The following is a 72,089-nucleotide window of genomic DNA, read 5'->3' as shown; positions in this document are numbered from 1 at the left end:
GAAACAGAATAGAATCCGCTCTTCACTGTTTTTTAAATTCATTCATGGGATGTGGGCGTCACTGGCTATGCCAGCATTTATTGCCCATCCTTAATTGTTCTTGAGAAGATGGTGGTGAGCTGCCTTCTTGAACCGCTGCCGTCCACGAGGGGTAGTTACACCCACAGTGCTGTTAGAAAGGGAGTTCCAGGATTTTGACAATGCGACAGTGAAGGAACGGCGATATGGTTCCAAGTCAGAATGGTGTGTGACTTGGAGGGGAACTTGCAGGTGGTGATGATCCCATGCATCTGCTGCTCTTGTCCTTCGAGGTGGTAGGGGTCGCGGGTTTGGAAGGTGCTGTTGAATGAGTCTTGGAGCGTTTCTGCAGTGCATCTTGTAGATGGTACACACTGCTGTCACTGTGCGTCGGTGGTGGATGGAGTGAATGTTTGTAGATGGGGTGCCAATTAAGCGGGCTGCTTTGTCCGGGATGGTGTCGAGCTTCTTGAGTGTTGTTGGAGCTGCACCCATCCAGACAAGTGGAGACTACTCCATCACACTCCTGACATGTGCCTTGTAGATGGTGGACAGGCTTTGGAGAGTCAGGAGATGTGTTACTCGCCTCAGGTTTCCTAGCCTTTGACCTGCTCTTGTAGCCACAGTATTTATATGGCTCCAGTGCAGTTTCTGATCAATGGTAGCTCCTGGGATGTTGCTCATGGGGATTCGGCGATGGTAATGCCGTTGAATGTCAAGGGGAGATGGTTAGATTCTCTATTGTTGGAGGTGGTCATTGCCTGGCACTTGTGTGGCGCAAATGTTACTTGCCACTTATCAGCCCAAGCCTGGATATTGCACAGGTCTTGCTGCATTTCTATGCATGGTAATTCAGTATTTAAATACTGCATCTTAAAATCTCTGTGACTGCTGAATTCAATAAAGAGCGAGGCGGATATCATAAATATATTAAAATTTATATTTAATTGATTGTATAAACTAAATATATTGACTATATTGTGTAAACAATGAATTGTTCTCCAACACCAATAACCACAGGGATTATTGTTTAACTGTATGAATTGAGTTGTATTACTGGGATCTATACATTAGATTTCCTCTAACACTCTTCTGCAGACTCTCCTTGTGAATCTCAGTCTCTCCTCTCACTGTTTTGAATCCTCAGTCTCCTCATCCGTTGCTTCAGTTTGTTCACTTCCCCAAACTATCTGCTCCAGTCTCCCTTCCTGCTCCAACATGTCCTTTACCTTCTCTCCCTCCGAATCTCACTCACTGGCTCCACCTGTAGCTGCCTCGTCCAACCTGATAGGAATACAGGAGCAAATGAGCAGGAGGAGGCCATTCAGCTCTTCTAGCCTGCTCCGCCATTCTAGATCATGGCTGATGCTCAACTCAGCGATGCAGCTTTCAGTTTCTTCCCATTTGGTAACATTCCCTTCGGTTCCCTGAACCCAGAGCAACAAACTGGCTACACATCCCACTCTCTACAAACCTTCCCAACCAACAGTCTGGAGAGAAATTCCCAATTAACCCATTGGGTTCCATCTCTGTAAAACCCCTTTCTCATTTCCCCACTGGCACTGTATCCTCACTCAGTACTTCCAGTAGATCCGCTGCTGACTTTATTCACTTTCTGTATCAATTTCCCAGTTCATTATTAATAATTGTGTTTTCAAACATTTCACTGTGACAAAGCACTGCCCAGGTCAATGAATCAGTTTTCACTGCAAGATGCAGCAACAAAGCTGGAAATTTCAGCCCTGATCCAGTCAAACTGCTGCTTTGTCTCCAGTTCTGATTAGTAAATTCTCTGCTTCCTTTTCTCTCTCTTCCAGTTAACTTGGTGGCGATTGTGATCCTGTCCCGAGGAAAGTGCGGTCTCTCCAAATGTATCACTGTCTACCTGTTAGGAATGGCAGTGTCTGATTTCCTGGTCGTTTTCACTGATCCCATATTGAGATGGATTGTTTTCATTTATTTGCCAGATTCATTGCTGAACTTTACTCCTGTGTGTACTCTCAATGCCGTTCTGCGTTCTGCATCCACAATTGTTTCTGTTTGGCTCACAGTCACTTTCACCTTTGATCGATTTGTGACCATTTGTTGTGAGAAACTGAAAACAAAATATTGCAGCCAGAAAACGGCGGCTGTGGTTGTAGGAACAGTGAGTGTGCTGGGCTGTTTCGAGTCTCTCCCCTGGTACTTTACACGGGAACAATATTACATTATTGATAATGTTCCCATGGGTTGTGATTATAAACTGAGCTTCTATACTTCCCCCATATGGGGGGCATTTGAAATGTTTGACCTCATTTTAACCCCTTGTGTCCCGGTCTTTCTGATTTTGCTGCTCAATGTTCTGACAGCCAGACGGATTTTATTCTCCAGTAAAGTCCGCAGGGGATTCCGGCACCATAGCAATGCAGAGAATCACAAGGACCCAGAGATGGAGAATCGCAGGAAATCAATTATTTTACTGTTCAGTATATCCGGCAGTTTTATACTTTTATGGGTGACCTGGGTTGTATTTGTCATTTATAGGCGAATTGTAGATATTCAGTATTATTTCTCTGACACTGACCCTCTCTTTATCACAGATCAGACATCAAAGATGCTGCAGATTCTCAGTTCCTGCACCAACACATGTATTTACACTGTGACCCAGACTAAATTCAGACTGGAGCTGAAGAAGGCGGTGAAATACCCTTTCAATCTCATTGTTAAATTAGTGAAATCACAGAAAGAGCTGAATGGATTCAAACATTGGAAGTAAATCCAATTTCGCCCCCCCTACCAACACCCCACCCCCGCCCCGCTCTACCACCCTCCTCCCCTCCGCCCCCACCCGCCTTTGATTATTTTACCGGCGCCATCTTTAGTCCTGGCAGCTGCCTGAACGTGGCAGTCCAAGACGTTTCACCGCAACAGGCTGCATTTGCGCAAGTGCCAGTACAGCGCCACCTAGTGGTTGAGTTGTCAACGAAGGCAGCCAGAGGGCAAATCTGCAAATCGCAGCGATTCTGAGGTGGTGAGAGGAGGATAGTAACTGCAGTGTGCCAGGGACACCAGCAGATCGAGATGGTGGGAGGGGGCAAAAACTGCAGTGAGACAAGGACACCAGCAGATGGAGATGGTGAAGGGGTCAGTAACTGCAGTGCGACAGGGACACCAGCAGATGGAGATGGTGAGGGGGTCAGTAACTGCAGTGAGACAGGGACACCAGCAGATGGAGATGCAGAGGGGAGGGACAGTAACTGCAGTGTGTCAGGGGCACCAGCAGAGGGAGTTGGTGAGAGGGAGACAGTAACTGCATTGAGACAGGGGCACCAGCAGATGGAGATGGTGAGAGGGGAACAGCAACCGCAGTGCGCCAGGGACACCAGCAGATGGAGATGGTGAGAGGGGGTAAAAATTCTAGTGAAACAGGGACACCAGTTGATGGAGATGGAGAGGAAGTCAGTAACTGCTGTGAGACAGGGACACCAGCAGATGGAGATGGTGAGAATGGTGCATTAACTTCAGTGAGACAGGGACATCAGCAGATGGAGTTGGTGAGAGGGGACAGTAACTGCAGTGTGACTGGGGCACCAGCAGATGGAGATGGTGAGAAGGGGACAGTAACTGCAGTGTTTCAGATGCACCAGCAGATGGAGATGGTGAGGGGGGACAGTAACTGCAGTGAGACAGGGACACCAGCAGATGGAAATGGTGAGAGGGGGACAGTAATTTCAGTGAGACAGGGCCACCAACAGATGAAGATGGTGAGAGGGGACAGTAACTGCAGTGAGACAGGGACACCAGCAGATGGAGATGGTGAAAGTGGCCAGTAACTGCAGTGAGACAGGGACACCAGTAGATAGAGATGGTGAGAGTGGGACAGAACCTGCAGTGAGACAGGGACACCAGCAGATCGAGATGGTGAGAGTGCACAGTAACTGCAGTGAGCGAGGCACATCAGCAGATGGAGATGGTGAGCCATTTCTGCTGGGAGATTCTGTGTTACTGGGAGTTTTAATGTTTTTACAAGTTTGAGGAATTTACTTTCTGTAAACTTGAGATGCTGAATAAAATGATTTCAATACAGTTTGTGTTAAATGCCTATTTTCTACATTAAAATGATTCGTGTTTGGAAAATTATTTTCAGTGATTAAAGGCAATGCATAAATAAAACAACAGCATCAAATTAAACTGAATCATTTACAAATAAAAACTCTCTATACAAGTTGTGTTGAATTCTTCATCGCGAACGTTATGACATCTCTCTCTCGCTCTCACTTCTCGATGCTGGTATCTTCTCTACTATAATTCAGTGCAATTGAAATTTTGATCCGATTGTCTTTTGTAAGTTAATATTGAATCTGCTTTCAGAAACCTGTCAGACAGTGAATTCCAGACCAGAACAACTCCCTGACCATTTGTATCTCTCTTCTGCTAACATAAACAGTCTCTCCTCACGTCTCGAAACTGCGGGAAAGATTTTGAATACAATTAATTTCTGCAGGACAGCAGCTGCAGAGGAGCTGGAACCTCCAGAATGTGGACAAGCGATGGACAAAAATCATCTCTGAATCCCCAAGGAGAACAGAGGATAGAAACAGTCAGGAAGCAAATGGTAACAAGAGACACTTTATTACAGCAGCAAAAGCTCTTTGTCAGAATGTGGAGGTCGATATCGCTAAGCTTAATATAAACTGGAAGTGAAAAGTGGAAGATCTTTAATACAATTTGTGCTAAATGTTGGTTTCCCAGCTTTATAAACCCTTGTAACATTAAACTGGTAAAGGTTAAGAAGGTTTTTTTGATTGAATACAGGCTAATGCATAAATGCAGCAGCAGCAAATAAAGTACAAAGAATCACTGAGAAATATAACTGTAAATATAGGTGAGAATTGTTGTGTGAAATGTCACCAGTTGCTAAAGTTCTCTCGGCTGCATCATTAACCTGGCTCCAGTTTCAGTCTTTGTCACACAGTGGAATTGAAAATCCGAATAAAAACTGCTTGTTTATACTGCAGTCAAACCGGCCTCTCCGACAAAAACTTTTTCAGAATTTGAAGGTAACTGCAGTGAGACATTTTCAGTCATTTTCAAAACTTTCTGTTAACTTGAGGTGAATAGTGAAAGAGATATAATACAATTCGTGTTAAATGGCCATTCTCCAAACCGGCTCCTCCAGGTTTTAAATTACAGAAAATTTTCTGCTCTGTTAATGAGGTTTATGGGGGAGGGAGTGAGAGAGACAGACAAACATGCAGGTTTTTGTCTGGAATGGTCCATTTGGGATATGTTTGGAATTTCCCTCTCTCCCCCACTCCCTGATTACACAGAGACTCACCTTGGACTGTTCCAAACCTGGGAGGCAGTGTCCAGATGGAGGAAGCTGAGAGCTGGTTGGATGAGCTGTATTTTCGGTGGACTGTCTGTTTTGAGTGACAGGTTCTGGGATATATTAGGGCAACATCAGTCTCCATTCTTTCTTTCCATGTGGATGGTTTTTGAAGATGCGTCTCTGTGTCTCCGTCTCTGTGTCTCTGTGCCCTGGTGAATTGCAAGCTGATTACAATGTGTGTGTGTGAGAGACAGTCCAGTCTGAATCCCCCTCTCACTGTCCTGACCCTTGACTCCAATTCCCACCCCTATCTCCCTCTCCAGGATCTTTTCCCTATGGATGAACTGATGGAAGGAATGTGTTCGAGTCCAACGATGGAGTGCAGACCGTGAGGGATGGTGAGTACCACATCTTTATTGTCTCTCTCTGCCTTTCTCTCTCCTTTTGACTCAATTTCTCTCTCTCAATCTCTCTCACTCAATCTCTCTCTCTCAATCTCTCTCTTTCAATCTCTTTCTCAATCTCTTTCTCAATCTCTTTTTCAATCTCTCTGTGTCTATTTCTCTCTGTTTTATTCTCTCTCTCTCTCTGTTTCTCTCTCTCTCTCTCTCTCTCACTCTCTCTGTTCCTCAATCTCTCTCTCTCAAACTCTCTCTCTCTCTGTTTCTTTCTCTCTCTCTCTCTCTCTCTCTGTCTCCCTGTGTTTCTCTCTCTCTTTGTGTTTCTGTCTCCGTGTGTTTTTCTCTCTCTTTCTGTTATTTTTTCTCTCTCTGTGGTTCTCTCTCTCCCTCTGTGTTCCTCCATCTCTCTCTCTCTCTCTCTCTCTCTCTCTCACTTTGTGTTTCTCTTTATCTCTCGGTTTCTCTCAGAGTGATTGTGTGTCTTTCTGTCTCAATGGATTTCTCTGTCCTTCTCTCACTAAATCTCTCTGTGATTCTCTGTGTACCTTTCTCACTGGCTTTCTGTCTGTCTCGTTGTTGTCTGCAATTACTTTGTGTCTCAGTTCTTTCCCACCACTTTTTCCCCTCCTCTTTTCTATGTCTCCTTCTGCCTTTCCTCAATTTCTCTAACTTTCTGTCTACTCTATTTCTGACTTTGTCTTTTCTCTATTTATCTGACTTTGTCTTTTCTATATTTCTGACTTTCTGTCTTCTCTCCATTTCTGACTTTCTGTCATTTCTGTATTTCTGACTTTCTGTCTTTTCTCTATTTCTGACTTTCTGTCTTTTCTCGACTTGTTGGCTTTCTGTCTTTTCTCGACTTCTCTGACTTTCTGTCTTTTCTCTATTTCTGACTTTCTGCCTTTTCTCTATTTCGGACTTTCTGTCTTTTCTCTATTTCTCTGCCTTTCTGTCTTTTCTCTATTTCTGACTTTCGATCTTTTCTCTATTTTTGACTTACTGTCTTTTCTCTATTTCTGACTTTCTGTCTTTTCTCTATTTCTGACTTACTGTCTTTTCTCTATTTCTGACTTTCTGTCTTTTCTCTATTTCTGACTTTCTGCCCTTTCTCTATTTCTGACTTTCTGTCTTTTCTCTATTTCTGACTTACTGTCTTTTCTCTATTTCTGACTTTCTGTCTTTTCTCTATTTCTGACTTTCTGCCCTTTCTCTATTTCTGACTTTCTGTCTTTTCTCTATTTCTGACTTATTGTCTTTTCTCTATTTCTGACTTTCTGTCTTTTCTCTATTTCTGACTTTCTGCCTTTCTCTCTTTCTGACTTACTGTCTTTTCTCTATTTCTGACTTTCTGTCTTTTCTCTATTTCTGACTCTGTCTTTTCTCTATTTCTCTGCCTTTCTGTCTTTTCTCTGTTTCTGACTTTCGATCTTTTCTCTATTTCTGACTTACTGTCTTTTCTCTATTTCTGACTTTCTGTCTTTTCTCTATTTCTGGCTTACTGTCTTTTCTCTATTTCTGACTTTCTGTCTTTTCTCTATTTCTGACTTTCTGCCCTTTCTCTATTTCTGACTTTCTGTCTTTTCTCTATTTCTGACTTACTGTCTTTTCTCTATTTCTGACTTTCTGTCTTTTCTCTATTTCTGACTTTCTGCCCTTTCTCTATTTCTGACTTTCTGTCTTTTCTCTATTTCTGACTTATTGTCTTTTCTCTATTTCTGACTTTCTGTCTTTTCTCTATTTCTGACTTTCTGCCTTTTCTCTATTTCTGACTTACTGTCTTTTCTCTATTTCTGACTTTCTGTCTTTTCTCTATTTCTGACTCTGTCTTTTCTCTATTTCTCTGCCTTTCTGTCTTTTCTCTATTTCTGACTTTCGATCTTTTCTCTATTTCTGACTTACTGTCTTTTCTCTATTTCTGACTTTCTGCCTTTTCTCTATTTCTGACTTTCTGTCTTTTCTCTATTTCTCTGCCTTTCTGCCCTTTCTCTATTTCTGACCTTCGATCTTTTCTCTATTTCTGACTTACTGTCTTTTCTCTATTTCTGACTTTCTGCCCTTTCTCTATTTTTGACTTACTGTCTTTTCTCGACTTCTCTGACTTTCTGTCTTTTCTCTATTTTTGACTTACTGTCTTTTCTCTATTTCTGACTTTCTGTCTTTTCTCGACTTCTCTGACTTTCAGTCTTGTCCGTATTTTTGACTTTCTGTATTTTCACTATTTCACTTACTTTCTGTCTTTCCTCTATTTCTGACTTTCTGTCTTTTCTCGACTTCCCTGGCTTTCTGTCTTTTCTCTCTTTCTCTGACTTTCTGTCTTTTCTCTATTTTTGACTTTCTGTCTTTTCTCTATTTCTCTGACTTTCTGTCTTTTCTCTACTTTTGAGTTTCTGTCTTTTCTCTATTTTTCTGACTCTGTCTTTTCTCTATTTCTCTGACTTTCAGTCTTTTCTCTATTTTTGACTTTCTGTCTTTTCTCTATTTCTCTGACTTTCTGTCTTTTCTCGACTTCCCTGGCTTTCTGTCTTTTCTCTCTTTCTCTGACTTTCTGTCTTTTCTCTATTTTTGACTTTCTCTCTTTTCTCTATTTCTGGCTTTCTGTCTTTTCTCTGTTTCTCTGTCTGGTTCTATCTTTTCTCTCATTCTTTTTCTCTCCCTTCCTTGTCTCTTTCTTCATTCTCTCTTTATTTCTCTCTGTCTATCTTCTTTCTTGCTCTTTCCATCTTTTCTCCACTTCTTTCTCTCTCTTTCTTTGTCTCTTTCTCTTTCTATCTTTTCTCTCTTTCTTTTTCTCTCGTTTTCTTTTTCTAACCACATTTCCGCCCCCCCAGCAATTTATACCCGCCGCAATTTATATCCCCCCACAATTTATCCCCACCGCAATTTATCACCACCCGCAAGTTATCTCCCCCCCACAATTCCCCCCACCAATTTATCTCCCCTGCAAAATTTCCTCCCCGTGCAATTTTTATCCACCACCCAAATTTTTATCTCTGCATTATTTCCACCCCCCCCGAAGACATCCCCCCCTTGCACAGACCCCCACAACCGAAATAATCCACGTCTGCAGCCCCCTATCTGATATCTCCCTGTTAAATGACACCCATCTAATACAGTCACTATAAGAGACCACCATCGAATTATCCCCTTCCCCAGTTACAAGACAACCATCTTAAACCCCCCCCCCCCCCCAGAACAGACTCCCAGCTATATAACCACCCCCAAAAACAGACTCCCATCTAAATGCAACCCCCCCCCACCCCGCCCAGGAACAGACTACCATTTAAATACCCCAGCGACAAACTCCCTTCAAAATACCCGCCCCCCCCAAACAGACACCCATCTGAATAGCCCCAGGAACAGAATCCCATCTAAATACCCCCCAGGAAGAAACTCCCATCTAAATAACCCGCCAGGAACAGGCCCTCATCTAAATACCCCCTGGGAACAGGCGCCCATCTGAATAGACCTCCAGGAACAAACTCCCTATGAAATAGCCTCCCAGGAACAGCCTCCCATCTAAATGCCCCCGGGAACAGGCTACCATCTAAATAACCCCCAGGAACAAACTCACATCTAAATACCCCCCCCCTCCCACCCCAGGAACATACTTCCATCTAAATACCCCCCGGGAGCATACTCCCATCTGAATACACCCCCGGGAACAGAACCCCATCAAAATACCCCCCTCTCTGTGAACATGCTCCCATCTAAATGCCACACCAAGAGCAGACTTCGATCTAAATACCCCCGGGAACAAGCTCCCATCTAAATACCCCCCATTAAATGACCCAATCTAATTCTCCCCCTGCCCTCCACTGTAAACACTCCCCATTTCTAAATACCCTCCCTGTCTTGTAAAAGCCCCCCTCTACAAATTCCCACCCTGTAACATCTCCCCCGTGAACAGCCCCTTCCCACCCCCCATGTTATTCCCACCTCCATCATTTTCCTGTGTTTGGCTCCATCTCCCGACAACCTTTCATTCACTTTAATACCTGGTCTGGATCAGCCACTGGAATTCCATCAACTGGATCCCAGACCCCTGGCACATTAATTCCTGTCCGATCAAGCACAGGGCTGGGCATAGAGTAAGGCTCTCCAGAGGCTAACTGGCATTCTGAGCATTTAACGCACAGGAAGATCCAGGTGCCAGACACATCCCTCTCTGCAGAGAGAGAGAGAGAGAGAGAGAGAGAGAGAGAGAGAGAGAGAGAGAGAGAGAGAGAGAGAGAGAGAGAGAGAGAGAGAGAGAGAGAGAGAGAGAGAGAGAGAGAGAGAGAGAGAGAGAGAGAGAGAGAGAGAGAGAGAGAGAGAGAAATGGAGACATATACAGCGAGATGTTGATATTGAGAAAGATCCCCAACAAGGAGAGAGATGCAGAGGCAGAAAGACGTGGAGGGGCAGTGGTACAAAGTAAGATGCGCTTACAGAATAGAGTGGGGTGTCCCGAGACTGGGGGATGGGGGAATTGCAGACATAATTTTGCAGGAAAGGAGCAGCAGAGATGGAATGATTCTGGGATTTGGAAGACATAAAGTTTGGAAGACATAAAGATGCAGAGTGTAACAGAACGAGAGTGAAAATGGAAACTTGTGAGACGCTAGAATGAGGCAGAGATGGAACGGATGTTGAGAGATACAGGGATAGGGATTTAAAGATGTGAAAAAACAGAAGTTAGGAACAAGGAGGAAGGTGCAGGGATCAACTTGCAGCAAGAGATGGAGAGAGGGAAATCTAAGGGATTGCATTGACTGTTCTGGAGCAGCGCTTCCCAAACTATTCCCTTCGGAGCACCCTCCAGCCCCCGCCCTTGTGGTAAAAAATCCACAGAACCCGAAAACACAAAATCAAAATACTGTGGATGCTGGAAATCTGAAATAAAAACCGTGCTGGAAATACTGAGCATTTCTATCAGCCCCGAAAACACACAGTCGTCTTCTCTGTATTTAGAAATAAATTTGACAATGACACATATATATTAATTATTATTTTTCTCTCTGGTTCAAGCTCTTGTCTGAGAATTCCACGTGGACAAAAGGTTCTTCCTCTGCATCATCACAGCTGCAGCTTGTGAAAGATTCTCCTTGGGAATAAGAGAAATAAAATTGATTCAAACAAACCAAAGCATTTTTTAACAGAAATAAAACACAGCAAGAGCCCAGGGCTTTTTCTCTCAATCACTGATATAAAACAATCTCTCAGTGACTCCCTGTCTTACAAACACATCCCCCTACACAGAGCCAGAGACTGGGAAGTTTGGATGTGTTTACCGTGTCATTTCCTGCTCTCTGTCTGTCTATTTCACTGTGTGTCTCTTTACATCTGTTTCTGCCTCATTGTAAAAACACACAAACACTGCTGACCACCATCCCCACTCCCGTAGAATGATAGAGAGAGAAATCCACATTCCCATCCCTGAAAATCTGAATTCAAATAAACCCCAGGCGCTTCATTACACTATCAAATTCAGCCCACAGCCAAAAACACCAGCAATATTCGGGAATGAGAACACGCCTTTATAAAGCGTCACATTTCAGCCATTTCATTGCTGATTCACAGAAGTATTTGACACTCAATGAATTAATTTTTAAAGTGGTCGGTAATGTTGGAAATGCTGTAGGCCAATGGTGCACAGCAAGATCCCACAAGCTGCAGTGAGATGACAGCCGGCTACCCCTCCTCTCCCCCTCCCATTCCCTCCATGTTTCCCTCACTCTCCTGCGTCTCTCTCTCTCTCCTGTTACTCTCATTCAGAGAGACAGATGGAGAGAGAGAGAGAGAGAGAGAGAGAAACAGAGAAATCCACTCCCAGAACGTCACTCTCAATTCAAATGGCTGCTGCACATTTTATTTCAGCCTCAAATTCACGGCACTGCCCAAAACACCAGCATTATTTGGGAATTATACTGGCTCCAAGCTCAGGACTTTAATTCCAGGCCTTCAGGAGAGCTTTACACACAATGACTTCACATCTAAAATGCAGTCACTGTTACAATGCAGGGAATTCTGCAGGCAAGCTTTGCACAGCAAGATCCCAGCAACGGTGAAACTTCAACATTCAGTTTACCAAGTTTTTGCGTGTGGATCTCTCTCTCTCTCTCTCTCTCTCTCGCTCTCTCTCGCTCTCTCTCTCAGTGGGGGCAGTGGGGATTCTCCAGGTTGAAAATGGGAGGGGCAGTGGGATTCTCCAGGTTTAATATGGGAGGGGGCAGTAGGGATTCCCCAGGTTTAAAATGGGAGGGGCAGTGGGGATTCTCCAGGTTTAAAATGGGAGGGGCAGTGGGATTCTCCAGGTTTAAAATGGGAGGGGCAGTGAGATTCTGCAGGTTTAAATGGGAGAGGGCAGTGGGGATTCTCTAGTCCGTTCATGAGGAGGGTTTATATGTGGGACTGTTCACAGGGGGACTGGGGCAAATTACTTGGGGTGCTGTTCACATGGTGGTCAGCAGTGCTCACAGGAGGGATATTAGATGGGGGTCTGTTCCTGGGGATATTAGATGGGGATCTATTCACAGCAGGGGTATTTAGATGAGGGTCCGCTCCTGGGGTTATTTCGATGGGTGTCTGGTCACAGGAGGGGCATTTAAATGGGAGTCTTTTCCCAGGAGGGGTATTTAAATGGGAGTCTGTTCCTGCTGATACTCAGATGGGAGTCTGGTCACAGGTCGGGTATTTAGTTGGGAGTCTGTACACAGGGGGTATTTAGATGGGAGTCTGTTCCTGGGGGTATTTAGATGGGCGTCTGACCCTGGGGGGTATTTAGATGAGTGTCAATTCACAGGGGTTATTTGAAGTGCGGTCTGCTCCAGGGGGTATTTAAATGGGATTCTGTTCACAGGAGGCGTATTTAGATGGCAGTCTATTCACACGAAGGTTATTAGATTGGAGTCTGTTCAAAGGAGTGATATTTAGATGGGAGTCTGTTCAGAGGAAGGTATTAGATGGAGGTGTGTTTACATGGGGATATCAAAGAACAAAGAACAAAGACCAGTACAGCACAGGAACAGGCCATTCGGCCCTCCAAGCCTGCGCCGATCTTGATGCCTGCCTAAACTGACACCTTTTGCACTTCTTGGGCCCATATCCCTCTATTCCCTTCCTATTCATGTATTTGTCAAGATGTCTCTTAAACATCGCTATCGTATCTGCTTCCACCACGTCCAATGGCAGCAAGTTCCAGGCACACACCACCCTCTGTGTAAAAAACTTGCCTCGTGCATCCTCTCTAAACATTGCCCCTCGCACCGTAAACCTGTATCCGCTAGTAACTGACTCTTCTGCCCTAGGAAAATGCTTCTGACAATCCACTCTGTCCATGCCACTCATAACTTTGTAAACCTCTTTCATGTCGCCCCTCCACCTCAGTCGTTCCACTGAAAACAATCCGAGTTTTTCCAGCCTCTCCTCATAACTAATGACCTCCAGACCAGGTAACATCCTGATAAACCTCCTCTGTACCCTCTCCAAAGCCTCCGCGTCCTTCTGGTAGTGTGGCGACCAGAATTGCACGCAATGTTCTCAGTATGGCCTAACTAAGGTTCTGTACAGCTGCAACATGACTCGCCAATTGTTATACTCTGTGCCACGACCGATGAAGGCATGCATGCCGTATGCCTTCTTGAGTACCTTATCCACCTGCGTTGCCACTTTCCGTGACCTGTGGACCTGTACTCCCAGATCTCTCTGCCTGTCAATACTCCTAAGGGTTCTGCCATTTACTGTATGCTTCCCACCTGCATTAGACCTTCAAAATTGCATTACCTCACATTTGTCCAGATTTAACTCCATCTGCCATTTCTCCACCCAAGTCTCCAACCGATCTATATCCTGCTGTATCCTCTGACAATCCTCATCATTATCCGCAACTCCACCAACCTTTGTGTCGTCCGCAAACTTGCTAATTAGACCAGCTACATTTTCCTCCAAATCATTTATATATACTACAAACAGCAAAGGTTCCAGCACTGATCCCTGCAGAACACCACTGGTCACATCCCTCCATTCAGAAAAACACCCATCCACTGATACCCTCTGTCTTCTGTGACCGAGCCAGTTCTGTATCCATCTTGCCAGCTCACCTCTGATCCCGTGTGACTTCACCTTTTGCACCAGTCTGCCATGCGGAACCTTGTCAAAGGCTTTACTAAAGTCCATATAGATAACATACACTGCCCTTCCTTCATCAATCATCTTCGTCACTTCCTCACAAAGCTCAATCAAATTGGTAAGACACGACCACCCCTTCACTAAACCATGCTGTCTCGCGCTAATAAGTTCGTTTGTTTTCAAATGGGAGTAAATCCTGTCCCGAATAAGCTTCTCTAATAGTTTCCCTTCCACTGATGTAAGGCCCACCGGCCTATAATTTCCTGGATTACCCTTGCCACCCTTCTTAAACAAATGCACAACATTGGCTATTCTCCAGTACTCCGGGAGCTCACCTGTCGCCAATGAGGATGCAAAGATTTCTGTCAAGGCCCCAGCAATTTCTTCCCTTGCCTCCCTCAGTATTCTAGGCTAGATCCCACCAGCCCTTGGGGACTTATCTACCTTAATACTTTGCGGGACACCCAACATCACCTCCTTTTTGGTGCTGAGATGACTGAGACTCTCCCTTCCTTAGGCGCATCATCCACCAAGTCCTTCTCTTTGGTGAATACTGATGCAAAGTACTCAGATAGCTCCTCGCTCATTTCCTCTGGCTCCACAGATAGATTCCCATCTCTGTCCTTGAGTGGGCCTACCCTTACCCTCTTGCTCTTTATATATGTTTAAAAAGCCTTGGGATTTTCCTCAATCCTGTTTGCCAATGACTTTTCATGATAGATCAGACAGCGGTCTGTGGACGAGGGGTATTTATATGGTGGTTGGGGAGTTATTCACGGTCGTGAATAAATTGCAGAGGGGATATAAATTGTGGGGGGATATAAATTGAGGTGGGGATAAATTGTTGGGGGGATAAATTGCGGACCGGACATAATTTGCGGGGGTGGCATAAATTGCGGGGGCGGGATATAAATTGCCGGGGGGTGGGGGTTTGTGTTAGCAAAAGTAAGAGAAAATGAAAGTCAGAAATAAAGGCAAAGAAAGAGAAAAGACCGAAAGAGACATAGAAACAGAAAAGAAAGAGAAAGTCAGACAAATAGAAAAAAAAACAAAGTCAGTAATAGAGAAAAGACAGGAAGTCAGAGAAATAGAGAAAAGACAGAAAGAGAGAAAAGACAGAAATTCAGAGAAATAGAGAAAAGACAGAGAGAGTGAGAAATAGAGAAAGGACAGAAAGAGCCAGAGAAAAAGAGGAGGGAAAAAGGGGAGTGAAACAGCAGAGACACAAAGAAATTGCAGGCAGTAAAGCGACAGACAGAAAGCCAGTGAAAACGACACGCAGAGAATCACAGAGAGATTGAGAGAGAGAAGGACAGAGAAAGCCATTGAGACAGAAAGACAGAGAAGGCGCGGCCACGCCTTCCATTTTATATGTAGAGGGGGAGTTCCCTCCATTTTATATGGAGAGTGGAGCGCCCTCCATTTTATGTGCAGAGGGGGAGCGCCCTCCATGTTATATGGAGAGGGGGAGCACCCTCCAGTTCATATGTACGGGGGAGCGCCCTCCATTTCATATGTAGAGAGGGAACGCCTTCAATTTTATATGTAGAGGGGGAACGCCCTCCATTTTAGATGCAGACAGGGAGCTCCCTCCATTTTATATGTAGAGGGGTAGCGCCCTCTATTTTATATGTAGAGGGGCAGCACCCTCCATTTTATATGTAGAGGGGAACACCCTCCATTTTATAGTGAGAGAGGGAGCTCCCTCCATTTTAGATGTAGAGGGGAAGCTCCCTACATGTAATTTGTAGAGGGGGATTGCCCACTATTTCACATGTGGAGGTGGAGCGCCCTCTATTTCACACGTAGAAAGTGAGCTCCCTCAATTTTTTTCGACAGACAAGGGTCTCCCTCCATTTTACACATATAAGTCTCTCTCTCTCTCTCTCTCTCTCGCTCCCTCTATCTCTCTGTGCATGACTCTGTTTGTGTCTCTCCCACACCATTTCTCTCTCTCTCTGTCTCTCTCTCTGCCTCTCCCTTACTGTCTCACTCTCTCTGCCTCTACCTCTTACTCTGTATCTCTCCCCCTCGATCTCTCTCTCTCTCACCCTGTCTCCCTTTGTCTCTGTCTGGCCCTGTCCATCTCCCTCTGTCTCCGTCCATCTCCCTTTGTAGTCTATTTCAGTCCTCCTCACTGCTCACATTCCCACCTAACCTTGTATATCTCTCCGTTGTCCGGTTCACTCTCTCTGCCCCTCACCCCAATGTTAAGACAGTATTTGCCCATCCCTCGGTTTATGTGATCCTGGCCACTGTCTCTGGTATAAAATGGAAAAAAGTGTTTTGAAATGGGATCCCCTCAATTTATCTTTACAGGTGGAGCTCCCGCCATTTTATATATAGCGAGGAAGCCCCCTTCATTTGTTATAAAGACAGTGATCCCGCGCCATTTTATACACAGAAGAGCATCACCCTCCACGTCATATGGTAACTCCCTCCATTTTATGCGTAGCGAAATATCTCTCTCCATTTTGTATATCGAGGAGGAACTCCCTCCATTTTGAACGTAGAAGGGTATCTCCCTCCATTTTATATGTAGAGGGTAGGCTCCCTCCATTTTATGCATAGAGGGGTATCTCCCTCGCTTTTAAACGAGGAATAGGGAGAGAGAGAGGAGTTGAACACGTGGCTGCAGGGAAGGTGTAGGAGGGAGGGTTTTGGTTTCCTGGATAATTGGGGCTCTTTCTGGGGTAGGTGAGACCTCTACAAACAGGATGGTCTTCACCTGAACCAGAGGGGTACCAATATCCTGGGGGGAGATTTGCTAGTGCTCTTCGGGGGGGTTTAAACTAATTCAGCAGGGGAATGGGAACCTAAATTGTAGTTCCAGTGTACAGGATGTTGAGAGTAGTGAGGTCAGGGATAAGGTTACAAGGACGCAAGAGGGCACTGGCAAGCAAGAACTTGGTTTAAAATGTGTCTACCTCAACACCGGGAGCATACGGAATAAGGTGGGTGAGCTTGCAGCATGGGTTGGTACCTCGGATCTCGAAGTAGTGGCCATTTCGGACACATGGGTAGAGCAGGGGCAGGAATGGACGTTGCAGGTTCGGGATTTAGATGTTTCAGTAAGAACAGAGAAGATGGTAAAAGAGGGTGGCGGGTGGGGTGTGGCATTGTTACAACAGCCGCAGAGGACCAAATAAAACAAATTGCCACAGTATTTGTTTTCAATTTTGCATTTAAATCAAAGTTTTGCACATGTCCCACCTGGCAATTTAGAAGACCTGTTAATCAGATGCAAGATATTATAAAAACAATGTTTTCTGAGGGCGAAAGAATGGATAATTGTTCCCTATTTAACATTGATGGAATGTACAATCAAACCAACAGCCCAAGATTCGTATTCAACGTGAATTCTACAAATGAGATAAACTATTTCAATATTCGCTTCACATGATAGCAATGAATCACAGTGTTTTTGTCATAAAGCATGCCTGCTTTTTAAAAATGATTCTGAGCAACTAGCGATTGGATAAAAGGATACAGGGAGTCATGTGCAATTCATTGTTTATCTTTTCATGTTTCTTGAATAGAATTTTCTTTAAGTAATCCACAAAACAGGCTTTTACGATCCAATTAGTCAATATTCACGGAAATACAATTCGTTAAACACATAAAGTATCCGATAACACTGGGACTAAGCTGGCCTGTCAGTAAACCAATAAAGTTTGTAACAGACAGAGATTAATAAATGTAACCAAACAAACACGGGAAATAGTGAGAACAGAATGGAATCATCAATGGAATAAAACAACAAATATCAAGCCGTTGGAACAATCAAAAAGAACAATATCGCTAACTCTTTACACACAACATGACACTGCGTGAAAATATGTGATTGGGAAAACTTAACTATCTTCAGGCATTGTACAAAAAAATGGAGGCAATAGAATAATTAATTTAATATAAAAGATACTAGTTTTGAAGATCATCACTAACTGATCAATAATGCAGAGCAAATTCCCCAACGATTTAGGAACTTTTAGTAACATCATTTTTTGCAGAGTGCTCTTGATAATTATACTAATAATGAAAACGAATTGAAAAATATTGGTTCGACCTCCAGTTGAGTGGTTATTATAGATTGAAGGTAACACTTCACCATTGAACAAATTATTTTAAAATATTTAGTTTCATGAACTGTATCACTAGGAGAGCAAACAACACTTGCGTTGAGAAACATCTGTGACAGAAATGTATGTGGCGGTTCATGGCGGCAGTAGATGTAGTTTTGACTGGTGATCTACACTCAGTGAGATAACTTACACCTGACTCTGATACACCCTATTCAAACAAAGACGGCGCCAGTGCGATATAGAAGGAGGATTGAAACATTGTGGTCAGGGCTGATCTTATCTCTACCCAGCTTCCTTTATCTCCCAGAATGCTTCCCATCTGGACCAGGGGTGTTGTCGACATTTAGTGACAAACTGTTTAGCAACGCGTTCCCATCTATTTTATCCTATGCAGGATATCTACATCCCTCTCCTCGATTGGAACATTAATTTCAGCCTCTTCTTCTTTGAAGGCAGTTGCAAATTACTCATTCTGCACCTCAGTCACGCCCTCTGCCTCGACAGGAATATTTATTTGCTTCTCCATAATCGGCTGCACCGTTCCTTTATTTTTACTTGCATCTGTTTTACAAGATTTCTGATCCCCTTTACTGTTAGCTGCTAATCTTTTCTATGCTTTCCCTTTGTCCTTCTGGTATTCTTTTCCAATTCTCCCTGTGCACTCTGCTTTCTATTTGGTTTGAGATGAGATTCTTGATTTGGAATTTGTAATGAATCCCTCCTTTCTCTTTTCCTTGAACTGACAATTCATTTTTCATCCAGAGAGTGCAGTATTTAATTCCCCATCTTCACCTCCAGATTTGAGTATTCCAATGCATTCCTGGCCAACCTCCCTGTTTGCATCCTCAGTCATCCTGAGGACATCCAAACCTCTGCTGCCTATATACAACTCTCGCAAGGAGACGTTCATCCATCACCTCTGCACTCGCATTAGCTTCTGGTCATGCACCTTAACAATATTGAAATTCCCACGTTTATTTTATAATCTCCCCATGAGCTCTTCTCTCCCGATCTCTGTAATCTCTTTCAGCCCTATAAGATATTTGTCTTCCTTCAATTCCGGATACCTGAGCATTCCCAAATTTAATTGCCCCACCGCTGGTGGTATTATTTGCATCTGCCTAGATCCGAAATTCTGGATTTCTCTCCATACACCTCTGCCTCTCTACATCTTTTTCCTCCTTTAAGATGCTGCTTAAAACTTGCCACCTTGACGAAGCATTTGGTCATCTGACATAATATCTGTTAACGCTGCTCGCTATCAAATTGTGTTTGATAATATGACTTGGAAATTTTAACTATGTAAGGACACCTCATAAATGAGAAGTTGTTGATCTTGTTTTCCACCTTCTCCTTTACTCTTCTCCAGTTGGAAGTGTGCTTTAGAATGAAGTGTATTTAGCTCTTTGCCACGGTGGCTGAAAGGGCCTTTGAACCTCTCCATTCCAGTTCCACTATCATTCCTTCCATCCTTCCTTAACCATAATGAAGTTGCCCTTACCCTCAACTTTCACTCCACCAGACTCTACATTCAATGAAATATCCTCCATCACTTCTGCCAACTTCACTGCAATGCTACCACCAGACATCCTCTACTCCATTTTCAGCATTCTGAAGGTACAGCTTGACCCACTCTTCCTTCACTCAAAACACACACTACCCTTCCAATGTCACCTCCCCATGCAAGTGTTGGTGATGCATGACCTGCCCTTTCACCTTCTCTCCTTCAACTTTCAGGACCACAAACAGTGATTTATTTGTATTTTTGTTTTTGTTTAATCAATGTATTAATTCTTAACAATTGTCCTCGACACCATGGAGATGAAGCATACCTTCTGCAATTACTTTGCTGAGTACTTCCTTTACGTCCCTTAGCTTCCATTCACTTGCCATTATAATTCGCTGTCCCACTCACAGCTGACCTCTCTGTTCTCAGCCTCCTACATTGTTCCAACTTTTCTGACTCAGCATCAACTTCAAAAATAAACACGTGGGAACTACTGCCTCCCATTTATTTTTGACAGCAGGTTCTGGTAATGATTCTGTTCTTCATTTAATCACTACTGCTGCCACCCCATCACAGTTTCTCTCTTTATCACCTTCCTCTGTTCCCATTTTCCCAGCATCTGTCCTTACTGAAACACTGTTACAGCACAAACCTTTCCTGTTCTGAAGAAAATTCTCTTTCTCAAAATGCTACCTCGCCTACTAAGTAGTTCCAACATTTTCAGTTCATGATTTAGATTTCCAGCATCTGCAGTATTTTGACTTTTTAAAGAAGTTGATGTCATGGAGAAATGTGGTGAGGTTGCAATTGAATGTAAATACATACACACAATAGATAAATAACTTCGGAGAGAGTGGAAAATGGGAATATGATGGGATCAGGAAAGTAATCTTCTTTGGCACACACTTGGTCAAATGTTGCCTTGATGCGGAGGGCAGTCACCTCGATTACCATTACCACCATTACCAGCAATACAGAAATCACTGCTTTTCTGCTGAGTTTTGCTGTATTTTCCCACTGTAGAACAGCAGAGTGTATCTGAGACATTCCTCTCAAAACTTCTGCACTCCTTATAAGGACTGTGCAGCTTTATTGGGAAAACTGCCAAATATTTGAGGAAATGTGGTCTCTAATTGAGACTGTCGAGAGACGCAGAACACACTGAGACACTGACTGGTCATCATAAGTTGTGAATATTCACCATCGTTGAACTATACAGGGAGGGATGTGATGTGTTTCCTCTAAAACAAAGGAACCTGTTTTCTGGAAGGTGAACACTTGGAGTCAAGAACGGCTTTCCATTGCCGAAATATGTGAAAAGCAGCTCACAGTCTGCAGAGCCTCAGAACAGTCACTCTGTGTTTTTCTGTTCTGTTGAACTGAGAGGAAGCACCTGGCGTTGTGGTGATTTCTCTGCTTCCGTTTTTCTTGCCTGCTGCTCTGTAATGTCAAGATACTGCAGCAGCATATTTCAACTCGGAATTTGAAATTACGTTGTTTAAAATCCAAAAGGACAAAGTATCGGGGGAAGAATTTCTGGGCAATATCATTAATTCATTGGAAATATTTGACAGCTTAGTGTCTGCAAATAAACGTACCTCTTATCACAAAAACTGAATCACAGCACAGAATATCTGTAATCTGTGCACAATTTCCAAATGTATAACACACAATATCAACAGGCCATGATAAATCACTCTGAGTCCAAATCAATCAGCAAAGTCAGATACACCAATGCATCAATTCTCGCTGTGGTTTTAATTTAAAATAGAAGAACCCATCAGATGTTGCCTGTATAGGTTAATGAAGCAGGAATACTGTTAAGAATCAAATACAATCAGGAGGATTGAGCCTGTGTTAATGTAAAGTGTTAACTCGCTGTGATCCGATCACTGGAAATGCAGCCTGTGTCAATATCAGTAGTTAACTTGCTGTGATTCAATTCAATGAGTGGATCTGAAGGTAGACAGTTGCTTCAATAAATTGTCCACTGTGCCCCAATAAATAACATTTAATGTCAGCCTGATTTCTCTGGGAATGAAAGTAAATCTGGGTAATGAAAAGAGTCTGAAGAACTAAAACGGATCAATAAATGAACACAGCTGAGCAGCCACTGTAAAGTTATCACAGGTAGAAAATGTTCAAATGATTAATTCCTCTAGATCTCACATAGAATGAAACAAAAACTCCCCAGAAATGGACATTTAATAAAAGAATTCCACAAACTGCATTGTCAATCTAGACAAAAATGATTTGAAACGAGGTAAATCCCCCAAAACACTGCCACACACTCATTGGTTTCTGAGGATGTGTCCGGTACTTTCCCAATCTGATAGACTTGTCCCCCTGAGGTGTGTTTTGCAGATATCACAGACTGACAATTTCAGTATGAGCCAAGGGTGTTGACAGCAACTGGTTGTCAGAGAAACTTGAAACACACGCACAGAATGGTGGGGATTGAAGATATTTGGGTCAATCTCTTGTATCTGTGAGGAGCTAATCGATCCTGAAAACAGTGGCACTTACACATGAACATACTGAGAAATGGTAGCACTAACCAAGGAAATTGCAGTAAGCACTGATACTCAGCAAAGAACCTGTATAAATTGTGTTATACATGCAAGATCTCCTCAGACTTTCTCAAATACTTATGAGAATGCAGTATGAAAGTAGAGATCTGAGGATCTCTCTGCCAATACTGTCATTTTTTGGGGTCCCTGTTAATAATGTGACACGCAGGCAACCTCATAAACACTGATCTTAAATCAGAAAGTGCTGGAAATACTCAGCAGATCTGACAGCATCTGTGGAAACAGAGTTAGCATTTCAGGTCTGTGACCTTTCATCAGAACTGGAAAAGGTTAGAAATGTAACAGTTTTTTTTACAAAGTGAAAAGAAAGGGGCAAGAAGAAATAAAATTTAGATGTATGATAAGACGGAGGGCAGGAGAGATTTTTTGTTGTTATTATTCATTCATGGGGAGTGGGCGTCCCTGGCGAGACCAGCATTTATTGACCATACTTGATTGCCTTTGCGATGGTGTGAGTTGCCTTCTTTAATTGCTGCAGTCCTTGGGGTGTAGGTACACCTACAGTGCTGGAAGGAAGGGAGTGCCAGAATTTTAATCCAGCGACAGTGAAGGAACGACTGTCTTGTTCTTAGTCAGGATGGTGAATGGCTTGGAGGGGAATATTAAGGTGGTGGTGTTCATATGCATCTACTGCCCTTGTTCTTCTCGGTCATATGGGTCGCGGCTTTGGTATGTGCTTGGTGTGTTGCCGCAGTGTACCTTGTTCTTGATACACGCTGCTTCCACTGTGTGTTGGTGGTGGAGGGAGTGAATGCTGGAGGTTGTGAATCGGGTGCCAATCAAGCGCACTGTTGTCCTGGATGGTGCCGAGCTTCTTGAGTGTGGTTGGAACAGCACCCATCCAGGCAAGTGAATAGTATTCCATCATACTCCTGACATGTGCCTTGCAGGTGGTGGACAGGCACTGGGGAGACAGGATATGAGTTACTTGTGGCAGAATTCCTTAACAGCTGACTTGTGTCTGTAGCCACAGCGTTTACCTGCATGGTCCCGTTCAGTTTCTGGTCAACGTTTACCCACTGGGTATTTATAGTGGGGGATCAACATTTCTAATACCAATGAGCATCAAGGGGAAATGGTTAGACTACCTCTTGTTTGAGATGGTCGCTGACAAGCACTTGTCTGGTGTGAATATTACTTGCAACTCATTAGCACAAGGCTTGATGTGGTCCATGTCTTGCTGCATATGAACACAGGCTGCTTTTGTATATTATGAGTCGCAAATGGTGCTGAACATTGTGCAATCATCAGCAAATATCCCCACTTCTGGCCTTATAATGGAGGGATGGTCATTGATGAAGCAGCTGAAGATGGTTGAGCCGAGCACACTGCCCTGAGGAACTCCTGCACTGATGTCCTAGGCTGACATAATTGAACTCCAACAACCACAACCAACTTCCTTTGTGCTAGATGCTACTCTAACCAGTGGAGAGCTTTCCCTCTGATGTCATTCTGTTCCAGTTTTGCTGTGGCTTCTTAATGCCATACTCAGTCAAATGTTGCCGTGATGTCAAGAGCAGTCACGCTCCCTTCATCTCTCGCATTCAGCTCTTTTGCCCATGTTTGGACCAAGGCTGAAATGAGATCAGGAGCTGAGTGGCCCTGGCGGAAACTAAACTGAGCGTCAGTGAGCTGGTTATTGCTGAGCAAGTGCCGCTTGAAAACAGGATTGATCAACCCTCCATTCTCTTTGCTGATGATCGAGAGTAGACTGATTAGGTGACAATTGGCCAGGTTGGATTTGTCCAGCTTTTTGTGCACAGGACATACCTGGGCAACTTTCCACATCGCCAGATAGATGTCAATGTTGTAGCCGTAATGCAACAGCCTGGTTCGGCGTATGGCTAGCTCCAGAACACAAGTTATCCGGACTATTGCCAGTATATTGTCAGGGTCCAGAGAATTTACAGTAACCGGTGCCTTCGACTATTTCTTGATATCAGGTGGAGTAAATAAGATTGGCTGAAGACTGACATCTGGGATGCTGGCGACCTCAGCAGGAGGCCGAGTGGATCATCCACTCTGCACTTCTGGCTGAAGATGGATGTATATATTGCAGCCTTGTCTTTTGCACTGATGTGCTGGGCTCCACTATTAGTGAGGATGTGGATATTTGTGGAACCTCTTCCTCCTGTCAGTTGATCATTTGTCCACCACCATTCGCGACTGGATGTGGCAGGACTGCAGATCTGTTTCAGTGTTATTGGACCTGCACTCATCCAGGCAAGTGAGTGGGGACAGTATGAAGAATGATCTTTTAACTGTTAGCTTGTAGGTTAAAGAGCGTACACAAAGCTTGTGGGAGGGGGAAGGGGGATTTTTATATGAACTATGGGGAAAATGGAGTTCATCGACCAAGGGACGTACCTGTTTTCTCTACAAGTTATTTTATCTGGTGTGTCATGTGGCTGGAAGCCTTGCCTGATTCAACAGGCTGGATTTTTCAATCCTTTTGGAGATGGCCTGGGAGTCAGGATGGTTGGCAATACGGGTGGGGAAGGCATCGGATTGGGAGCTGATCTGTGTGTTGTGGAATTGTTTAACTCTGTCTATCACATGTTGCTTCCTCTGCTGGGCATGAAAGTAGTTCTGTGTTGTAGCTTCAATAGGCTGACACCTCATTTTTAGGTATGCTTCGTGCTGCTCCTGGGAAGCTCTCCTACATTCTTATTGTACCAGGGTTGATCCCACGGCTTGATGGTGATGGTAGAGTGGGGGATATGCCGTGCCATGAAGTTACGCATTGTGGCTGAATATAATTCTGCTGTTGCTTCTGTTGCCGATGGCACAAAGCGTCTCGCGGATACCCAGTTTTGAGTTGCTAGATCTGTTTGCAATCTATGCCATTTAGCATGGTGGCAGTGCCACACACTACAGTGGTGAGTATACCTCAATGTAAAGACAGGACCTTGGCTCCAGAGGGACTGTGCGGTGGTCAATCCGAGAGCCATAGAGTAATACAGCAAAGAAACAGGCCCTTTGGCCCAACGTGTCTGTGCTGGCCATCAAGCACCTAACTATTCTAATTCAATTTTCCAGCACTTGGCCCGGACCATTGTGTGCTATGGCGTTTCAAATGCTCATCTACATAATTCTTAAATGTCGTGAGGGTTCCTGCCTCTGCCACATCTTCAGGCAGTGCGTTCCAGACTCCAACGACCCTCTGGGTTCAAATTATTTTCCTCAAATCCCCTCTAAACTCCCTGCCCCTTACTTTAAATCTATGCCCCCTGGTTATTGATCCCTCAGCTGAAGGAATACGTTTCTTCCTATCTAACCTATAAATGCCCTCAGAATATTGTATACTTCAATCACGTCCCCCGTCAGCCTTCTCTACTCTATGGAAAACAACGCTAGCCATTTCAGTCTCTCTTCATATCTGAAATGCTCCAGCACACGCAACATCCTGGTGAATCCCCTCTGCAATCTCTCCAGTTCTATCACATCCTTCATATAAGGTGGAGGCTACAACTGTACGCAGCACTCTAACTGTGGCCTAACTTACATTTTATACAGCTCCATCATAACCTCCCTGCTGTTATATTCTTTGCTTCGGCTAAAAAAGGCAAGTATCCCATGTGCCTTCCCAACCACCTTATCTACCTTTGCTGCTGCCTTCTATGATCTATGGACAAGTACACCAAGGTCCCTCTGACCCTCTATTTCCTCGGGTCCTACCATCCATTTTATATTTCCTTGCCTTGTTAGCCCTCCTATGCATCACCTTTTCAGGATTAAACTCCATTTGCCACTGCTGCGCCCATCTCATCAGCACATCTATATCGTCCTGTAATCTAAGGCTTTCCTCCTTCACTATTTACAATATCATCAATTTTAGTGCCATTTGCAAGCTTACTAATCATACTTCCAATATTCACGTCTGAATCATTAATGGACACTACAAACAGCAAATGTCCCAGCACCGATCCCTGCGGTACAACACTGGTCACACGTCTGCACTCCCAAAAAAACCCTCGGCCATCAGCCTCTACCTCCTGCCACTCAGCCAAATTTGGATCCAATTTGCCAAATTACCCTGGATCCCATGGGCTCTTACCTCCTTAACCAATCTCCCATGTGGGGCCTTAGCAAAAGCCTTAGTGAAGTTCATGTGGACTACATAATCCACTTTACCCTCATCTACACATCTAGTCACCTCCTCGAAAAATGTCAATCAAGTTTGTTAGAAAGGATCTTCCCCTGACAAAGCCATGCCAATTATCGCTGATTAATCACTGCCTCTTCAAGTGAAGATTAATCCTGTCCCTCAGAATTTTTTCCCAATAGTTTCCATGCCACTGATGTAATTATCTGTTAGATCCCTGCTCCCCTTCTTGAATAATGGTACCACATTCAGTGGCCTCCAGTCCTCTGGTAACTCTCCTGTTTCCAGAGAGGATTTTAAAATGTGAGTCAGGGCCCCTGCTATCTCCTCCCTTGCCTGATGCATCTCGTCTGGGCCTGGGGATTTATCCACGTTAAATCCCACTAAAACAGCTAATACTTCCTCCGTTTCAATGCTAATTTGTACAAGTATATCATAATCCCCCTCCCTGATCTCTATGCCCACATCCTCATTCTCCATCCTCAAAGCAAATGAAAAGTAATCATTTAAAACCATACCTATGTCCTCCGGTTCTGCACACAGATTGACACTTTGGTCCCAATTGGGCCCTACTCTTTGCCGAGTTATCCTCTCGCCCTTAATATACTTATAAAACGCCTTGGGGCTTTCCTTTATCTTGCCCACCAGTGTTTTTATGTCCCATCCTCGCTCTCTTAATTACATGTTTTCAGTACCCCCCACCCCACCCCCCTACACATTCCACAGGCTCGAGGGGCAGAATAGCCTCCTCCTGCTCCTATTTTCTATGTTTCTATTCTCCTCCATGGCCTCCACTGTTTTCAGCGCTCGAAATATGCCACAAGCCCCCTTTTTTCCTGATCCGATCCTCGAGATCCTTTGACATCCAGAGTTCCCTGGGCTTGTTAGACCTACCCTTCACCTTTACGGGTACATGCTGGCTCTGAACGCTCACTATTTCCTCCATGAATGACTCCCAATGGCCTGATGTAGCCTTTCCTTCAAGTAGGTGCTCCCAGTCCACTTTTGCCAGATCCTGTTTCTCATATTGATATTGGCCTTCCCCCAATTCGGTACTTTTATTTCTGGTCCCTACTGGTACTTTTCCATAGCTACCTTAAATCCTACAGAGTTATGACCACTGAGCCCGAGATGCTCCCCCACAGATACTTCTATTACTTGTCCAGCTTCATTCCCGAAGATTAGGTCCAGGACTGCCCTTTGTTTTGTCGGACGTTCTACCTACTAGCTCAAAAAACTCTCCAATATGCATTTTAAGAATTCCGCCCCCATTAAGCCTTTTGCACAAAGAATATCCCAGTTAATATTGGGGGAACATGAACTCCCCTGACTGTAGCCCTATCAGTGTTACACCTGCCTGAGATTTGCCTGCGTATCTGCTCCTCCATCTCTCCCTGACTGTTTGGAGGCCTGTGGTACACTGCGAGCCAAGTAATTGCCCCTTTTTTGTTTTGACGTTCTACCCATATGCTCTCATTTGAGGATCACTCTCAGATATCATCCTTCCTTACTGCAGTGATTGACTCCTTGATCAACAGTGCAATGCCACCTCTGCTTTTACCCCCTCGTCTGTCTCGCCTGAAGATTCGATACCCTTGAATACTGAGCTGCCAGTCCTGCCTTTCCCAAAAATATGTTTCTGTGATAGCATTAATATCATAATCCCCTGTGCTAATTAATGCCCTCAAATCATTTGCCTTGCTTGTAAGATTCCTCGCAGAAATAAAATAGATGCAATCCATCCTTGCATTATTCACTCGTGCCTTAACAGGATTTGCTCTGCCTTCCAAACTGACTTAGATTTTCTTTTTTATTTGACTGTGCATCACCCCTACTGTACTTCCAGTCTTACACCATTGCGCTGCCAAATTAGTTTAACCCCCAACAGCCCCCCTCCCACCCGAACAGCACCAGCAAATCTACCAGCAAGGATGTTGATAAAACACACACACCGATCAGACCCCAAGCACTGAGCGAGACAGATATACAACCACATACACAGACAGGCAAAGAGAATCACACACACACACACACCAATCAGACCACAGGCACTGAGCCAGACAGATACGGAAACACATACACATAAACACAGGCACACATATACACACTCGCACACACACACACTTATCAGACACCGGGCACTGAGGCAGACCGATACACACACACACACACACACACACACACACTCACACACCCACACACAAGCATAGACAGACAGACAAATACTCACCAAAGACACACCAATCAGAGCCCAGGCACTAAGCCAGACAGATATACAACCACATACACACAGACAGACAGACAGACACACGCACACACACACAATCACACCAATCAGAACCCAGCTGTGAGCCAGCCAGATGCACACACACATACACATACACACACACACATAGACACAGACATACACACACACACACACACACACAGAAACACCGATCAGAACCCAGGCACTGAATCAGACAGATATACAAACACATGGACACAAACAGAGAGAGACAGACTCACACACAAACACACACACGCACACCGATCAGAACCCAGGCAGCAAGCCAGACAGACCTGCAAAGACAAACACACACACGTGCACACAGACACAAACACAAACTCACACACACACCGATCAGACCCCAGTCACTGAGCCAGACAGAGATACAAACACAGACACACGCCACACATGTACACACACACACACAAACACACATACACCGATCAGAACCCAGGCACTGAGCCAGGCAGACATACAAACACACACACACACACACACACACACACACACACACACACACACACACACACACACACACACACACACACACACAATCACACCAATCAGAACCCAGGCTGTGAGCCAGACAGATATCCAAAGACACACACACACACACACACACACCGATCAGACACCAGGCCCTGAATCAGACAGATATACAAACACATAGACACAAACAGAGACAGACAGACTCACACACAAACACACACACGCACACCGATCAGAACGCAGGCACCAAGCCAGACAAATCTACAAAGACAAACACAGACACACGCCACACACACACCACACACACACACACAGAACAGAACCCAGGCACCGAGCCAGGCTGATATACAAACACTCACACACACACACACACACACAAACATACACCAACTCGCACAGGCCAGCTTTGATTAAAACCCAACCTGCTGCTGTTGGGGCACTGGTTTCCCTTCCAGCCTCGAAAAGTAGAGAGGCAACATTAAAAGATTTAGTGGTTCGAATGGAGAGGAGCTTTGGTCGGATCACTGATGTCCTTTAGTTTTCTCTCATGCAGATCAGTGAGTTGCAATGCACAGCCCCATGGGAGCAGACTGGTGCTATGGGAGCTGCAGGCGGTGTCCTCTTTCAAGAGGGAAGTGCATCTGCGCCCTTGACAGACCCTCGTTCGATGCCCATGCAGGCACCACCAAGTTAGTCGAGATGCACCAACCAGAAGTCAGTCCCACTCTCGGTCGCACTGTCGAAAATTCCGGTTGTAAATATCTGCAGTGCCATTTTTATTACTGCAGTGGGCGTCCACCACGCTGAGGTCAAAGGGGCAGCTCTAGAATTAGAAAACACACAGCCTTCAATTAAACACTATTGTTTGGCACATGAATGAATATTAATTTGAGTGTAATTTGAGAACGTAATATTAGTTAAACGTTTATCCGTGTCAATTTGTGCTGATTGTTTTGTTAATGACTTTAGTTCCTTCACAGTGTGTGGGCATGTGAATGCCTCATTCAGGGATTTTCTCTGTCCAGGTGCAGTGGAGATCTGAGCTAAATGGAAGAGAAGAATGATGTTCGTGGATCTCTGGGTGCAGGGGTGGGAGGAAGGGGTATGCATAGCATTTCAATACATCCGATGTTTAATCACTTGTTCTCAGACTTCTCATGTTACTCGCTGCTACACCGTGCCACGCCAGGCACCACATGGTCAGCTTTCGGTGTGGTCTCCAATTCTGCCTGCACGATGACAGTGCAGTGACTGGCACGACAGAGCCATCTCTCAGTGTGGGCTCCAAGTCTGGCTGCTGATACAGCGCAGTGGGAGGGAAATTTAAAATATTTGTCAAAGAGGAGAAGTGCTTTTGTCATCCCCCAATGTGATGTCCCTGTCTCAATGCAGTTACTGACCCACTATCACCATCTCCATCTGCTGGTGTCCCTGTCTCACTGCAGTTACTATCTCCACTCTCACTATCTCCATCTTCTGGTGTTCCTGTCTCACTGCAGTTACTGTCCCCTCTCACCATCTCCTTCCACAACTCTGCCACACTCTCCTTGGTTTCTGCAGGTGTATCTGGTCGTTTCTCAATCTGATAGACTCCTCCCCCTGAGGTGTCATTTGCAGATATCACAGGCTGACAATTTCAGTTTGAGACATGGGTGATGACAGCAACTGGTTGTCAGAGAAACTTGGAGCACACGCTCAGAATGGTGTAGGTTTAAGATACTTGGGTCAATTCCTTGTGTCTGCGAGGAACTGATCAATCCTGTAAACAGTGGCACTTACACATGAACATACTGAAATTGTAATACTAACCAAGGAACTTGCAGTAAGCACTGATACTCAGCAAATAACTTATATAAATTATGTTACACATGCAAGATCTCCTCAGAATTTCGCTTAAGAGGATGTCATATGAAAGTAGAGATCTGAGGATCTCTCTGCCAACACTGTCATTTTCTGGGATCCCCATTAATAATCTGACACTCGGACAAACCAATAAACACAGTGGCGCAGTGGTTAGCACCGCAGCCTCACAGCTCCAGGGACCCGGGTTCGATTCCAGGTACTGCCTGTGTGGAGTTTGCAAGTTCTCCCTGTGTCTGCGTGGGTTTTCTCCGGGTGCTCCGGTTTCCTCCCACAAGCCAAAAGACTTGCAGGTTGATAGGTAAATTGGCCATTATAAATTGTCACTAGTGTAGGTAGGTGGTAGGGAAATATAGGGACAGGTGGGGATGTTTGGTAGGAATATGGGATTAGTGTAGGATTAGTATAAATGGGTGGTTGATGTTCGGCACAGACTCGGTGGGCCGAAGGGCCTGTTTCAGTGCTGTATCTCTAATCTAATCTATATCAGAAAGTGCGGGAAACACTCAACAGATCTGACGACATCAGCGGAGACAAAATTAGCATTTCAGGTCTGTGACCTTTCATCAGAACAGGGAAAGATGAGAAATGTCATAGTTTATTTTTTGAAAGTGAAAAAAGGGTCAAGAAGAAATAAAGTTAAGATGTGATTTCGGACGGAGGGCAGGAGAGATTATTTTTTTTATTATTATTCATTTATGGGGAGTGGGCGCCCATGACGAGACCAGCATTTATTGACCATCCTTGATTGCTTTTGAGATGGTGTGAGTTGCCTTCTTTAACTGCTGCAGTCCTGGGAGTGTAGGTACACCCATATTGCTGTCAGGAAGGGAGTGCTAGAATTTTAACACAGCGACAGTGAAGGAACGATGGTACAGTTCCAAGTCAGGATGGCGTGTTGCTTGGAGGGGATTGTTTCAGGTGGTGGTGTTCATATGTATCTGCTGCCCTCGTTCTTCTAGGTAGTAGTGGTAGCGGCTTTAGTCGGTGCTATTCGAAGGAGACTTGGTGTGTTGCCACAGTGTACCTTGTCCTTGATACACACTACTTGCACTGTACGTCGGTGCTGGAGCGAATGAAAGCTCAAGGTGGTGGCTGGGGTGCCAATCAAGCGGGCTGCTTTGTCCTGGATGGTTTCGAAGTTCCTGTGTGTTGTTGGAGCTGCACCCATTCAGGCAAGTGAAGAGCATTCCATCATACTCCTGACATATGCCTTGTAGATGTTGGACATGCATTTGGGAGACGGGATATGAGGTACTAGCGGCAGAATTCCTAACCTCTGACTTGCGCCTGCAACCATAGTGTTTACCTGTTTGGTCCAGTTCACTTTCTGGTTAATGGTTACCCACTGGATATTGAAAGTGGGGATTTCAACAATTCTAATTCCATTGAACATCAAGAGGAGATGGTTAAATTATCCCATGTCTGAGATGGTTACTGACTGGCACTTGTGTGGTGCAAATAGTACATGCCACTTATTAACACAAGAGTTGATGTTGTCAGGTCTTGCTGCATATGGACACAGGCTGCTTCAGTATATTATGAGTCACAAATGTTGTTGAACATCAGCGAATATCCCCCCTTCTGACCTTATAATGGATGGAAGATCATTGATGAAGCAGCCGAAGATGGTTGAGCAAAGCACACTGCCCTGAGGAACTCCTCATCGTGGGGCTGAGATGATTGACCTCCAACAACCACAACCAACTTTCTTTGTGCTCGGTAATACTCCAAACAGTGGAGATCTTTCCCTCTGATGCCCTTTGATTATAGTTTTTCTGGGGCTTCTTAATGTCATGCTCAGTCAAACGCTGATGTGATGTCAAAAGCTGTCACCCTCCCCTCACATCAGAACGTCAACTCTTTTGCCCATGTTTGGACCAAGGCTGTGATCAGGTCAGGAGCTGAGTGGCCCTGGTAGGAACCAAATTGAGCGTCAGTGAACAGGTTATTGCTGAGCAAGTGTCGCTTGAGAACACTGACTACCTCTCCACCCGCCCCCCCCCCCCCCCCATCACTTTGCTGATGATCGAGAGTAGACTGATAAGGCGATAAGTGGCCAGGTTTGATATGTCCAGTTTTCTTTTTGTGGACAGGACGTACCTGGGCAATTTTCCACATTGCATGGTGGATGTCACTGTTGTTGGCGAACTGGAACAACTTAGTTTGGCGGATGGCTAGCTCTGGAACATAAGTTATTACTACTATTGCCGGAATATTGTCAGGGCCCATAGCATTTGCAGTATTCGGTGCCTTCAGCTATTTCATGATACGTGGAGTGAATAAGATTGGCTGAAAACTGCCGTCCGTAATGTTGGCGGCCTCAGGTGGAGGCCGAGATGAAACATTCATGCTGCACTTATGGCTGAAGATAGATGTAAATATTGCAGCCTTGTCTTTTGCAGTAATGTATTGGGCTCCCCTATTAGTGAGGATGTGGATATTTGTGGGACCTCTTCCTCCTGTTACTTGTTCATTTGTCCACCACCATTCGCGACTGAATGTGACAGGACTGCAGAGCTGTTTGTGTTATTGGACCTGCACTCATCCAGGCAAGTGAGGGGGGACAGTATGAAGAATGATTTTTCTTCGAACTGTTAACTTGTAGATGTAAGAGAGTAAGAAAAGTTTGTTGAAGGGGGGAGGAGGCGTTTTATATGAACTGTGGGAAAAATGGAGTTCATCGACCAAAGGGCTTACCTGTTTTATCTACAAGTCTCTTGTGTGTCATGTCGCTGGAACCCTTTCCTGATTCAATAGGCTGACTTTTTAAAGCCTTTCGGAGATGGTCTGTGAGTCAGGAGGGCTGGCAATACGGGTGGGGAAGGCATCTTGTTAGGAGCTGATCTGTTCGTTGTGGAATTGTTTAGTTGTGTCAGTCGCACGCTGCTTCCACTGCTGGGCATGCGAGCAGTCCTGTGTTGCAGCTTCACCAGGCGGTCACCTCATATTTTGGTATGTTTGGTACTGCTCCTGGGAAACCCTCCTACACTCTCATTGAACCAGGGTTGATCCCACGGCTTGATGATAATGGCAGAGTGAGAGATATGCCGTGCCATGAAGTTACACATTGTGGTCGAATATAATTCTGCTGTTACTGATGGCCCAAAGCGCCTCATGGATACCCAGCTTTGAGTTGCTCGATCTGTTTTGCAATCCTTTTAGCATGGAAACTGTGCCACACAGCACAATGGTGAGTGTACCTCAATGTAAAGACAGGACTTCGTCTCCACAATGACTGTGTAGGGGTCACTCCTACCAATACTGCTATTGACAGATTTATCTGCATCAAGTAGATTGGTAAAGACAAGGTCAAGTAGGTTTTTCCCTCTTGTTGGTCCCCTCAGCAGCTGCCACAGACGCAGTCTCGATGTTGTGCCCTTTAGGACTCAGCCAGCTTGGTCAGCAGTGGTACTACCAAGCCACCCTTGCTGATGGGCATTGAAGTCTCCCACCCGGAGTACATATTATGCCCTTGCTGCGCTTAGCGTTTCTTCCAATTGGTATTCAATATGGATAAGCACTGATTCTTCAGCCAAGGCGTGGGGGAGGGTGCATGCAGGCGAGGTGGCAATCAGCGGGAGGTTTCCTTGTCCATGTTTGATCTGATGCAATGACATTTCATGGGTTCCAGAGTCAATGTTGAGGGCTTCCAAGGCAACTGCATCCTGACTGTATGCCGCTACGCCACCAGAGTCGGTGGACATGTTCTGACAGTGTGACAGGACATATCTGGGGATGATGATGGTGGTGTCTGCGACATTGTCCGTTATGTATGATTCCATAAGTATGACCAAGTCAGGCTGTTGCTTGCAGAGCCTGCGGGACATCCCTTCCAATTTTGGCACATGCCCCCAGATGATACGAAGGAGGATTTTGCAGAGTCGACAGGGCTGTGTTTCCAGAGCCGAGGTCAATGTTGGATGGTTCTTCTGGATTCATTCCATTCCTTAGGCTTGTTAGTGGTTTGATACAACTGAGTGGCTTGCTAGACTAGCTCAGAGGACATTTTATGAGTCAACCACATTGCTGTGGGTCTGGATTCTACTGCAGGCCTGACCGGGTAAGGACAGCAGATTTCATTTCGTAAAGGACTTGAGTGAACCAGATGGATTTTTTTCAACAATCGACAATCGGTTCACGGTCACCATTACACTAACTTTTAATTCCAGATGTGTGAAATAACAGAGATAACACGGAAGAAAAGGAAAAGGGAGTGCAAAGAGAGTAGTAGAAAGACATAGCATTCCTCCAGAGAGGGTATTAATTGCAGTGCATTGCTCTGTCCAAAAGCAAAAGCACGCCAAACTGACACACGGTTAAAAATAAAATGAAATCAAATAAATTTTTAAAAAACTAATGGCAGTCATGAACTGAGATCGTTGAACTCGATGTTGAGTCCAGAAGGCTGTGGAGTGTCTAATCAGAAGACGAGGTGCTTTCTTCGAGCTTGTGTTGAGCGTCACTGGAACACTGCAGGAGGACAAGGACAGAAATGTGGGTGTGAGAGCAGGGTGGTGAATTAAAATGGCAAGTAATAGGAAGCTCGTAGTCAAGCAGCAAATACAATAATGTCACAAGACCATTAATTTTTTTGTATTGAACGCTAAGAATTCTGTGTGATGTTAAATGTTTGAGCAAAAGGATTTTCTGTGAACATTGGATGCTGCAACTTGGTTTTGGAACTGAATTCAGATTTTTGGCACCTGTTGCCAAGCAGCTCAACAGGCAAATTACAGGAATATTTATGAATGTCACATGACTTATTGTTCGGGTTTTAGTTTCACTTTGCACTGTGAGAGATCAGTGAACTGAGCAGCATTGCAGCGAACTGGCTGGGACCTATGTTTGCAGACAAGGAAAAGAGCTACTATCTGAAAAAGTAAGATTTTCCTCTCCTGGAAAAAAAATCCATCAGTTGCGGTGTGGTTGTGGTCTGCTTGGAGAGGGGAAAAGAGCCCTTGAGAGAGAAAAGACCTAGGAAAAGAGAAGTTGCTACATTCTGTGGTGGAAAACTACTTTGCAGAAAGGAAGCCCTGCATTGTCAAAGGAACAGAATCATATTGCCTCCAGTCTCTGAAAAATCTCTGCCTCAAGACTGATTCCTGTTGCTTGTTATATTTTACAAAACCCAGATAGCTCAAGAACGCTTTTATTGCTAGACAGCTGCTTCAACATCCAAGTAGGCCTGTTGCTACATCCTTTGCTGAAATATCTGTGTGACGCCTGCGGCAGACGAATTGCCTTGAACTCCAAACCATCAGAAACTGTTCATTGAACCCGCCTGTAGAGATTTCAAGTGGCATCAGACTATTGGACGCTGGGACACCTCACCGACCCGGGAACATCTGAACAGAATATAGTAACCAAGTTATTTTATTATTCTCAGGAAACAGTTGGAAAGAGAAAAGCCTTTTCCCCCGGTTAACCGGTGTTTGCATGTATATGGGTGTGCGCATAAGAGATAGGAAGAATAAGAGGTTATAAAATCGTTTCATATATAGATTTGTTTCATCATTGTTTAAGATTTGGTTTCTGAAAATTGTTAATTTTGTTGTTGTTTAAAGAAATCTTTCTTGGTATGCTTTATTCTGCGGTGGGGGTGGGGGAGGGGGTGCAAATAAAATGTTTAAAGTGGGTATTTTTCTGGTAGCTGGAAAATTTTAAGAATAAGTTGTGACCTGTGGAGTAGTGAGACTGGATCAACTCTTGTCGTATCTGTATTCTAAATTGAAAGAAGTACAAATAAATCGTTTCTTCACCTGGAAAGATTGCTTGTAGCCTTGGATGATGAGGAGAGAGGAGGTCAAAGGTATTACACGTCCTGCAATTGCCTGGGACGGTGCCAGGCAAAGGGAACAAGTTGGTGGGCGATGGAGGAGTGGACCATCGTGTCACAGAGGGAATGGTCCGTTCAGAACGCTGACATGAAGGGGAGGGGATGATGTGTTTGGTTGGTCGCATCACGCTGGATGTGGCGGAAAGGGGGGAAGACGAAATCTTGGATGTGGAAGCTGCTGGGGTGGAAAGTGAGGGCAAGGAGATCCCTGAAACTGTCCTGGGAGGCAGGGGTAGGAGTGAGGGCGGAAGTGTGGGAATGGGTTCGACAAATGCAGACAAATGCCTGATCTGTAAATTCATTGACATTCACACTGAATTCCCAGAGTTACAAGCTAGCCAGGAAGGATCTAAAGGGAGAGCTAAGAAGAGCAAGGAGAGGACACGAGAAGTCATTGGCGGATAGGATCAGGGAAAACCCTAAGGCTTTCGATAAATATATCAGGAAGAAAAGAGTGACCAGAGTCAGCTTAGGGTCAATCAAGGATAGTAGTGGGAAGTTGTGTGTGGAATCAGAGGAGATAGGGGAAGCGTTAAATGAATATTTTTCGTCAGTATTTACAGTTGAGAAAGAAAATTTTGCCGAGGAGAATACTGAGATTCAGGCTACTAGGCTAGATGGGATTGAGGTTCACAAGGAGGAGGTGTTAGCAATTTTGGAAAGTGTGAAAATAGATAAGTCCCCTGGGCCAGATGGGATTCATCCTAGGATTCTCTGGGAAGCTAGGGAGGAGATTGCAGAGCCTTTGTCCTTGATCTTTACGTCGTCATAGTCGACAGGAATAGTGCCGGAAGACTGGAGGATAGCAAATGTTGTCCCCTTGTTCAAGAAGGGGAGTAGAGACATCCCTGGTTATTATAGACCTGTGAGCCTTACTTCGGTTGTGGGTAAAATGTTGGAAAAGGTTACAAGAGACAGGATTTACAATCATCTTGAAAAGAATAAGTTAATTAGCGATCGTCAGCACGGTTTTGTGAAGGGTAGGTCGTGCCTCACAAACCTTATTGAGTTTTTCGAGAAGGTGAAAAAACAGGTGGATGAGGGTAAAGCAGTGGATGTGGTGTATATGGATTTCAGTAAGGCATTTTATAAGGTTCCCCACGGTAGGCTATTGCAGAAAATACGGAAGTATGGGGTTGAAGGTGATTTAGAGCTTTGGATCAGAAATTGGCTAGCTGAAAGAAGACAGAGGGTGGTGGTTGATGACAAATGTTCATCCTGGAGTTTAGTTACTAGTGTTGTACCGCAAGGATCTGTTTTGGGGCCACTGCTGTTTGTCATTTTTATAAATGACCTGGAAGAGGGTGTGGAAGTGTGGGTTAGTAAATCTGCGGATGACACTAAGGTCGGTGGAGTTGTGGACAGTGCCGAAGGATGTTGTAGGGTACATAGGGACATAGATAGGCTGCAGAGCTGGGCTGAGAGATGGCAAATGGAGTTTAATGCGGAAAAGTGTGAGGTGATTCACTTTGGAAGGAGCAACAGGAATGCAGAGTACTGGGCTAATGGGAAGATTCTTGGTAGTGTAGATGAACAGAGAGATCTTGGTGTCCAGGTGCATAATTCCCTGAAGGTTGCTACCCAGGTTAATAGGGCTGTTAAGAAGGCATATGGTGTGTTAGCTTTTATTAGTAGCGGGATCGAGTTTCGGAGCCACGAGGTCATGCTGCAGCTGTACAAAACTCTGGTGAGACCGCACCTGGAGTATTGCGTGCAGTTCTGGTCACCGCATTATAGGAAGGATGTGGAAGCTTTGGAAAGGGTGCAGAGGAGTTTTACTAGGATGTTGCCTGGTATTGAGGGTAGGTCTCAGGAGGAAAGGCTGAGGGACTTGAGGTTGTTTTCGTTGGAGAGATGGAGGAGGAGAGGTGACTTAATAGAGACATATAAGATAATCAGAGGGTTAGATAGGGTGGATAGTGAGAGTCTTTTTCCTCGGATGGTGATGGCAAACACGAGGGGACATAGCTTTAAGTTGAGGGGTGATAGATATAGGACAGATGTCAGAGGTAGTTTCTTTACTCAGAGAGTAGTAGGGGCGTGGAACGCCTTGCCTGCAACAGTAGTAGACTCGCCAACGTTTAGGGCATTTCAGTGGTCATTGGAAAGGCATATGGATGAAAATGGAATAGTGCAGCTCAGATGGTTTCACAGGTCGGCGCATCATCGAGGGCCGAAGGACCTGTACTGCGCTGAAACGTTCTAATTCTAATCCTAAAAGAAAAAGATACAAGCATTCTCCCAGAGATCCTGTTTAATTACTGTCAATTCCATGGAATACCCGGAAATATCGATGCACAATCCCAGAACCGTCTATATTTCTAAGAAAATCTGGAGACATCAATAATTGGACATCGAGTCTCACCAGGAACACCAGCATCAGCGAGTCGGATACAGCACACCCAAAACTGCAAGATATATCCTAATTTCAAAAGACAGTACATGGTCGTTTGACTATACACATTGAAGCTCGTCGATCATACTCTTCCAAACTAATCTTCTCAGAAGTTGATCCATTCTCTCCCTCCCTATGGAGCGGCTGATACACGGCTGTCCCTGAATTGATACTCTCTTGGACGTTTTGGGAGAATAAGATTACAATATATATAAATATGGTGATGAAAGTCTTTCGCTGAACATGTTTGTTTCGTGGCTGTAATGAATGTCATTTTTCATAAGGCCCAATTAAATTTCTTTGCTATGAATCAGACTTTCATTGTAATCTTATTCTCGCAAAACGTCCAAGAGAGTATATATAGACCACAGAACACAAAAGTCCGAGTGTATCAAACCTATGTCCTCAGTACCTTGCTCTGCGGCAGCGAGGCCTGGACAACGTATGTCAGCCAAGAGCGATGTTTCAATTCATTCCATCTTCGCTGCCTCCAGAGAATCCTTGGCATCAGGTGGCAGGACCGTATCTCCAACACAGAAGTCCTCGAGGTGGCCAACATCCCCACCAACTAATGGTACAGGGACCACAGGACACAGATTGAAGGCTTTGGGCAAGAGATACAGGTGAAATATTATTCGGAACATTTTTATGCAGTGGGTGGTAATGATCTGGATTCTGCTGCCCACAAGGGTGGCGAAAGCAGAGAGAACCAATGATTTCAAATTGAAATTGTACAGTAACGTGATGGAAATAAACTTGCAGGGCTATGGGGATTGAGTGGGGGAGTGGGAATGACTGTGTAGCTCCGTGAAGAAACAGCATGGATACGATGAGCCGATATCCCATCTTTAAACTGCTTCACTCTCTATCCTACTTTTAATGCACTCCTTAAAACGTTCCTCTTTGATCAAGTTTTTGGTCATTTGTTCTGATCTCTCCTTTGGACATTTGATCAAAATATCCCCTGTCTTAGTGCCATCTTTTCTTTGATAATGCTCTTGTGAAGTGCCTTGGGACAATTTGCTACCTTGAAGCTACTGTATAAATACAAGCTGGTGTACTGTGCAATGGCTGCTCCGAACTTGTCTTCTGTTGAAGCCTGTAATTCCACTGAATTCCAATTTTGCATGTGTTAGTCGTTCCCCGCTACCCTGCCCAAGTATCTGTTCTTCATATGTGAGTCTTCGAACTGAGTGGTTGCCGGCTATTCAACCATGTAGGCATTGACTGCCAATTGTGCATCTGAAGCCCACGCATGCCCTCTTATTGTGTTGCAAGGCTTGTATCGCATGGTGTGTTTCCTCAGTGTCGAAGGTTGTGGGGTCAAAATGAGGGTATCTCATTTGGGTTAGTGTCTGCACCATTACAGTCACATCACCAGTACCCAGTTACCCCACGTCTGCCAGCCACTTCTCCTCTTAGAACACTGTACTTATACTGGGGGTAGAGAGACGTTCGGGGTGTGGTTCGTTTAGTATTGGTGGTTGGATGCTGGATGCTAATGCAACTTACTTTGTTCTTAAAAGTCATCAACATGCTTCTTTGGGAGGTAACTGGCACCCACCCGAAGGCCTGGACAGCTCACTTTTCACAGTGCTGTGGTCTTCTGTACTAACCTTATAAGCTAGCGAAACAGCAGCAGTTCTGGCCCTCTTGGCATCATATGCCTTGAAAAGTGCAGAAAGTGGTTGAAATCCTCTGTGAGCAAACGGTTCACTTCCAGAGTTGGTGTAACTGGAACGCTCCAGCAAGTTCACCAGAATTAGAGCCCAACTCTTGGCGATCATATTTACGAGAGGGAATGGTAAGAGCACTGTGCAGGTACACCCCTGGTTGCGTTTTTAATCTCATCACGATTCACTGTGCGGCTTATCCCCGGGCCCTGACTTTAATCTTGCGACTATTCACTGTGTGGCTTTCCCCCGGTCCTGTGTTTAAACTTGCCACGAATCTCTGTGCAGGAACCCCCGGGCCTCGTGTTTAAACTTGTGACTATTCACTGTGCAGGATTCCCCCGGGCCCTGTGTTCAAACATGACACGAATCACTGTGCAGAATCCCCCGGGCCCCGTGTTTAAGCTTGACAAGAATCACTGTGCTGGATCCCCCGGGCGCTGTGTTTAAACTTGATCCGAATCACTGTGCAGTATCCGCCGGGCCCTGTGTTTAAACTCATAACTCTTCACTGTGCTGGATCCCCCGGGCCCTAAATTTAAACATATGACTACTAACTTTGCAGGTTGCCCAGGGCCCTTTGTTTCAACTGTGGCTGTTCACTGTGCAGACTCCCCGTCTCTGTGTTTTAACTTGACATAAATCACTGTGCAGGATCCCCTGGGCCCTGTGTTTAAATTTGACACGAATCACTGTGCATGTTCCCCGCCGGGCCCTGTGTTAAAACTTGACAAGAATCACTGTGCAGGATCCCTCCTCCGGGGCCCTGTGTTTAAACTTGACATGAATCACTGTGCAGGATCCTCCCGGGCCCTGTGTTTAAACCTGACAGGAATCACTCTGCAGGATCCCCCGGGCCAGGTGTTTAAACTCTTGACTATTCACTGTGCAGGATTCCCCCGGGCCTTGTGTTCAAACATGACAGGAATCACTGTGCAGAAATCCCCTGGCCCCGTGTTTAAACTTGATACGAATCACTGTGCAGGATCTGCCGGGCGCTATGTTTAAACATGTGACTATTCACTGTGCTGGAACCCCCGGGCCCTTTGTTTAAACTCGTAACTCTTCACTGTGCAGGATTCCCCGGTCCCTAAATTTAAACATATGACTAGTAACTTTGCAGGTTGCCCAGGGCCCTTTGTTTAAGCTGTGACTATTCACTGTGCAGGCTTCCCGTCTCTGTGTTTTAACTTGACATGAATCACTGTGCAGGATCCCCTGGGCCCTGTGTTTAAAGTTGACACGAGTCACTGTGAATGCTCACCCCCACCACCGCCCCCCACCCCCCACCCCCGGGCCCTGTGTTTAAACTTGACAAGAATCACTGTTCAGGATCCCTCCCCCGGGGCCCTGTGTTTAAACTTGTCATGAATCACTGTGCAGGATCCCCCGGGCCCTGTGTTTAAACTCGTGACTCTTCACTGTGCAGGATCCCCCCCCCCCGGGCCCTCTGTTTAAACTTGACAGGAATCACATGTGTAGGATTCCCCGGGCCCTGTGTTTAAACATGTGACTGCTAACTTTGCAGGTTCCCCAGGGCCCTGTGTTTAAACGGCGACTATTCACTGTGCAGGCTCCCCGGGCTCTGTGTTTAAACTTGACATGAATCACTGTGCAGGATCCCCCGGGCCCTCTGTTGAAATATGTGACTATTCACTGTGAAGGATCGTCCCGGGCCCTGTATTTCGAATTGTGACTATTCACCGTGCAGGTTCCACCTGGGCCCTGTGTTGAAATTTGACACGAATCAGTGTGCAGGATCCCCCCGGGCCATGTGCTCAATATTGTGAATATTCACTGTTCAGATTCCCCTTGGCCCTGTTTTTAAACTTGTGACTATTCATTGTGTATGTTCCCCTGGGCACTGTCTCTAAATCTGGGACTATTCACCGTGCAGGTTCCCCCTGTGCCATGTGTTTAAAAATGTGACCATTCGCTGTGCACGTTCCTCCCGAAATCTCAGTTTAAACTTGTGACTATTCACTGTTCAGGTTCACTTCGGCCTCGTTTTTTACACTTGTGGGTTTTTATTGTGCAGGTTTCCTCATCACGCACTGTGATTAAACTTGTGACAATTCACTCTGACGGTTCCCCCGAGCCCTTTGTTTAAACTTGCGACTATTCACAGTGCAGAATCCTGACAGGCCCTGTATTTAATATTGCGATCGTTCACTGTGCATGACCACCCTGGGCCATGTGTTTTGATAGTGTAAATTTTCACAGTGCAGGTTTCCCTGGGCACCGTGTTTCAACGTCTGACAATTCACTCTGTAGGTTCCCCTGGGTCCTGTGTTTAATCTTCTGACTATTCACTGCGCTGGTTCCACCCGGGCCCTCTGTTTAAACTGAAGTAGTGAGTCGAGATAAACGGGGCATTTTCAGATTGGCAGGCTGTAACTAGTGGAGTGTCGCAATGATCATTGCTGCTGCTCCAGCTATTTACCATCTATATTCGGGACTTAGACAAAGAAAGTGAGTGCAATGTTTTTTTGATTTGCTGACGAAACAAAGCTAGGTCCAAATGCATGCTGTGAGGCTGAGACAAAAAAGATGTAGGCAGTTTAAGTGAATGGGTAACAAGGTGGAAGCTGAAAAATAATGGGGATCTGTGAGGTTATTCACCTCGTTCGCAAAATAGTAAAGCACTTTTTAAAGTGTGTGTTCTGACGGCGCTTCTGCATTTTTGTTAAAATGTTTTGGGGACTCGTGTATGTTGCAATTGTAGCATTGTATTATTTGTGGAAATTGAAAATGATTCTCTGGATTTACTTTTCATTTTCCTATTTAAAAACAACCTTTACTGGAAGCCACCTGTCTTCAGATAAATACCCAGCAGAGGCTTTGTGACTTGGGGGAGATTTTGTCCAGAGAACTGACAGGTCAGGATTTCAGGGGATCTGGAGCCAGACCATTGAGATATTGCTTTTGGTTTCGCTTTAGACGGTGTTTTCGGGGTGTTACGTGTTTTGAAGGCAGCTGGAGAAAACCAGCCAAGCAAGCAGTCACAATCAGCACCCTGTTCCATGTCTTTGAGATGTACTTTGAAGCGAATGTAAGAGATCCATAAATTGACGTTGCATTCCGACTGAAAGGCCTGCCAGAAACCCCTGCTGTCATATTTCTCTTGGAAAGCCTATCAGACTGATCTTCAACGTCGCCTGGAAAGAAACCTTCTAGAAATGTCCTACTGACGGTGAGGGAGGGAAAGAGACGGGTAAGGAGGAAAGAGAGAATGGCAGAGGGACCGAGAGACACACACAGTAAGGAAGAGGGTGAAGAATAAAATGTCTCAAAGAGAAAGGATGGGCTCGAGGGACCGTGCAGCCTCTTCCTCTCTTCCTAAGGGCTTTTTAATATTACATCCTGAACTAAACAAGGTTATGATGATAATGTTTAGCAAATGAAATGGAATTAATTAACAACAGTTTCTCCTTTAAAATGATCATTATTAATTCACAATTTTACTTGTGTGAATTTGGGCTTGACAGATATTTGGTGTTTATTAACATCGCTGAATAAATAAATATTGGAGGATTCAATTTCACTTTGTTCCCATCCTTGTTCAAACACCTGCTGACTCACTCGAAGGTTTAAACCGAAGGAGCAGTTCTGGTGGTGCAGGGTCCCTTTAAGAGGTTGGGACTGACCCTCTCCATGTTGCCCCCTTCCCGCATCCCACTCGGTGTCACAGCGCTGGGTCACGGGTTACAGACTGTCAGTCTCTATGACTGACCCATGACCCCCTGACACCAAAGACAAGAAAAGGAAAGCAAAAATTGTCTTGCTCCCTGTGGAATCAAATTGACAATCCATTGAAACCCCGAGCATGAAATATAAAAGGCGAAAAGAGAGATTTTGATGTTTGTAAAAACATTTTTTACACAGAGGGAGGTGTTTGTGTTTATCTGTCCAAGTTGGTCAATGTGAATATATGTGTCTCTGTGTGGGTTCGTTCTCTCTCTCTCTCTCTCTTGATCAGTGGGAATGGCTGTGTCTGGCTGTGGATTTCTATGTGTGTGTGTGTTTATCTGGACATGTCAGTCTGCCTGTGTGTATTTGACTGTCTTTCTGTCTGTATGTGGGTTTGTCTGTGTGTGGGATAGGACACCGAAGGAGACTCTTTCATCCAATGGTGACTTTATGGGTGGAACTGAGGAACAGAAAACGATCTAAACCTGGAAGACGTTTTGTGTAGGGACCCCCTTGTTGCAGTTCTGAGGTGTCAGATTGTATAAATGCACAAATTAGGCAAGTGTGTAACAAAGGCAAAGTCGTATTAATGTGGGATTTTAACTTACACAAAGATTGGGAGAGGCAGACTAGCATCTGTCAGAAAGGTAGTGAATTTTGGGAATGTGTCTGGGATAGCTTCCGACAGCCATGTGTCCTCGATGTAACAAGGGGAGAGGCAATATTAGATTTAGTTATGAGTAAGGAGCCAAATTTAATTAGCAGCCTAACAGGTGTGAATATTTATCAATTAGTGGTCACAACATGATTGAAATCAAGGTATCGTTTGAAAGTGAAATGCACGAATCAGCTGCTAGAATTTTAGACTTGGGTAAGGCTGACTTTCCCAGGATTAGACAGAGACTTTCCACAGTAAACTGGGAAGATCTCTTCATGGGTCAAACAACTGAATAACAGTGGAGTTATTGAAAGAAACATTTCACGCAATACAGAGCGAGTATATACCCCTGAGAGGAAAAAGCTCCACTTCACAGAAAAAACAGCCATGAACAACCAAAGAGATTAGGGAAAATACAAACGTAAAAGCAAGGGCTTACAAAAATGCAAAACACAGCACAGATCCGGCCGAATTGGATAAATACAAAGATCAGCAAAGGGTCACAAAGTTACTGAAAGAGATTATGAAATGAAACTTTCAAGGGACATCAAAATCAATAAGAAGAAATTTTATAGTTACATAAAGGGAAAGCAGGTGGTCAAGAGCAATGTAGGCCCACTAAAAGCTGAAAATGGAGATATTGTAATTATTAATGCAGAAATGACGGACATGTTGAACAATTACTTTTCCTCAGTATTTACAGTTGAAAAGGAGGATAACTTACCGGCAATACCTAAAAATTAATAGCCGATAGGTGCCAGGGATTTAATACAATTAACGTTCAGTAAAACATCAGTAACAAAGAAATTAATGCAACTCAATAGTGAGAAATCTCCAGATACTGATGGTTTCCATGCGATGGTGTTAAAGGAAGTAGGTGAGCACATTGCAGATACCCTAACTATAGTCTTTCAGAGTTCCCCAGATTCAGGAGTGGTCCCTCTGGGCTGGGAAGTTGGACATATCACTCCACTTTTGAAGAAGAGTGAAAGGGGAAACCAAGGAAATTACAGATGAGTTAGCCTGACATCTGTGGTGGGCAGGTTGCTGGAGTATATAATCAAGGATACCGTGACTGGACGCCGAGAAAAATTTCAGTTAATCAGGGACAGCCAACGTGGATTCATGACGGGAGGTCATGCCTGACAAATCTCATTGACTCTTTTTTTTAAAGAGGTGACTAAGGTACTGGACAGGTGAATGTCGATGGATGTTATTCATATGGACTTTCCAGAAGGCATTTGATAAAGTCCCACATAAGAGACTGTTAATTAAGGTAGACACCCAGGGAGTTGAGGGCAAATTATTGACATGGTTAGGAAGTTGGTTGAGTGGTCGGTGACAGAGAGTGGGGATAATGGGTAAGTATTCCCATTGGCAGGATGTAACTAGTGGTGTCCAACAGGGATCTGTGTTGGGGCTTCAATTATTCACATTTTTCATTAACGACTTGGATGATGGCATCGTAAGTCATATATCCAATATCGCTGATGATGCGAAGTTAGGCGGCATTGTAGAAAGTCTAGATGATAGCATAAAGTTACAAGGAGATATAGACAGACCAGGTGAATGGAAAAAAAAACTGTGGCGGATGGATTTCAATGTGGGCAAGTGTGAGGTTATCCATTTTGGACCAAAAAAGTATCGAGCAGGGTACTTCTAAATGGAAAGAGGTTAAGTACAGTGGATGACCAAAGAAACTTGGGGGTTCAGGTGCATAGATGTTTAAAATGCCGCAAGCAAGTGCAGAAATTATTCAAAAAGGCTAATGGAATGCCAGCCTTTATATGGAGAAGACTGGAGAATAAAGACACAGATGTTATGCTGCAGCTGTACAAAACCCTGGTTAGACCCCACTTGGAATACTGTGAGCAGTTCTGGGCACCACACCTGAGGAAGGATATATTGGCCTTCGAGGGAGTGAAATGTAGGTTTACTAGAATGACACCTGGACTACAGGGGTTAAATTACGAGGGGAGATTACACAAATTAGGCCTTTTCTCGCTCGAATTTAGAAGGTTGGGGGGTAATCTGATTGAAGTCTTCAAGCCATTCACAGGAAAAGACAGGCTAGATAAAGATAAACTAATTCCACTGTTCGAAGATTCTAAAACGAGGGGACATAGTCTAAAAAGTAGGGCCAGTCCATTCAGGGGAGATGTTAGGAGGCCCTTCTTCACGCAAAGGGCGGTAGTGGTTTAGAACTCTCTCCCACAAACAGCGGTTGAATCCAGAACAGTTGTTGGCTTTAAATCTGAGATACATTTTTGCTAAACAAATATGTTAAGGGCTTTGGGCCAAAGGCACGTATATGGAGTTAGGCTGCGGATCAGCCATGATCTCATTGAATGGTGAGACAGGCTAGAGGGGCTGAATGGCCTAATCCTGTTCCTACCTTCCTATGTTCCAATAATCCCTTAATAAAGAGCTTTCATCTGAACAACTTCGATGAATATACCGAAATATCCTGCACAAAATATCAACTAGTTGTATCATTATACTTGTCAGAACAAAAGTGCCTCTCTCAAATGCTGCCTATGTTGGGTTTATATGGGCTGATGATGCAAAGGTTGGTGGGACAGTAAGCTGTGACGAGGGCACGAAGAGACTGCAAAGGAAGATTGAAAGGTGAAGTGAGTGGGCAAGATATTGGAAGCTGGAATATCATGTGGAGAAATGTGAGGTTCTTCACTTCGGCAGGAAGAATAGAAACACAGAACATTTTTCCAATGGTGAGAAACTGTTCAATGTTGGTGTTCAGGAAGGATATCCTTGCCTTCGAGGCGAGGAGTGAGAGAGAGAGCGAGGCATAGAGATGGGGTGAGGGAGAAGGCCAGTATTAAATGTCCCAAAAATACTATGCAGTGTGCATTTTAAAACAAAATCTGACACCAAACACACATGAGGAGAGATTAAGGCTGATGACCAAAAGCTTGGTCAAAAAGGTTAGTTTTAAGGAATGTCTTTAAGTAGGAATGAGAGGAAGAGAGACAGAGAGGTTGTGAAAAGGAATTCCCGAGTGTTAACAAGCAGTGGCATTAATTCCTGATTATTGGTAAAGATTTGTTAGGAAAGGGTATTAATATTTACGGAGCCGAGACAGCTTGATGTGGACAAGAAGCAAATCAGCCATGACCTGATTGAATGGGTGGGTCATGTTCCAGGGGCCGAATGGCCTCCTTCTGTCTTCCGAAGGGTTTTATTAATATCACTGCCAATGCAATGTTGGTTTTCTGTTTGCAAAGCGCTGTCAAGGTCGGGGTTCTCTCTGGTCACCCCTGAACCCTCCCGCCAGCCTTGGAACGACTCATTGATTCATGTCGAAGGGAACCAGTCAAGGGTCCTGCTCTATATTTGCTGAGCCTTCCAGTCTCACTCAGTTTCTCGTCTATATTTGACTGTATGTCACCCCTACTGTACCTCCACTCTGTATCCCATCCACCTGCCAAATTAGTTTAACCACTCCCACGCCCGAACGGCACAAGCAAAACTCCCAGCAAGGATGTTGGTCCCATTGCAGTTCAGGTGCAACCCATCGAACTTGTACAGGTCCCACCTTTGCCAGAAACAGACCCAGTGGTCTAGGAAACTAACGCCCTTCCTCCTGCCATGCATTCATATGCTCTATCCTCTTATTCCTATACTCACTAGCACGTGGCACTGGGAGTAATCCAGAGATTAGAACGTTTGCGGTCCTGCTTTTTAATTTGCTACTTAGCACCCTAAATACTTGTTGCATCACCTCATCCCTCTTTCTACTTATGTCGCTGGTAGCAATGAGACCACAACCTCTGACTGTTCACCCTCCCCCTTCAGAATGTCTTGCAGCCGTTCCGTGAGATCCTTCACCAGGCAAGCAACATACCATCCTGGCGTCACTTATGCGGACACATAAACGCGTGTCTGTACCCCTTCCGATATAATCCCCCATCACAGTAATTCCCCCACTCTTTTTCCTACCCTGCTGTGCAGCTGAGCTACCGGTGGTGCCACGGACCTGGTTTTTGCCGCGTTCCTCTGAGAAGCTATCTCCTCCAACAGTATCCAAAGTGGAACATCTGTTAGAATTGGAAATGGACCAAAGGGACACCTGCACTATCTGCCTAGTTCTTCTACTCTGCATGTGGGGGTCACCCAATTCCCTTTCTACATGAGCAGTCTTAAGCTGCAGTGTGACCACCTCCTGTACGTGCTATCCACGATGATATCAACCTCGCAGATGCTCCACAGTGTCCGCAACTGCCGCTCAAGATCCGAAACGCGGATTTCGAATAGCTGCGGCTGGAGACACCTCCTGCACACGTCTTCGCCCTGGACACTGGAAGTATCCCTGACTTCCCATGTCACTCAAGAGGAGCACTCCAGGTTGCCGAGCTGCCCTGCCATAAGTTACCCTTTCATTTATACCCTTAAATTACCCAACAATTAGATTATTTACACAAAGGACCTTGGGTCACTAAAAGAAACGACCTACTGTATTAAAAAAAAACCTTAGAACTTTTCCTTTACCTTTACTTTCCAAACCAGATACTTAGAGTTATTCTCTAACAACTGTTTTGCACCAACTGTTGAGCATTGAAGAAACTTTGTTATCCAATACAATATTTAAAATGCTTATTTTTTCTTTCAAGAATCGACATTCCATTTTATTCCAGGCTTTGCCATGTATTGTTTGTCTGTTCATTTGGTTCCTCCAATAATCATTCCTTTGTCTTTGTCTCAGCTGTTGTTGCACTTCTAAATCCCAGTGGTCATACTCAAATATTTTCTCTCCTATTTGCTTGATGTAAGTTAGGTTAAAACAGAAAATGGATTCTCTTATAACTCAAATGACTTATTGCATGTTGCAACAAAACAGTTGCCTATGTAAAGATAAACGCAGCTCAACTGATTTTACCCCACGTTAACACATTTATATTGTGGATGGATGTTTAATTGTGAATCCCAGGAAAAGTTACAAACCATTTACTAATCATGTTACCATTCACAAAGTATGACATTGACTAATTCCTTTCTGAATGAGTCCACTAATTAATTATTATGAGGATTAAGTAACGTTAGTCATTTTAAAACACCATTCCAAGAACTTCCAATTCCCCACTGGACAAAATCTGCCTCCTCCTTAATCTGATTAATGTTGTTGACCACTCTTTCTGTTCTCTAGCTCATGAGTGCTGTGATCTGCACAAATTTTGCATGTTCTTACCTTCTAAAATATCATAACCCGAAGTGACTACTCACGATGAAGAATGTTATTATCTGTTAAAACTTCATTGACACCCCTCAGATTGAAGACTGTCACCCCACCTGCTGATCACCTTACTCGATGATAGTCATTATTCTTTCACAGGTGTGCTGTTAATTCCTAAACTATTATCATGTAAGTACATACAATTAAAACAATAGATTATGCACGCTGGCTTATTATTTACCTCAGATACCCCTTTACTGTTGATCGGAAATGTACCGAATCATACTGATTATTTTTTCAACTAAGTTTCCCAAATTCAAATAATGCTGTCATCAATTGATAATATCTTTCATTTAATTATCTTAAAAGGAGGTTTTCCTTAATATTCAGCTCCCACCTAGACAGTATTCCCATCAACCTTTTTGAAAATTACGTATGTGTATATCCCTTTAAACTCAGGGAGATTTCCTTTAGAGTGCTTGGAATAGCAACTCATATTAATTTATTTATTATTGATTTAAATGTCTTAAACAATCATTTCCATGTTTCGTTGTTTCAGATGAATTTATCAGAGACACTACTGTCCACAGTTGTTATGCGAGCTATCTGCAAATAATTACAAAGACTTTCTCCAGAAAGATAACAATTGGAAACAAATGTATGAATGAATTAATGGCAATTCCTGACTTTAAAAAAAAATAAGACCAAACTTTCAGATCAAAATATTACCATGCTGTCATAAATGTTGCAGAAGTCTTAAGCTGCTGGTGTTGATTGATCTTTGTGACCATATGGTCCACTTCTTTAGAGAAACAAAGAACACAAGGTCCATTTGGCTTGGAGCCAGATAAGTTCCTTCTGTCCAGATACACGTGGTAATTCAGGAACAGTAATTATCACAAAATCCTATGTGGTCACAAAATTGGCTTTGTGGCAGGAAACAAATGGTAATTGTTGATGGGTGTCTTAATGACAGGAGGGCTATTTCCAGTGGTATTCCGGGGAGCTCAATACTGGTCCACTGCTTTTTGTGGTATATCTTAACGATTTGGATGTAAATGTAGACCTCATGATCAAGAAGTTTGCAGACGAGACGAAGATTGGCTGTTTTGTGGATAGCAAGGAGGATAGCTGTAGACTGCAGGAAGATATTGATGGTCTGGTCAGATGGGCACAAAAGTTACAAATGGAATTCCAGCCGGAGAAATACGAGGTGATGCATTTTGGGAGGTCAAACAAGACAAAGGAGTACACTTTAAATGATAAATCACTGAGAAGTGTGGAGGGAGTGAGGGGCCTTGGCGTCAATGTCCACAGATCCCTGAAAGTAGCAGGACAGGTCGATAAGGTGGTTCAGAAGGCATATGGAATCTTTTCCTTTATTCGCTGTGGTATAGAATATAAGAGCAGGGAGGTTATGCTGGAACTGTATAACTCATTGGTTAGGCCACAACTTGAGTACTGTCTGCAGTTCTGGTCACCTCATTACAGAAAGGATGTAATTGCACTAGAGAGAGTACAGAGGAGATTTACGAGGATGTTGCCAGGACTGGAAAAATGCAAGTAGGAGGAAATATTGGATAGGCTGGGGTTATTCTCCTTTGAACAGAGAAGGGTGAGGGGAGATCTGATTGAAATGTACAACATCTTGAGAAGCCTGGATCGAGTGGAGGTGAAGAATCTATTCGCCATATCAGAGAGCTCAGTGACGAGGGGGCACAGTTTTAAACTGATTGCTGGAAAAATAGAGGGCAGATGACGAAAAACGTGATCTGGACCTCACTGCCTGAAAGAGTAGTTGAGGCAGAGACTCTCGACTCATTGAAAAGGAGTCTTGATATGCACCTCAGATGCCATAATCTGCAGGGCTAAGAACGAAATGTTGGAAGGTCGGATTGGAATAGGTGGATCCTTTTTTCGGCTGGCACACAAACGATGGGTCAAAGTGGCCTCTTTCTGTGCCTTAAACATTTTATGTTTCTATGATTCCATGGTTCTTGGAAGGTTAAAATACTAAGTTATTCATCTTTTCTACTGATATTCGTTCCATGTTTTTGGCCAATCTTTTACCTCGTAATTCATCTTATTCTCCGGTCTTGCGGATCTATGTCTGGTTGTTCCCCTTATGGATTCCCTTCCTTGAATGAAAAAAGTTGGTCAGACTAATCAGAGCAAGATTCCACTCAACTTCACAGGCAATCATTTCGGTTTAGCCTTTTTCAACGTCTGGCCCCATGTTACACCATTGTATGTTTTCGAGTTTTGAGGCTTAAACACTTTTATTTAAAAATTCTCGGTTCTGAATTTTCAATTTATTACAATGGTGTCCTCAGTTGTGCCTGACCTAACAAGTTACAAATAACGGCTACTTATGAATCCAGTATAATTTATTAAGCAAGATGTTATAAATACTTAACAAAAAAGCACTGAAGACAACATACAAGTTTCTTATCCTTCAAGGCCAGGATTCATTGAATGTTGCCAGCACAGGCGATCCCTTTGTTCTCCAGTCTCTGAATTGACATTACGTGGAACTGTGTTTCAGAATAATTAATCCACAGACACCATTGTAAACTGTACCAGCAAAGACTCCGAGTTTCCATCTTTTGGGCTTCCGATTCATCATTGTGATATCCTTTGAATTAACGCTTCCATTAGTTTAACATGAGGTTCATCTGCTGACACTGCACCTCTGTAATTAGACTGAAGTATGCTAAATGCATGTCCATCTCTTATTTCCTCGGCTCCAAGAGTTAACATTTCATTGTTTGAACAAACAACACATCCTTGTAGATACAAAGCAATTGTACATCAATCTTTCCTCTTCTTATCAACAATGCCAACTGCCGTAAACAATTTACCTCAACCTTCCCAGGGTGCCAGCGTTGTGTCGAATGCAATATCAGGAAAAAACAACGTTGTTTTTAATTATAAATGTTTTCTACTGCAGATATATTTAATTGATCAAGTCAGTTCGCAATCTTATTAAACTGCATGGTTCTTGTTTAATGATCGGTGTCATATCCAGTTTAAGCTTCTTTCACATGAGTTCCTTAATGGATTGCAATCACTCTCCTCCTGACCCCTTTACGAAGGTCATCTCTTTCCCTTTGCTCTATGCTCATTATCTTTTTTTGACTTCTGCTAATTTACGACCGATCCTCTTGCTCTGGACCCCCTCTTCCCGCCACTAACAGCTCCAGTTTTTGTCTTTACTCCTGCAGGCCATTTTCTTCTTGATCTCCAGCGGTCACCTCTTGTCCATTAACCACTTGATCTTTAAGCTGGTCTCAGTTGCTTTGTTTATGAATTAATTTAATAATTGATGTAACTGCATATTTCACCGCGCTCTTTAACTGCTCTCTGAACTCGGACTGAGTGGCCACATATATAAATGTGTTTGTACAGCAACTTAAATTCCGCAGCATATATGACACATCTTCAAAGGTATAGTAAGAATCATCATCTAAGAAATAACCAGCATCAAAGATATATAAAATATACACCAGCCACAGAAATATGAAACTGCCAGATATGGTGAAGAGTAAAATCATAGACTTCCTTCTTCTCTCCATTTCAGAGTCACTGTGATTATCTTTCTTGCTCTGACGTCTCAGTCTCTGACGAACACGATAGGTCACTAAAATGTGTCTGAACGTCAGAGCGTTCAGCAACAGAATTAAAATGAATGGCAATAATGGTGATAAAACTTTTTCAAACATTGCAAATCCAATCCATAGAGGGTCAGTAAAATAGCTTGGCTTGTTCGAGCAGCCCCATTGTACATCGTCGATGACCCCTCTAGGTTTAAATCTAAAGTAGATGGGAATATTTTTTAGACAGAGGAGAATGCCGGTAGTTGTTAGAACCACAGTCGCAGTTTTCCTGGCACAATATTTTGATTTCAGCTTCTGGCAACAAATGGTGACAAATCGATCAAATGTGAAAGTGATGGTGAACCAGACGGAACAGTCGATGGCTGCACGGATCAGGAGAGAGCGAGGGCGACACACAGAGGTGAGGTCCAAGAAATTTAATGGGAAATAAAGGTTAGTGATTCTCCGGAGTATGATCTCAGTGATAATGACCAGCAGATCCGCCGTTGACATGGCCAGCAGGTAGCGAGTGGTGCAGGTGGAGAGTCCACAATTTCCCTTGGACAGGATTACAATTGACACTAAATTAACTGTAATGGAGAGAAAGGAGAAGTGGTTGCGAATTACTGAAAAAACTGAAAAACATTCTCCACTTCTAAACACAAGCCGGAAGGATTTTCGCACAAAAAACCGTGTGGGTTGGGATCAGGTCAGATTGGGTCCATGACACCAACCTGCCTCCAACACCAGCACTTCCAGATTTAACAAATCCAGGAAGGGACGAACAACTGCTCACCGGACGCTGGTCATCCAGTTCATTATAGTGACGAGGAGCCAAAAAACGGGTAGATTGGTGAACATTACCCAGTCTTCAACAACTCCCACTGTCGGAACCCATCCCGGGCTCGAATCACTCCCTGGCATTGAAGTAATTTCAGCCTGATTCGAATCAGTCCCTCGGATAGGAGGCACTCATACGTCTTTGGCCATTCCTTCTAATGTGTAAATGATTGAAATTGAACAGGGATTTGCATGAGACAGTGCAAATATGATCAACGCACAGGCTTTCATTTCTACAGGAATTTCATTAACATATTAGAAAGGCGGTGATTGAACACATAAATAATAATGTACTCTTCTGGGCTACACATGATAAAATTATCCAGGGTAACCAACAGGTGCACCCATTCTTTACGAAAAATACAATAACTGAGAGATTATAATTATCGGGATATGTTGTGGCTCGATTCTTTTGATAAGAGAAGTATGTGTGTCCAAAAATAGAGGCGTTTGAAATTATATAGGGATTAGAGAAGGAAAACGTGGACCTGATATGTCCACCTTTGCTGGTGACCAGTTCAGTATTTCCTCAAAATAAGATGATCATCAATAAATGCACGATGGAATTCAAGAGAGACCTATTTACTTGGAGTGCTGAGAACGTGGAAGTTGCAATGGGAAAAAAAAAGAAGAAGCGAGGTGAGAAAATGAGGGAGACAGGATTGGAAGGATATACAGATGTAATTAGATGAGCGGGAATGAAGAGAGCATCGTGTAGAGAGGGAATACAGTCGTGATCTAGTTGTGCCAAATGTCCTGTTTCTGTGCTGTAAAATCGGTAACTTGTCTATTAACAAGTCATAGTCATCAGTATTATTCATAATATTGAAGAGGATTATTTATTATTGCAGTGCACTCATGACCAAACGCTTCTCAGGACCGTGCTTGGGAAGTCAATTAATCAGCATCTAATAGTGCTGTCAACAACTCTACTTCGAGTAAGAGTAAGATGGGGACCAGCATTGAATACAATGACAGATACTCCAGAAAATACATGGTACCTAGTGTTACTTTGTCCACACCAGTTAGTCAGCCACAAGCAGTGTAATTCTCGAGTGACAGAGACTCCCAGTTGTGCATGATCACTGAAGTCAGGGGCTCCACACCAGTTAGTGCACACACACTGTATAATTCTACATTAACAGATAATTGCAGTAATCCTTACCCTCTGATATTCTGCTGCTTTGAGCTGTGATTCTACAGAACACAACATTCCACATAATTCAATAACTTTACAATGCAGTGTGCCTTGAGCTAGGAACAGTTGAGACAACAGATTCAAACTGCACAGATAATTCAGGAAATTAATGCAATTATATTACTGAATATGTGTCTGTCTAACTGTAACCATTCGATCTCATGTAGTATTATTATTCCCATGGTAATGGAAGAAAACAGCTCATACACAGATTTGCAAAACTTCATTGGTTAGCGATACTTACCAGGAACGCCAATGATAGCAAGGATCAGACAGAATATTTTCCCCACCCATTGAATTGGTTGGTGCATTTTCTGCTAGGAATGATCGATCTGTTCGTGCTGCAGGTTATATCTCTGAAATACATTCTGAGGTGACACATTCCCAGTGCATTAACTTTATACCCTCCCAGATCTCCATGGGGATACTGATGTTGCAAAATTGTTCAAACAGTTTTTCTTAATCTTTGAACAAACAGATTAGGACAGTTGTGTTAATTCCCTGTAGATGGAATATATTTTTCACTGAAATTGAAGTGGACCCATCCCCATCCCCATCCCCACCCCCCAAGACTGGGCAAATCTGATCACAACAAGCAACTAATCATAAGTGGAAGCTGTGTTAAAGAGAAATCAAGGAAGTCCTCGAAAAATCATGAGTCCCATCTGTGGATTTCATGTTGTTTCAGTGAAGACCTTCACTCTGCATGACAATTCAAAAATTAAATTCCTAACGTCAGAGTAGCCTCTCAGGGATGTTCGTCTACACTTTGGGTGCCCTCATTAGCTGTACAATTCTGTTCAACAATTCATAAATTCAAATAAAAAAGGAACATAGAATGGTTGCAACACTGCATTTGGCCATTTGGTCTGTCTTCTCCGTGTCTGTTCTCTGCATGGGCACCTCAGCTAATCTGACTTCCACATCTCCTCCTCACTGACCTGCATTGCTTTTCTCTTAAGTTGATTATTCAGTTCGCTTCTGATTCAATCGGTATTCACCACACTCTTAGGCAGTTCTTTTCATATCCTCAACACGTGCTGTGGAAACATACGTTTTCCCTTATGTCGCCATTGATTCTATGTATGTGTCCTTTGGTTTTCGCTACGTCTGCCAATGAGAGCAGTTTCTCTGTGCCCATTCTGTTTAATCCGACCGTGCTTTTTAACCACTCGATCAATCTTTCTCTCAATTTGATTCTCTAATCTGTCGGCATAAAACAACTGTCACACTTGGAAATTTTCTCTTGATCATTTTCTACACCCACTCTAAAGCCGACACATTGTTCCGCAAGTTTTGTGCCTAGAACTGGGCACAATGTCAGGATTTTCAATATCGTTCTATCCCTCACAAGCTCTTAGCTAGTGTGGTTCCCTTTTCCACCTCTTTATCCAATACATTGATGATTGGATTTGTGTCAAAGCCTTCTTTCACATTGAGCTCGAAAATTTAATCACAATTGCATTGAAATATCTGTCCGTCCCTCGCCTGAAAACGGTCCATCTGTGACCCTTCACTTCTCTTTCATGAATTCCCTCTCTCCATTTAAATGGACAGGCTCTGCATCAACAGTTACTGTGATCCACCAACTCCCACAGATATATCCTCCAACTCTGCTTTGTGTAAATAATAACTTCCATTCTTTCAGTATCCTCATCGCCTTCTGTTTGTCCCAACGCTGCCATCTTCCATCGCAGAGCTTTTGCAGTCTCTTCATTTCACGTTAACCGTGCATTCCTCACATTAGTTTTGCAGAGGCCTCAGCGGTATCTGTTCCATCACCCGAGTGACTGTCCTCACCTCCTTCCCTACCTTACAGAACCAGGATATTAATTCACTTAATCTCAATTTCCAGTCCAATGCCTCCACCTTCAATACATCATCCTCCTCCATTTCCACCATGACAAACGAAAATCGCGAACAAAATATCTTTGTTCATTCTTACATCACACCCAAGATCTAATCTCCTTGCCTGCGGCTTCTTTCTATTCAAGTGCAAGAGATGCACCTATGATGACAAGGTCTTTAGAAATAAAAGCGGGAGTCGGCCATTCAGCCCACAGATCATGTTCTGCCATTCAATACCATAATGGCTGATCTGAACATGGCTGTAATTCCAATTTCCTGCCAGACAACAATAAGCCTTCACTCCCTCGTAAATGAAAAGTTCGTCTCAACCAACCTTGAATACATTCAATGACGCAGGCTCCACTGCCTTCTGGGTAAGAGAATTCTAAATGTGATGGAACTTTCAAGAGAAGAAATTCCTCCTCATTACCATTTTAATTGGGAGACCACTTATTCATAAACGGTGGAGAATGTGCACAGAGATCTATGGCTGTGGTTGATCACTGAGCTGGCCGGGAAGTCGACCACGACATTAATATTAGGAATTGACAAAGTTCTTCAAATTGATTCACTGGAACCACTGCAAAAATGTGGAATTTGGCAAGAAGGCAGAGTTCAAGGGTATGCGTCCTTGACCCGATTAGGATCTGAGCTGTGGCATTCGGTATGCCTGCAGGTTGCAGTGGAAGGAAATGGGTTACTTGGGAAGGAGAGCAGTATGGAGATTGAGAGTCGAGGTGAGGAAGGCTGGATTACGGTTGTGGAAGCAAAGTGTGAGAGCAGCCAATATTTCAGAGGTGATCAACAGCAGGTTTCTGAAGGCTTGGATACAAGGGGAGGATGCTGATTTCCGGGCTGGCTGGGGCACCAACGTGGGCTTAGCCTGAGGTCGCAAGTTGAAGGCTCTTCCTTCTTGTAACTTGGACGAGGGCATTTCTTGCGAGGCTGGGATTTGTGATCCATCTTTTGTTTGCCTTGAGAACGTGATGGCGAGCCACCTTCTTGAAACCCGAGGCTCCATCTGCTTTTGACTCACCGGCAGTGCAATTAGAAAGAAAGTTCTAGTATTTTTACCCAGCAATAGTGAAGAAATGGTGACGTCGTTCCAACTCAGGATGTGTATGGCTTGAGGGAACTTGCAGGTGTCCATGTTTCCATGCGTCCGCCCCCTTACCCTTTAAGGTGTTAGAGGTCGCGTGCTATAAAGGAGCTGTCGAAGTAAAATTAGTCACTTCCTGCGTTGTGAAATTGTGTATGGTGCACACCCACACTTTTTGGGATTTTCTTCTCCCTGCTGCTTTCACATGCGTTCAAGTCCTCTAAAGAAGGAATGTTCCTCCACACAAGATCAGGGGGCAGGTTGTTCAACCTTGCCCGCCTAAGAGCGTAGTCCAAAGTATGGAAAGTCCTCATCAGGGAACTCCTCTTTGCTGCCGATGCTGCTTTAACATCTCACACTGAATAGTGCCTGCAGAGTCTCATCGACAGGTTTGCGGCTGCCTGCAATTAATTTGGCATAACCATCAGTCTCAAGAAAACGAACATCATGGGGCAGGACGTCCGAAATGCTCCATCCATCAATATTGGCGACCACGCTCTGGAAGTGGTTCAAGAGTTCAACTACCTAGGCTCAACTATCACCAGTAACCTGTCTCTAGATGCAGAAATCAACAAGCGCATGGGAAAGGCTTCCACTGCTATGTCTAAACTGGCCAAGAGAGTGTGGGAAAATGGCGCACTGACACGGAACACAAAGGTACGAGTGTATCAAGCCTGCGTCCTTAGTACCTTGCTCAATGGCAGCGAGGCCTGGACAACGTATGTCAGCCAAGAGCGACGTCTCAATTCATTCCATCTTCACTGCCTCCGGAGAATACTTGGCATCAGGTGCCAGGACCGTATCTCCAACACAAAAGTCCTCGAGGCGGCCAACATCCCCAGCTTATACACACTACAGAGTCAGCGACGCTTGAGATGGCTTGGCCATGTGAGCCGCATGGAAGATGGCAGGATCCCCAAAGACACATTGTCCAGCGAGTTCGCCACTGGTGTCAGACCCACCGGCCGTCCAGGTCTCCGCTTTAAATCTCGTCTGCAAACGCGACATGAAATCCTGTGACATTGATCACAAGTCGTCAGACTCAGTTGCCAGCGTTCGCCAGAGCTGGCAGGCAGCCATAAATGCGGGGCGAAAGTGTGGCGAGTCGAAGAGACTTAGTAGTTGGCAGGAAAAACGACAGAGGCGCAAGGGGAGAGCCAACTGTGTAACAGCCCCGACAAATAAATTTTTCTGCAACACCTGTGCAAGAGCCTGTCACTGTAGAATTGGCCTTTATAGCCACTCCAGGCGCTGCTCCATACACCACTGACCACGTCCAGGCGCTTACAGATTGTCTCTCGAGATAAAGAGTCCAAAGATAACACACAGCAGCCACTGTGTGCAGTGGTGGAAGGAGTTCAGTGTTAACGTGGTGCATCAGGTGCACATCAAGTGCGTTCACTTACTTGGATCTTACTGAGGCGCTTGAGTTTTGTTGGAGGCGGCACAGATCCAGGAAAATGGAGAGCATTCCATTATTTCTGACTTATGCCTTTGTAGATTGCGAACCTAAGAGGCAGTGGATGAGTTATTTGTTGCATAAATTCCAGCGCCTGATCTTTTCTTGGAGCAACAATATTTATCTGGCTGGCCCAGTTAAATTTCTGATCAAAGGGAATGCCTAGGATGTTGATAATGTGGTAAGTGGAAATTGACCACGATGATGAATATCAAGGGGAGGTCGTTAGTTTCTCACTTGCTGCACTTGGCAATTTCCTGGCAAATGTGTGATGTGATTTTCAATGTCCTTTTATGAGCACAAGCCTGATGCAAGCGATGCAAAATCTATGGTGTGTTTAGTTGGCAGTGAATGAAGACAGGTTCAGCTTGTTTGTCATTCATCCAAATTTCGTCAATCCTGGCTTCAATGTTTGACCGAATAATTGAAAGTGGAAAATTACAGGGTAGATGAAGGAAGTACAAACTGTCCTTGATCTATTTGTTGAAACAAGCCACGAGCTTCATGGTTGGCTGTGATAATTTCAAATAGATACATTGTAATGAACAGGAAAACAAGGACAATACGCAGGGTTGTATCATATATGGATGGACAAGAGGAGGAGTCATTGGATCTGATACAGGCTCGTTCATTCCCCTTCAATACTTAGTTACATGTTGTAAAGGGGAGGACACAATAGGGAGAGTTCTGCTGCTGTCCGTCGAACCATGGGGCTTGCAAACCTTACTCTGGGGAGTTCGATGAACCATCTCTTCCCACTATTTGGCAGTACGTCATAGTATCGGGGGAATTGCGGTGGTGCATGTCGGGGCAATGGGAGGGCTATCATTACCTTCTTCTTGATGGATCTGTCGTTTGAGGGTCCAGTTGGTAGGTGATTGAGAAAGCTGTTAACAGCTCAGCTCTGGCACAGAGTTCTGGAAGTGACTGACAACAGATTGAAGGAGTTCCACGGAAAGTAAGTAATACAATTCCCGCCCCAGTAATTAATTGCATTTTATGGGTTACTTAAAAACAGCAACAAGAAACCTCGAACCCCGACTATGCCAGTTGGCTGCAAAGGCAAAGCTGCCACAGATTTCACATTCATGACAAACAGAAATCAAACACTCGGACTCTCTGGTGAATCAGATTCAATCCTTTGTAAATACAAACATTTTTCTGTTTCAATAACTTCGTTACCATTCTCGGGAAGATCAGTTTCTCCCTTACATCCGAATTTTACATTTTGTTCCGAAATAGTTAAATGATTTTATGTTTGATTTCGCACAATATCAGGATGGATCAGTTCTGCACTTACAAACTTGACATTCAACAAACCCCCAAAAAGACTTCAAGGCAAATCTGTCAGCAAAAACATGTCTACTTCCTTCTGCCTCTCCCTTACATGAGTTGCAGTTATTGCAGATGTTTTACTTTGCGGTGAGTAGTTTCCTCATTGGATTGAATTGCCCAGAGAGAAGGACTCATAGCCTCATAGAATATTTCGTTCACCTGTCCTGCACGGCCTGAAGTCAGGCAAATCCCTCGCCCTGACAGAGATCAACTAGGAGCATGAAACATCCCAATTACACGATCTGATCCTGGGAAGGCACAAAATGTAGGTCCATTATTTACCAAATTTGGCAAACATGCATCTGTCTAAGGACAAAGCAGGAACCAGTCTTACTTCCACATAGGTTTATTCACAATACCCCATACAGCATAAGTGTAGACTGCATTTCCCTTCTCCGGACCAGCACCTCCGTACCCCTCCCCAGGTGGAAACTGGTTATTCCATATGTATTCTGATCTTTCCACAATTAGTATCAGCTGCTCTTAATCACAATTAGAGCATGCATACTCAATTGACAAATCATTTGCAACATTGGCTCATTAGCAGCATTTTATTATCAGTCCATCAGTGTGTCCATCGTACTTTATTCTTTTTTTTGTGATTCTTCTTCGAATAGACAACCTGCATGTGAGCATTTTAGCTCCACTTTGAAGACCAGAACTGCTCTTCACATGTCCTGCATTGCACGAATGCACACCCTCTGGACTGTTCATTCAACACTCACCACGAAATCTAACAGTATGCTATTCAATCACACAGCGACATACACAAACACACGTAAGCAAAGTACAGTTGAAAAGAATAGTGCACTTTTAAAGTTTATAAACAAAATAATAGTTCATAATTCACATGGCTCGTTTACGAAAAGACACAATGCAGACCTTTTGAAAAAGACGGCTTCACTCCTGAAGTGTAGTTAAACAGCCGGAGTCACGTGCTGAAGTGGCTTTCATGATTCTCTTGAAGGGATAGAATTTCAGCAGACCACAAACTTGGTTGCTTGTAGTCTCGTTACCACGAGGTCACTTTGCAGTATTGGTGGGTTCGAAATGGAACAGGCTTGGAGTCCTCACCATGTTGCAGTCTGCAATTATTTAGGCATAGATTTTGCTGCCCTTTCTGCTGCTGCTGTTGCATCTTTCTTCAGACAGCACTTAAATTATAAAAATAAACCAACATGGCTGCCGGACCATGTGAATTATCACATTACCCTTTCCCAAATATGGAGTTGGAAATAGGGTGATTATTCATCAACTGACTTATTACATGATTAAGGTCTTTGTTTCAGTAAGCCCCATTCAGTTCAGGATTGCCTCTTGTATTCTTAGTGAAGTGCCCTGTGATACAGAGAATTAGATTAAATAGTTTGTACAGCATTTTAAATGTTCGGAAAGAACTATAAATGTTGTGTAATATATTAACTGGGGGTGGAACCAATATTGCTTCAATTGCACTAATTATTAATAGAGTTATCAATTACACTCACCAAAAATGATGCTACTGATCTCAGGGGGATTTGCTGTAAGAGCTGTTTTATTGAATCACCGACAATCTTCAAAACTAGGCCTTTTTAGATTAAATCATGCTTTGTATTTCATACAAATATATACACGGTGACATATAATAATTAGTATTTCTCAGTCTATTTCTAAATGATTCACACATTACCTGGAGTATTTAATATCCGGACGTGTTTCTGAAACTCTTTCCAAATGTCTCATACCTTTTATATCGTGCAATACAGTGTTTAATGAAAGATCTGGAGATATTTCCCAATCTCAGGGGAAAGGCTGGGAAAGTGGATTTGGGTCAGTAGATCAGCCCTGATCTTATTGAACGGCGAAGTCGGGTGGGTTGGTTGTATGGCCTAATCCTACTCCTGTTGAATTCTTTAATGTCCTTCTATTTGTTCCATACCCTGGTCACCTGTGGAACAAATTCCGAATTCGTTTTCATATTTAAATTCACCAGACAGTGCCCAGAAGAACCTGCACTGTAAATGTTCGATGCGTGTTTGGTTATTTCTGCAGTGTTGCAGAGATAGATTGCTAAAAGTTTTAGTTTAGTTTAGAGATACAGCATGGAAACAGGCCCTTCGGCCCACCGAGTCTGTGCCGACCATCAACCACCCATTTATACTAATCCTACACTAATCCCATATTCCTACCACATCCCCACCTGTCCCTATATTTCCCGACCACCTACCTATACTAGAGGCAATTTATAATGGCCAATTTACCTACCAACCTGCAAGTCTTTTGGCTTGTGGGAGGAAACCGGAGCACCCGGAGAAAACCCACGCAGACACAGGGAGAACTTGCAAACTCCACACAGGCAATACTGATTCACTGAAGTTACTGAAAATGCTGTTGACGCACAGAATCCGTATTGTTTGATGTGATTTCCTTTTGTCCGGCGCTTTGCTTGTGGTTTTAAGCTACAATAACTGTATTTTATTAATTAATTTGCTTCTGAAATCCACAAGAGCTCACTTAATTGCGAATGTTGTTCAAATTGGACCTAAAATAGTTTGATATAATATAATTATATAGATTCTTGACCCACCTAATTATCTGCCATGAGAAGCAAGTACGTTTGAACTCTCTGTATTAACTATCTATGGTAAGCCCTAAACCAACGCTGTCCGTGGCTTTGTCATTCATTCAAGAGTTTAAATTTTGGGCTTTGAATATCCCACGTTTGTCCCGTTTCAGTTCACCTCCGTTGGGTTTGTTAGTTATTATTAATATTTCTCTATTAGTGTTTGTGGTAATACGGTACAATCGCTAGTTAACATAAGTATAAAATGTTAAAATAACTTCACAGTTTGGCACCAATACCATTAGTCTAAACGTCAGGAAGGTAACAGTGCGACCACTGAAATTTGAGGCGTTGGGATCCGGGAGTCGCCAGACAGTGAGAGCAGGGGAAACTGATCAGCGGGACGGTCCATGCCAAGATAACAGCAGCAGCAGAACTGTCGATCAGCTGAAGTTTAACTGGAGTAGGAGGCCGACTAGACAAGTGTGAGAACAGTATGCATGTTCTATGTATATATAGGGGATTTGGCTAACGTTACACAAAGAAATGCATTCAAACTTCTTCAAGAACAACAATGAGAGCAGTCAGAAATTGTCAGGAAGCATAAGAGAGTGAAAGGAAGGATCAGCAGATATGAGGAGTATGGAAAAATAGTATGATTGAGAAAGGGGAATGACTGAACATTTATCTGAGACAGTAAGAGATAAACTTGACGAATAGGCAGGTATGAGAGTCTCGGTTACAGATAGTTTTGATTCATTTTCGGGATATCAGTTCGCGGACACGTCAGAATTTTCTAAACAACCCTATTTAGCCAGAGAGGATGGCGGGGTGTTTTCTTGAACCACTGTCGTCATTTTGGCGATATTTTTCTGCACCCATTAATTGTTCACCCCTAGTTTCCCTCAGAAGGTGTGCATCGCCTTATTCCTTGAACCAGTGGATTATCTGGAAAAACAATCTGGCATGACATGGGTGGTTACAGACTGAATGGTAAATGCAGGAAATGTTCAATAAATGACTGAGTGGATTGAAGAAGATTCACGGACCCTAGAGAAGCACTGAGGCTGGTCACTGTAAAAGGGGAATTTGCAGGAGTTGACTATTATCTGGAAAAGTTGGTCGGCATGCTGAGGCCCCGTGACTGGGAAGAAGTCACACAGTATTTACATTGTGTAACTAGGAACAGAAAGAGACCAGTGAGATTATAGTTGGGAAACTGTAACATATTCAAGATTACTCGGTAAACACAACTGAGGACAGGAATCGTTATCCCATTGTCTATAGTATATCACCAGCGTATACAAAGAGACAGCGGTACATGGGAGAAATATTATCACCAGGGAGATGGGGAGCAGGTCAACACATCGTCTAATGCATATTATGTTGTTAAGAGAAAAACACCTGGAAATCTGTGAGACACATTATCCTCAGGGGGATGGGAGCAGTCAAAACACTGAATGCATTTTTGAAAATTGGAAACGCTTAGCCAGCAAACGGGAGGACCACTGATCGAAAATCATTTACAGTTAAAAGAATAGGGCAGGCGGGCGAGGGTAGGTTACAAGAGAATCAGAAGAGCAGGAGCATGAAAGGAAAAAGTGAGCACGCAGTTAGAAGACTGCCAGAGCGTTCATCTTGTTTTGTTTTGTTTGAGAAGCTATATAATTCATTGAACGACCGAATAGCCCAATTACACCTTTACAGAAACTTTGAAAGTTACAGGTCGAAGACTTTTCAGTAAACTGAAAGGCATTGAAATTTTCCACAGGATCAAAACATCTTTAATTTGCGTTGCCATCCCATCAGGAAATTTATGTGAGACTGCTGAATTCAATGAGAGTGCCATCACCAGCGGGTTTAAAAGGGGCTCCATCAGTAGCGTCTTCTCAGGGCAACAACACACTGGTCATCAATGGTCAGAGCGCCATCAGCTCAAATTTACAGGGTGATGGGGAAAGAGAATGGGACGATTTAGACAGCTCTTGCAAAGAACCAGCATAGGCACTATGGGCCGAATGGCGTTCCTCTGTGCTGTTCCATTTTAAGATTCTATAAGGGAGAGGATCATCACCACCACCTTTTCAGAGCACCTTCACACTGGTAATACATGGGGCCCACCCACCGTCACCACAAGGAGAGAGTGTATCCGGGTGTCAGTGTGTGTATATGTGAAAACAATTCTGGATACATTTTGGCCCAATACCAACATTAATTTATTGCAGAAATTGTATTTTCGATTTAAGGAATGAAGAACAGATGAGAACACAGATCCCGATATAATTTCTTCTGCAGGGTGACGGGAATAATGACCCTGCATTTAGTAGTATTTGTGCCATTTCTTTCTCACAGTTTCATTCATTTCTTTCTGCACTGAACTCTAATTGTTAACTTCTTATTTCAGGCAGACCTGGGAACAGTCAGGCTGACCCATTAGATAATCGCCCTTTATTTTCACGTTCTCTGCTATCTTTCTGTTCGAATCCACCCCATTAAATAAAAAGCTTGGGCGACAATCTCAGTATGTTTTTGATCATGGATTAACCCGCTGCCCGATTGCAAGTCAGGAAAGGAGTGCGTCCCTCATAGTGTTACTAAAGATCTTTAACTCTAGCTGGGAGATAATTGCAACCTTCATGCGGAGGGACCTTAACTGAGGGTCTTCAAAAGCAGAGTATGAAGGATCAGCTCAAATGACACCAGCCCAAAAGGTGCTCACATTTTAGACATCACCAATCAGCGCTGGAATCCAGATCACATGACAATCCAGCCCTGTCTTTATTGGCTGTGGTGGGTGAGGGTGCAATTTCTTTCGCTCTTTCCTGGTTCTGAGATCTCACTGTGTTGGCCCAATCAGAACTGAGCACGTAAACATGTGATGATTACAGTCAAATAATAAAAGCAAAATGCTGCGGATGCTGGAAATCTGAAATAAAAGCAAAAAATGCTGAAACCACTCAGCGGGTCTATCGGCTTCTGTGGAAAGAGAAGCAAAGTTTACGTTTCGGGTCAATGTCCCATCTTCGGAACTCACAAATGTTAGAAATGTCACTAGTTATCAGCAAGTGAGGTACGGGTGGGGCAAGAGATAACAAAGGAGAAGGTGTAGATTGGACAGGCCACATAGCTGATCAAAAGTTCATGGAGCAAAGGCAAAGAATATGTTAATGGTCTGTTGAAAGACAAAGCATCAGTACAGATAAGGTGTTAACGTATTAAAAATTGAACAGCAGCAAGTGCAAACATGAAAAAAAAAACTCCGGGTAAGCAAACTGAAGAAACTAAGATGAAATGAAATAATTGCCAAAAAAAAGATTGTAAAAAATGTAAAATAGATAAAAAGAAGAAATAACTGAAAATGAAAGTAAAATGGGGGGTTGTCATGCTCTGAAATGATTGAACTCAGTGTTCAGTCCAGCAGGCTGTAGTGTGCCTAATCGGTAGATGAGATGCTGTTCCTCGAGCTTGCGTTGATGTTCACTGGAATACTGCAGCAATCCCAGGACAGAGATGTGAGCATGAGAGCAGGGGGGATTGTTGAAATGGCAAGCAACTGAAAGCTCAGGGTTCTGCTCGTGGACTGAGCAGAGCTGTTCCGCAAAGCGGTCACCCACTCAACGCTTGGTCTTCCCAATGTAGAGGAGACCACATTGTGAGCAGCGAATACAGTATACTACATTGAAAGAATTACAAGTAAATCGCTGCTTCACCTGAAAGGAGAGTTTGGGGCCTGGGATAGTGAGGAGAGAGGAGGTAAATGGGCAGGTATTACACCTCCTGCCATTGCAGGGGAAGGTGCCATGGGACGGGGAAGAGGTGGTGGGGGTAATGGAGGAGTGGACCAGGGTGTCGGGGAGAGAACGATCCCTTCGGAATGCTGATATGGGAAGGGAGGGGAAGATGCGTTTGGTAGTGGCATCACACTGGAGGTGGCAGAAATGGCGGAGGATGATCCTTTGGATATGGAGGCTGATGGGGTGGAAAGTGAGGGCAAGGGGAACCCTGTGACGGTTCTGGGAGGGAGGGGAAGGCTTGAGGGCAGAGGTAGGGGAAATGGGCCGGACACGGTTGAGGGCCCTGTCAACAACAGTGGGGGGGAATCCTCGGTTGAGGAAAAAGGAGGTCATATCAGAAGCACCGTCATGGAAGGTAGCATCATCAGAGCAGATGCGTCAGAGATGGAGAAACTGGGAGAATGGAATGGCGTCCTTACATGAGGTAGGGTGTGAGGAAGTGTAGTCGAGGTAGCTGTGGGAGTCGGTGGGCTTATAATGGATATTAGTAGACAACCTATCCCCAGAGATGGAGACAGAAAAGTCGAGGAAGGGAAGGGAAGTGTCAGAGATGGACCATGTTAAGGTGAGAGAAGGGTGGAAATTGGAAGCAAAGTTGATAAAGTTTTCCAGTTTGGGGTGGGAGCAGGAAACGGCACCGATACAGTTATCAGTGTACTGGAAACATAATGGGGGGGAGGGGGCCTGAGTTGGACTGGAACAAAGAATACTCGACATATCCCACAAAATATCCCTTCTCTCCGTAACGCTGCACATTCGTCCTTTTCATATAACTGTCTAATTCCGTTTGGAATACTTCAATTGAACCTACCTCCACCAAATTCTCAGGCAACGCATTGTGGACCTTAATCACTCGCTGCGCGAAAACGTTTTTCCTCAAGCCATGTTTGCGTCTTTTACCCATTACTTTAAATCTGTGCTCTCTCGTTCTCGATCCTTTCACAGGGGTGAGGGGGGTGGGGGCGCAGTGTCTCTCTATTTACTCTGTCCAGGCCCCTCATGATTTTGAACACCTGAATCAAATCACCTCTCAGCCTTCTCATCTCCAAGGAAAACAGTCCTAACTTCTCCAATCGATCTTCATAACTGAAATTCCTCATCCTTAGAACCATTCTCCTGAATCTTTTCTGCACTCTGACCAATGCCCTCCTGTCCTTCCTCAAGTGAAGCACACAGAACTGGACGCAATACTCCAGCGGAGGCCGAATTCATGTCTAATACAGGTTCAACATAACTTCCTTGCTCTTTCCCCCTATTAAGAAAGTCCAGGACACAGCTCTCTCAACCTGTCCTACCACCCTCAATGACTTATGCACATGTATACCCAGGCACCACTTCTCATGCACTCCCTTTAGAATTGAGCCCTTTTTTATATTTTATCTCCATGTTCTTCCTACCAAACTGAATCACTTCACATTTCTCAGCATTGAACTTCATCAAATTGTCTATGTCCTTTTGAAGATCTACACTATCCTCCTCACATTTCACAATGCATCCAAGTTTTGCATCATCTGCAAACTTTGAAATTATGTCCTGTAAACCAAGGTCTAGGTCATTAATATATATCAGGGAAAGCAAGTGTCCGAAGACTAACGCCTTGGGAACTCGACTACAAACCTTCATCCAGCCTGAAAAACATCCATTAACCACTACTCTTTGTTTCCTATCACAACGCCAATTCTTTGTTCTCCAAAGTGCCTGATACAACAAATCCAATTATTTTTGTCTTCGCCCATTTAAATACTGGTTTCCCGCTTACCAGGAGGTCTGCACATCTTGCGTTCAATTGCCCATAGACACTTCCTGTTCCTGTCCAACATTTTGCAGAGATATGCTGTTTTCTACCCTCCTTGGTCTGGTTCAACAGTCATATATTGATATAATTTGTAGTTTAGTTCATTGATCTTTTACAGACAACAGCAATTTTTAATGTCCCTCACAAGTTACGGTTACACATTCAACATAAGTACTCCCCTAATCGCACCAAGCTCCCTGGACAGAGAGGAATGCAGATTCTCTGTTCGGATATGTGGTTTACGTTTCTAAAATTACTCAAATATCTTCATTGTCAAAGACAGAGTCCGACCCTTTCAAAAGTACGTGATTCTGTTATACAAATAATATTACGTTGATTTACGATAATTTTATAATCAACACAACCCTAGAACATAATTCTGCACGAATATACTGCATATTGGAAGGCTGATGTTTAAGTGTCGCACTTGTGGATGTTACATTCTCTGGCATGAAGCAGAAGTAATACATGCAGTGGTTGAAACTTTCAACCAGAAAGGCACAGCGATATCTGGCGAACTATCTGGTAATGTAAACCTGAATGGATGAATCGCATAAAGCATCATCGGGTCCTGGGTTTCTTTGTAAAAATTACTCATTAATCAAAGGTCATCCACGAAGGAAAAGAGCACGCACAGCATATCTTCTCCATCACAAATCTTCCTCCTGAACGACTCCCCTGCCTCGTCCACCCTCAACTCCAAAAATAAGTGAAAGGAGCTCATGGAGTTTTTTGATACAAAGTTTAAAAACATCCGTTCAGTCGCCTCTGCTGCTTCCCTTTCTTCCCCAACCCACCAGGCCTAACTTCCTATAAGTATCCTCCCATGCCATCTCCCTGAATTCGCATTGCTTCTGTCTCTCCTCGAGTCCTTCACACACTCTCTGCAATTATGCTCTCAATGAAATCCACTTATTGCTGTCTGCACCCTATTTCTATGAAACTACTGAACACACACATTCCCTTCCTGGTCCCCATGTTAGCTGACAAAATTAACGATTCTCTCCCTCGCTTCATGTTCTCCCACCTCTCCTTCAAATCAGCTGTATTCGCACCTCTCCTTGCAAATTACTGCCCCAGCTCCAACTGTTATCACCTCACTATAGTCCTTGAATGTGTTGTCCCCTCCAAATCCATGCTCATATTTTATGTAGCTGCATGTTTCAATCCCTCAAATCAGATTTTGAGGCATACCACAGTACCGAAACAACGCTTATCAATGTCACAAATGGCATCCTAAATGATTGTGACAAATGTAAACGATTTCTCTTCCCCCTTCTTGACTTGCCTGCAGCCTTTGATATGGTTGGTCATGAAATTCTGCTCAAACTGTTCTCCATTAACACCCGCCTGGGGCATGGGGTGGCGGGACTGCACTCAGCTGGTTCTATTCTTATCTATGCAGCAGTCAGAAAGTGACCTGCAATGGCTTCTCTTCCCGCTCCTGTGAAGTCAACAAAAGATTTAACTTTCGACACCTCATTTCTCATTTACATGCTACCTTTCTGTGATGGCCACAAAGACGGCCTTAGTTTCCACATGTATCTCATGGTACCCAACTATACCTCGAATCCAACACTCTTGCTTCCACCACTGCGTGGAACCTGTCAGAAATGCTGTCTGACATTCAGTACTGCACTAGCAGAAAATTCCTACACTTCAGTATTGAAAAGATGGAAGTCATTGTCTTCAGTCCCCATCATAACTGTTCCCTTGCCACCAACGCTATTTCTCCCCATGCCAACTGTCGTGACTGAACTAGACTGCTTGTAACCTTGGTATTATATTTAACTCCTCGCACATATCCATACCATCACTAACACTGTCGATTTTTACCTCCATAAATTCACCCGATTTTGCCCTTATCTAGTCTTACCCATTGCTTTGTTCTCTCTAGACTCGATGATTCTAATGCATTCCTGGCTGGCTACCCTGGTTACAACCTCTACAAACTCTGCTGCCTTGACCAAGTGCCACTCAGCCATCTGCCCTGTGCTCACTGACCTACATTGCCCATCAATGTGCGATTTAAAAAAAATCAACCTTCTTTTCAAATCCGTTCATTGCCTCAAGGTTCTAAATTTGAAATCGGTTCCAATCTGACATCTGCCACTTCTGGCTTCTTGAGCATTCCTGATTTTAATTGCGCACCATTGGTGGGCGTGGCTTCAGCTGCGAAGGTCACATGCTCTTGAGATACTTACTTAATTCTCTATCCCTCTCAATCTCTCGTTCCTGCTGTCAGACGCTCCATAAAACCGAAATATTTGACTGAGCATCTGGTCATCTGACTTCGTATATTCTTAGGTGCTCCATGTCAAACCTTCTTCGATGTCACTACTGTTTCGCGCCTTGGGATGTTTTATTACATTACTGGCGCTAGATAAATGCATTTCAC

This window comes from Heterodontus francisci, unplaced genomic scaffold (assembly GCF_036365525.1).
Source record: "Heterodontus francisci isolate sHetFra1 unplaced genomic scaffold, sHetFra1.hap1 HAP1_SCAFFOLD_92, whole genome shotgun sequence".
Classification (NCBI taxonomy): domain Eukaryota; kingdom Metazoa; phylum Chordata; class Chondrichthyes; order Heterodontiformes; family Heterodontidae; genus Heterodontus; species Heterodontus francisci.
This window is presented reverse-complemented; position numbering follows the sequence as displayed.